Source organism: Ammospiza nelsoni, chromosome 35, assembly GCF_027579445.1.
Source record: "Ammospiza nelsoni isolate bAmmNel1 chromosome 35, bAmmNel1.pri, whole genome shotgun sequence".
Lineage (NCBI taxonomy): Eukaryota > Metazoa > Chordata > Aves > Passeriformes > Passerellidae > Ammospiza > Ammospiza nelsoni.
In genome coordinates, this window is record NC_080667.1 from 2,354,703 (window position 1) to 2,418,883 (window position 64,181).

At 60.5% G+C, this 64,181-nt stretch overlaps 6 protein-coding genes across 6 annotated transcripts in view; 3 read left to right on the forward strand and 3 right to left on the reverse strand.

The window, feature by feature from the left end:
* LOC132086035 (1-phosphatidylinositol 4,5-bisphosphate phosphodiesterase beta-3-like) overlaps positions 1-9,381 on the reverse strand; it is a 19,741-nt gene extending 10,360 nt beyond the window's left edge. The window contains 12 exon segments of the mRNA XM_059491497.1: positions 488-634; positions 1,323-1,368; positions 1,557-1,677; positions 2,814-2,914; positions 3,895-3,970; positions 4,100-4,153; positions 4,905-4,984; positions 5,585-5,725; positions 6,248-6,295; positions 6,297-6,317; positions 8,105-8,182; positions 9,193-9,381. Coding sequence (XP_059347480.1) covers positions 488-634; positions 1,323-1,368; positions 1,557-1,677; positions 2,814-2,914; positions 3,895-3,970; positions 4,100-4,153; positions 4,905-4,984; positions 5,585-5,725; positions 6,248-6,295; positions 6,297-6,317; positions 8,105-8,182; positions 9,193-9,381 — 1,102 coding nt within the window.
* Positions 9,382-9,691: 310 nt separating this feature from the next.
* On the forward strand, positions 9,692-13,149 carry LOC132086041 (protein phosphatase 1 regulatory subunit 14B-like). Its single transcript, XM_059491502.1, has 4 exons — positions 9,692-9,974; positions 10,873-10,956; positions 12,255-12,287; positions 12,874-13,149. The coding sequence occupies exons 1-4, from the start codon at positions 9,699-9,701 to the stop codon at positions 12,940-12,942; spliced, it is 462 nt and encodes a 153-aa protein (XP_059347485.1). The 5' UTR covers positions 9,692-9,698; the 3' UTR covers positions 12,943-13,149.
* A 139-nt stretch (positions 13,150-13,288) lies between these two features.
* On the reverse strand, positions 13,289-16,356 carry FKBP2 (FKBP prolyl isomerase 2). Its single transcript, XM_059491504.1, has 6 exons — positions 16,310-16,356; positions 15,559-15,705; positions 14,821-14,933; positions 14,323-14,369; positions 13,810-13,845; positions 13,289-13,492 (listed from the first exon to the last, which is right to left on the reverse strand). The coding sequence occupies exons 1-6, from the start codon at positions 16,319-16,321 to the stop codon at positions 13,431-13,433; spliced, it is 417 nt and encodes a 138-aa protein (XP_059347487.1). The 5' UTR covers positions 16,322-16,356; the 3' UTR covers positions 13,289-13,430.
* A 4,411-nt stretch (positions 16,357-20,767) lies between these two features.
* MRPL11 (mitochondrial ribosomal protein L11) lies at positions 20,768-23,190 on the forward strand. The gene is given in 7 exon segments (XM_059491525.1): positions 20,768-20,930; positions 21,029-21,088; positions 21,090-21,125; positions 21,217-21,310; positions 21,604-21,617; positions 21,784-21,929; positions 22,922-23,190. Coding segments are annotated over 7 exon segments (702 nt in total). The 5' UTR covers positions 20,768-20,792; the 3' UTR covers positions 23,136-23,190.
* Positions 23,191-34,293: 11,103 nt separating this feature from the next.
* Positions 34,294-36,482, forward strand: B4GAT1 (beta-1,4-glucuronyltransferase 1). The gene is made up of 3 exons (XM_059491498.1): positions 34,294-34,305; positions 34,406-35,428; positions 35,814-36,482. Exons 1-3 carry the CDS (start codon positions 34,294-34,296, stop codon positions 36,003-36,005), a joined length of 1,227 nt encoding a protein of 408 aa, XP_059347481.1. The 3' UTR covers positions 36,006-36,482.
* A 685-nt stretch (positions 36,483-37,167) lies between these two features.
* Positions 37,168-60,086, reverse strand: AHNAK (AHNAK nucleoprotein). The gene is made up of 5 exons (XM_059491549.1): positions 60,013-60,086; positions 56,712-56,798; positions 55,784-55,934; positions 55,042-55,250; positions 37,168-54,378 (listed from the first exon to the last, which is right to left on the reverse strand). The coding sequence occupies exons 3-5, from the start codon at positions 55,932-55,934 to the stop codon at positions 38,848-38,850; spliced, it is 15,891 nt and encodes a 5,296-aa protein (XP_059347532.1). The 5' UTR covers positions 56,712-56,798; positions 60,013-60,086; the 3' UTR covers positions 37,168-38,847.
* Between the last annotated feature and the right edge of the window lie 4,095 nt (positions 60,087-64,181).

Sequence of the window (64,181 nt, forward strand, 5' to 3'; positions counted from 1 at the left end):
ACCCTGAGAAAATCCGATTGGGTACGGCTGAAATACAAAATATCCCAAAAAAACCCAAAAAAAACGCTAAAAACCCCCAAAAAATCCCATCTCGGCCGAGGAGAGCCCGGTCAGCTGTCCGGCTGCAGTGGGAGAGGCCCCAAAACGGGAGAAAAAATCAGAAAAATCAGATTTGGTATGGCAGGAACAAAAAATAACCCCGAGAAAATCCCATTAGGAATGGCTGAGATAGAGAAAACGCAAAAAAAAACACCAAAAAAACCCTAAAAACCCCAATTTACAGCCCAAAACCCCAGCCAGAGACCCCAAACTTTGGAATTGAGCACCAAAACCACCCCAGAGATTTTGGGGTCGTGTTTGGGGTTTTTAGAGCGCGATTTTTGGGGTTTTTTGGGGGAGTTTTTTGGGGTTTTTGCAGTTCGTGCGTTTTTTGGGGTAGAATTTCGGGTTTTTTGGGTTTCGGGGTTCTTCGGGGCGCGGTTTTCACCTGTCAGGTAGGTGTTGTGGGAGGAGTTGATGAAGTAGCTGCTCAGGGGCTGGGTCATGTCCTGGTGCAGCCCCAGCGTCTCGAGGGGGACGATCGCGTTCTCGTCCCCGCCCAGGTAGCGGCAGAAACCCTCGAGGGAGAGCTGGCCTGGACCCAAAAACGGCTAAAATTAACCCAGAATTAACCCCAAAATACACACAAAACCATCCCAAAATCACCCCTCGAGGGAGAGCTGGCCTGGACCCAAAAATGGCTAAAATTAACCCAGAATTAACCCCAAAATACACACAAAACCATCCCAAAATCAGCCCTTGAGAGACAGCTGGCCTGAGCCAAAAATGCACAAAATCACCCCAAAATCACCACCAAAATCATGCCCAAAATAACCCCTCCAAGGACAGCTGGCCTGGACCCCAAAAATGTCTAAAATTAACCCAAAATCCACCCCAAAATTACCCCCAGAACCACCCCAAAATTATCCCCGAAATACACCCAAAATCACCCCAAACTCACCCCTAAAAACCCCCTCAAGGACCCCAAAAACCCCAAAATCTCCCCCAAATCCCCCTCAGCTTCTCCTTCGTGACCTTCAGCCACCCCAAACCATCCCAAACACACCCAAAACCCCCGGATTTCACCCCAAATCTCACGCCTCTCTGCCGGAAGGTCCTGTTGGGTCCAATATTGACCAATGAGGGTCTGGGCCCCCCGGGGGGGGAACAGGAGCCCCAAAACTGCCCCAAATCGCCCCAAAATCGCCCCAAACTCACCCAAATCACTCCAAATGCCCCAAAACCCCCGGATTTCACCCCAAAACCCCCGATTTCACCCACACCCCGTTCTCTGAAGGTCCTGTTGGGTTCGTGTCGCTCGATGAGGGCCTGGGCCCCGCGGGGTTCCGGGGGGGAACAGGAGCCCCAAAACTGCCCCAAATCGCCCCAAAATCACCCCAAACTCACCCCAAACTCACCCAAATCACTGCAAATGCCCCAAAACCCCCGGATTTCACCCCAAACCCGCATACCCCGTTCTCTGAAGGTCCTGTTGGCTCGTATCGCTCGATGAGGGCCTGGGCCCCGCGGGGGTCCAGGGGGGGGAACAGCACCTCGTTGAGTCTGGGGTCTCGCTGCCGCGCGTTGACGAAGTCGCGCAGCTGCTCCCGGCTCACGTACGGCTTGCCCGCCGCCCCGCTGGGGGAACACCCAAAAAACGCGGAAACCAGCCCAAAAAAAGAGCAAAAACGGGCGTGAAATCAAAATAAAAAACCACCCAGAAAAACCACACCAAAAACACCCAAAAAACACCCCAAAAATCCCAATAAGCACCCCAAAAATAACACAAAAATGAGCAGGAAATAAAAACTAATCCCAAAAAACACACCCCAAAAATCCCAACAAACACCCCAAAAAACACCCCAAAAATCCCCAAAACCACCCCAAAAATAACCCAAAAATGGGCAGGAAATAAAAACTAATCCCAAAAAAACATCCCAAAAACCCAATAAACACCCCAAAAAGAACCCCAAAAAACACCCTAAAAAAACAGCCCAAAAATAACCCAAAAATGGGCAGGAAATAAAAACTAATCCCAAAAAAACACCCCAAAAAACACCCCAAAAATAACCAAAAAAAAATGGGCAGGAAATAAAAACTAATCCCCAAAAAACACCCCAAAAACGGGCAGAAAATAAAAAATAAATCCCAAAAAATCCACCCCAAAACCACCCCGAAAATAACCCAATAAACACCCCAAAAGTAAGCAGGAAATCAAAAATAAATCCCAAAAAAACCCACCCCAAAAACCCCCCAAAAATCCCAATAAACACCCCAAAAATAACGCAAAAATGGGCAGGAAATAAAAACTAATCCCAAAAAAAAACACACCAAAACCTCAAAAACCACCCCAAAAAACCCGAAAAAGTGGGCACAGGAGCAGCCCTAAAAACAAAACAAATCTGACAAAAACACCCCAAAAAACACCCCAAAAAAAACCCCAAAATCAGCACCAGAACGGCTCCCAAAACAAATCTGAAAAAACACCCCAAAAGCCCCCCCAAAATCCACCCCAAAAACCACCCCAAAAACCCCAAAAAATAGCCCAAAAACCCCAAACCCCCAATAAACAGCCCAAAAACCCCCAAAAAAAACCCAAAACCCCAAAAACCTCAAAAACCACCCCAAAAATCAGCATGGGAACGACCCCAAAACCAAAACAAACCTCAAAACCAATCCCAGGCTTTTGGGGGAATTTTGGGAGATTTTGGGGGTTTTTTGGGGGGCGATTTGGGGAGGATTTTGGGGCATTTTGGGGCATTTTTGGGTCTCACATCTCCAGCAGGATCTTGTCCAGCTCCGGCCTCAGGCAGAGTTTGCTCAGAAACCTCCAGAAGGTCTCGAAGGGGAAAAGCTCCAGGGGGATGTCGGCGCCCTGGGGACCCAAAAACACCAAAATTCACCCCAAAAACAAAAAAATCAACCCCAAAACCCCCAGAACCCCAAAAACCACCCAAAAAACCCCCAAAACCCCCAAGAACACCAAAACCTCCAGAAGGTCTCGAAGGGGAAAAGCTCCAGGGGGATGATAGCGCCCTGGGGACCCCAAAAACATCAAAATTCACCCCAAAACCCCCAAAAAATCTACCCCAAAAACCCCAGAACCCAAAAACCCCAAAAACCACCCCAAAACCCTGCAATTTTTGGGATCCCTAATTTTTGATATCACCAACATTTGGCACTCGGGATCCTTGATTTTTTGGGACCTTTGATTTTGGGGGCCTCCAATTTTTGAGAGCCCCCAATTTTGGGACTCCCATTTTTTTTTGGAACCCGTGATTTTTTGGAATCCCCAAATTTGGGACTCCCATTTTTTTTTTGGAAACCGTGATTTTTTTGGAGTCCCCAGTTTTGGGATCCCCATTTTTTGGGACCTCCATTTTTTCGGGATCCCAAATTTTATGACCCCCAATTTTGGTTCCCGCCATTTTTTTAGGACCCCCAATTTTGGCCCCCTATTTTTTGAGACCCCAAATCTTAGTCCCCCATTTTTTGGGACCCCCAATTTTGGATCCCAAATTTCAGGACCCTCAAGTTTGGGACCCCCAATTTTTGGGACCCCCAAATTTCAGGACCCCCAAGTTTGGGACCCCCATTTTTTTTTGGGGGGATCCCCAATTTCAGGATCCCAAATTCTGGGATCCCCAATTTTTTCGGGATCCCCAATTTTGAGACCCCAGTTCGAGCCCCCTGCTATTTTTGGGATCCCCATTTTTTTCAGATCCCAAATTTTCGGGGACCCCCAATTCTGGCATTCCCTATTTTTAGGATTTCCCCCCCCCCCCCGCCCAGATTTTGTCCTTCCCCAATTTTGGGACCCCAAATTTTGCCGTTTTTCCCCATTTTGGGGCCCACCCGGCCGCAGCCCAGCCCGCACGACTCCAGCGCCGCCTCCGCCCTTTTCTTGTCGGCCGAGAACATTTTCAGGATGCTGCCAAAAAAACCCAAAATTTCGGGATTGGGACCCAAAAAAAACCCAAAAATTCGGGGAGGAGTCCCCAAGATTGGGGGGATTCGTTTTAGGGGAAAAAAAAAACCAAAATTTTTGGGGTTCTCTCACTTTTTGACAGGGATGCGCCCGTCAGGGTTCAGCTGCAGCGTCAGCTTCGTGTACCTGGGGAATTTGGGGAAATTTGGGGATTTTGGGGAAATTTGGGGGAATTTGGAGAAATTTGGGGTGGGTTTGGGGTGGGTTTGGGTGAGTTTTGGGGCAGATTTGGGGCATTTGGGACATTTGGTTTTTGGGGATTTTGGGGCAATTTCTGGGAAGATTTGGGAAAACTTTGAAGGAATTTTTGGGGAGGATTTAGAGGAATTTTGGGAGGGATTTTGGGGAAGATTTGAGGATCATTGTGGGGAATTTTTTGGGTGATTTTTAGGGAGAACATTAGGGAGATTTGGGGGGGATTTTGGAGAGGATTTTGAGTGAATTTCAGGGATTTTAGGAGGGATTTTGGGGAAGACTCAGGGGTGATTTTAGGGATTTTTTTGGGGTGATTTTAGGGAATTTTTTGGGGGGATTTTAGTGAATTTTTTTTGGGAATTTTTGGGGAGATTTTCGGGGGGATTTCTGGGAGAATTTTGAGCAAATTTAGGGGGATTTTGGGAGGGATTTCGGGGTGGTTCTTGTGGGGATTCTGAGGAGATTTGGGGCTATTTTCAGAGAAATTCTTACCAGGATTTTGAGGGGATTTTTGGGATGATTTTTGCAGGATTAGGGGCTCGTTTCGGGGAGGATTTTGAGAGGAATTTTGTGTGAGATTTGGGGGCGATTTTTGGGCTGGTTTTGGGCTGGTTCTGGGAGGGTTTTTGGGGTGATTTCAGAGGTTTTTTGGGGTGATTTTGGGGGATTTTGGGGTACCCACGCCTTCCTGAGCAGCGTGTTCCGGGACGGGTTCCGGGCCAGGATGTTCGTGGCCAACCTGAACAGCTCCTCTGTCCACACCTGCACGCCCGAATTTGGGGACCAGAACACCCCAAAAATACCCAAAACCACCCCAAATCACCCCCCCAAAAAAATCCCCAAAAAATCCCCAAAATCCCCCCACACCCAGGGTGGTCTCAGCACCCCCAACCCCTCCCAAATCCCCCCAAAATCCCCCCGGACCCCCCCCCCCAAACCTCAACCACCCAAAAACGAACTCCGGAACCCCTAAAAGCCCCCCAAATCCCCCCAAAATTGCCCCAAAACCACCCAAAAGGTCCCAAGCCCCAAAAATTCTCTTTAAAACTGCCCCAAAATCAACCCCAGGTCCCCCAAACCCCCCAAATCCTCCCCAAAATCGCCTTGAAACCACATCAAAGGTTCCAAACCCCCAAAAATTACCCCAAAGTCACCCCTAAAGATCCCAGACCCCCCAAATTCTCCCCAAAATCGCCTTGAAACCACATCAAAAGGTCCCAGCACCCCCAGATCTTCCCCAAAACCCCTCAAATTCCCCCCAAAATCACCCCAAAAGGTTCCAAACCCCCCAAATTCTGCCCCAAATCACTCCCAAACCGCCCAAATTTTCCCCAAATCCCCCCAGAAGCGCCCCCAGCCCACCTGGGCCTCGCCGTCCTGCACGGCCACCAGGTTGAGGAAGCCGAGGGTGACGAGGTCGGGGCCGTGCACCACGGTCAGCAGGCGCTGGGCAGGGGGACCCCCGGGCCCCCCGAAACTGAGGGCGTCCCGGGTGCGGGGGTCCTGCCTCGGAGAGCCACAAATTGGTGAAAAACGGGTGAAAAACGGGTCAAAAATGGGTCAAAAATGGGTGAAACACGGGTGAAAAACGCGTCAATAATGGGTAAAAAACGGGTTAAAAATGGGTCAGAAACACCCCGGGGACCCCGAAATTGAGGGCGCCTCTGGTGCGGGGGTCCTGCAAAGGGAGCCCAAAACGCAACCAAAATGGACCCAAAACTGTCCGAAATGGGCTGAAACCCACCCAAAATGGGCTGAAAATGCACCCAGAGACCCCAAAACGGCTCCAAACGCCCCAAAACGGGACCAGAAACCCCCAAAAAAGGCGCCCAAAGCGCCCCTGGGGAACCCAAAATCAGCGACCCCCACCCCAAAACCACCCAGGACCCCCCAAACCCTCCCCAAATCCCCCCCAAAGCCCCCAGGACCCCCCCAAATCCCCTCTGGGACCCCCAAATCCCCCCCAAATCCCCCCCAGGACCCCCCAAACCCTCCCCAAATCCCCCCCAGATTTGGGGGTCCCACCTTGGGGGCGCGGGCGAAGCGCCCCGTCCGCGTGTCCCGGACACTGCACCAGGTCCAGCAGCTCCACCTCCTGCGGGACCCCAAAATGGGTTAGAAACCCCCAAAATCGGGTCAGGGACCCCAAAATTGGGTTAGAAACCCCAAAATCAGGTCAGGGACCCCAAAAATGGGTTATGAACCTCAAAAAATGGGTTAGGGACACCAAAAAATGGGTCACGGACCCCAAAAATCGGGATAGAAACCCCCAAAAATGGGTCAGGGACCCCAAAAAATTAATGAAGGACCCCAAAATCGGTTAGAAACCCTAAAAAACGGGTTAGGGACCACAAAAATGGGTCAGGGACCCACAAAATCAAGTTAGGGCCCCCAAAAATGGATCAAGGATCCCAAAAAATGGGGGAAGACCCCAAAAAACAGGTCAGGGACCCCGAAAATGGATTAGAAACCCCAAAAACGGGTTAGGAACCCCAAATTGGGTTAGAAACCCTTAGAAATGGGTTAGGGGCTTCCAAAATTGGGTTAGAGCCCCCAAAAATGGGGGGCAGACCCCAAAAAATGGGTTAGAAACCCAAAATTGGGTTAGGAAGCCCAAAAATGCGTTAGGGACCCCAAAAATTGGGTTAAGGACCCCAAAAATGGGTCAGGGACCCCAAAAAATTAACAAAGGACCCTAAAATTGGGTTAAGGACCCCAAAAATCGCGTCAGGGACCCCAAAAATTAATCAGAGGCCCCAGAAAATGAACAAAGGACCCCAAAATGGGCCCGGGACCCCCAAAGGAGCCGTTTCCGGGTGGGGGAGGGGCGGGGGCACTTCCGGGCCAGGGTGGGGGAGGGGCGTGGGAAAAGCCGCCCCCCCCTCCCCCCCCCGCCCCTCCCCCCTCCCAGGGGACCCCGCATCCGGCGGGGGGGGGGCCCAAAATTGCCCAAAATTGCCCCAAATTCCGGCTGGGGGGGGCTGATAAGGGGGGGGGAGGGGCTGATAAGGGGGCACGGGGTGGGGGAGGGGTTTGGGGGGGAATTTGGGGCTTTTTGGGGCCTTTTTGGGGGGTTTGGGGTCACTTCAGGGGAATTTGGGGGCACTTTTGGGGTCGCTTTCAGGGAAAAATTTGGGGTCTCTTTGGGGTCATTTTGGGGCATTTTGGGGCATTTTGGGGTCACTTTCAGGGGGCTTTTGGGGCACTTTTGGGGTCTCTTTGGGGTCATTTTTGGGGCATTTTTAGGGTCATTTTGGGGTACTTTTGGGGCATTTTTGGGATCACTTTCAGGGTAAATTTTGGGGTCACTTTCGCGGTGGTTTTGGTGCCAATTTGGGACATTTGGGGGTCACTTTTGGGGTCATTTTGGGGTCGTTTTGGGGGCATTTTTGGGGGCTCTTTGGGGTCATTTTGGGGACACTCGGGGTCATTTTGGGGCCAATTTGGGGTCGTTTTAGGGTCAACTTTAGGGCATTTTTGGGGTCACTTTCAGGGTGGTTTTGGGGTCACTTTCGGGGTGATTTTTGAGGTCACTTTTGGGACATTTTGGAGTCGCTTCGGGGGGGTTTTGGGGCAATTTTGGGGTGACTTTCAGGGTCATTTTAGGGTCCCTTAAGGGTCACTTTGGGGTCACTTCAGGGCCGTTTTGGGGTCACTTTTAGGAGACTTTTGGGCCATTTCAGGGCACTTTTGGGGTCACCTCAAGGTCACTTTCAGGGTGGTTTTGGGGTCACTTTGGGGCCATTTTGGGGTCCCTTAATGGCACTTTTGGGGTGCATTTTGGGGCGGTTTTTGGGGTATTTTGGGGTGCATTTTGGGGTGGTTTTTGGGGCATTTTGGGGTGCATTTTGGGGTGTTTTGGGGTGCATTTTGGGCTCTCACCGCGCTGGGCCCCGTCCAGTAGAGGAAGAATCCGTCGGGGTCGACCCTGAGCGTCACCGGGGTGTGGCTGGGGGGCTCCTGGGGACCCCAAACACTCCTGAGACCCCAAAAACAACCCCAAAACCACCCCAAAAACACCCCAAAAACCCCACCTAAAACCTCTAAAACCTCCCGAGCCCCTAAAACCTCCCGAGCCCCCCAAAACCACCCCAAAAACCCATCAAAACCCCCCAAAACCGCCCTTGAGACCCCAAAATCCCCCCTGAAACCCCAAATGCCCCCCAAAAAACCCCAAACTGCCCCAAAACTGCCCCAAAAAACCCCAAATACCCCAACTCCCACCCCCCACCCCAAAACGCCCCCAAAAATCCCCCCAAAAAACCCAAAACCCCCCAAATCCCACCAAGACCCCCAAAAATGGGGGGGGGGCAGCACCCCGAAAAGGGAGAGCTCCCCCTCCCTCCCCGGGGCGGATTTTGGGGTGAAATTGGGAGATTTTGGGGTCCCGGGGGAGCTGGGGGGGGGGGGGGGCAGGACCCAATTTCGCGGATTTTGGCCCCAAAATCGGGGTCAGGTCGGGAATTGGGGGCACGGGGGGGGGGGAGGCGGGGAATTGGGGAGATCTGGGGGGGAATTTGGGTGATTTTGGGGGCAATTTTGGAGGGTGATTTTTGAGGTCTCCCGTGGGTGATTTTTGGGTGATTTCGGGGTAATTTGGGGGTAATTTTGGGGGGCGATTTTGGGGTAATTTCAGGGCGATTTTTGGGGTTTTCCAAGGTGATTTTGGAGGTGACTTTGGGGTGGTTTCGGAGTAATTTTGAGTTAGTTTTGGGGTGATTTCTGGGGTAATTTCGACGTGATTTTTGGGGTCATTTCGGGGTGGTTTGGGGATAATTTTGGGGTTACTTGGGGGCGATTTTCGGGGTAGTTTTGGGGTGGTTCGGGGGTCCCCCAACAAGCACCATGTTGCGGTAATTTGGGGGTAATTTTGGGATAATTTGGGGATAATTTTGGGGTGATTTCAGGTGGTTTCGGGGTAATTTCGGGGTGATTTTGGGGTGATTTCGGGCGGTTTCGGGGTCGCTCACCTCCTCCCAGCGGATGAATTTGCTGCCCCGCACGAGCAGCTCGGGCACGCGCGGCGGCTCCAGCGGGAGCGCGGACGGGACCGGAACCGGGACCGGGGCAGGAGCGGGGGCAGAACCCGGGGCAGGACCCGGGACCGATCCCGAACCGGGCACCGGACCCGGACCCGAGCCCGGCCGCGGCGCCGCCATCGCTGACCGGGACGGGGGCGTGGCCCGCAACCGCCAGGGGCGTGGCCTAACCAGGTGTGTCCTGAGGGGCGTGGCCGCAGCGAGGGGGCGGTACCGGAACTGGGCGCGGCTATAATCGGGTGCGTTCGCGCGGGGGGCGTGGTCAAAGCAACGCGGGGGGTCGAGCGGGGCGTGACTCGGAGTGGGCGTGGTCTCAGTGGGCGTGGCCGCGACACAAAGGAGCCCCCGCGGCGGCGTCGCGCGGGGTGGGCGTGGCCGCGGCGGGGGTGGGCGTGGCCGCGGCGGGGGCGTGGCCGCTTCCGGTCGGTGGTCGCGGCATGGCGGAGCCGCGCGGCGGCCCCGGGCCCCCGGTGCCGGTGCCGGTTCCGGTGCCGGTTCCGGTGCCGGTTCCGGTGCCCGGCGGAGCCGCCCCCGCGCAGGGCGGGCCCCGCGTCTGCTTCGCGCCCGCGGCGGCGGCGGCGGCGGCACCGGAGGAGGGCCCGGGGCGGGGCCGCGGGAAGGTCACGGTGCGCTACGACCGCCGCGAGCTCCGCAAGCGCCTGCACCTCGAGGAGTGGATCCTGGGGCAGCTGACGGCGCTCTACGACTGCCCGGTACCGGGAACGGGAACGGGAACCGGCAACGGGAACCGGGAACGGGAACCGGGAACGGGGATCGGGGCCGGGACAGGGAACCGGGACAGCGGGGACAGCGGGGAATGGGGGCCGGGCACCGGGGACAACGGGAAACGGGAACGGGAAACGGGAACGCTACCGGGCCCGGGACGGCGGGGACCGGGACCGGGAATTGGGGCCGGGCACGGGATCGGAGCCAGGACCGGAGACATGCGGGGAGAGGGGAGGGATCAGTACCGGGATGGGAACCGGGAACGGGACCGACACGGCGGGGGTGGCACCGGAACCGGCACCGGGACACGTGGAGAGAACGGGACCGGGACCGGGGGACAGGGGTGAGAGCCCAACCGGGACCGGCTCCGGGACCCCATCGGAACCCCAAAATTGTCCCAAACCAGCGCCAAGAATTGCCCCAAAATCACCTCAAAACCATCTCAAATCACCTCTAAAATCAGCCCCAAAATCATCTCAAAACCACTCCAAAATCACCTCAGGGTCATCCCCAAAATCAGCCCAAATCACCTCAAAAATCACTCCAAAATCAACCCCCAAACCATCCCCAAATTATCTCAAAACCCTCCCCAAAATCGTCCCAATCTCGCCTCAGAACTGCCCCCAAAATCACCTCAAAGTCACCCAGGATCAACCCCAAAATCTTCTTTTGGGCTCTCTCCCCTGACCTGGGGTCCCCTGCCCTCATTTCGGGCTTTTCTGGGTTCCTTTCCCCTGATTTGGATTTTTTGGGAGGTTTTTTTGGATCCCCCTCCCCCAATTTGGGTTTTTTGGGGTTTTTTTTTTGTTTGCTTTCCCCTGATTTTGGTTTTTTTGGGTTCCTTTCCCCTGATTTTGGGTTTTTTGGGGTTTTTTGGGCCCCCAGGAGGAGGAGATCCCAGAGCTGGAGATCGACGTGGACGAGCTGCTGGACATGGAGAGCGACGGCGCCCGCAGCGCCCGCGTGCAGGTCAGAACGGGCAAAAATGGGCAAAAACGGGCAAAAACCACTCCAAAACCACCAGAAACGCGCAGAAACCACCCCAGAACTGACGAAAAACGGCAAAAAAAAACCCCCCTGAGACAGCCAAAAATGGCCAAAACCAGAGAAAAATGGCAAAAAACCCACCCTGAAATCACGAAAAATGACCAAAAACCACACTTAAACCACCAAAACCAGCTAAAAATGGCCAAAACCAGACAAAAACAACGAAAATAATCCCAAAATCACCCTGGAACTGCCAAAAACCACCCTGAAATCACCAAAACGGCCAAAAGAACCTGAATTCAGCCCCAAAACCAGGAAAAGAACCTAAAATCACCCTAAATAACCCCAAAATCACCCTAAATAACCGCCAAATCAACCTAAAATTATTCTAAATAACTCCAAAACCACCCTGACCCCACCTAAAGCAGCCAAACACAGCCAAATCACCCCAAAATCATCCCAAAATTATTCTAAAAAACCCCAAAACCACCCTAACAGCCAAACACTGCCAAAGCCACCCCAAAATCATTCCACAATCAGCCGAAATAACCCCAAAATCGTTCTGAAATCACCCAAAACCGCCGGAAACCATCTGAAACCACCCGAGAAAACCCCAAAACCACGTGAAATCACCCAAAAAACCCCAAAACCACCTGAAATCACCTGAAAAAACCCCAACACCACCGGAAACCACCCAAAACCCCACTGAAACTACCCTGAAACCACCCAAAAACCACCAAAACCACCCAAAATCCTCCTCACAATCATCCCCAGAATCGTCTCAGGTATCACCCAAAAATCACCAAAACCACTCCAAAAATCCTCCCAAATATCCCAAAAATCATCCCAAAACCATCCAAAAAATCACAGCAAAATTACCCCGAAATCATCCCAAAGTCAATCTCAAAAATTATCCCAAAAATAACCCCAAAAATCAGCACAAATCCACCCCAAAATCTCCCCAAAATGAACCCCAAAATCCCTTGGGGTCCCTCCAGGAAGAATCCCCAAAATCTTCCCCAAAAATCCTCCAAAATTACCCCAAAAATCCCCCAAATCCCCCCAAAAATTCCCCAACCCCCACCCCTAAAATGCCCCAAATCCCCCCAAAATGCCCCAAAATCCCCAAACCCCCTCAAATTTCCCCAAATTCCCCAAAATGCCCCAAAATGCCCCAAATCCGGGCGTGGCTGTGGGGGCGGGGCCTGGGGGGTTCAGCCCCGCCCCCCAATTTTGGGGACCCCAAATGCTGACCCCGCCCGCCCTCCCCTCCCCCACAGGAGATCCTCGTTGACTGTTACAAACCCACCGAGGTGAGCCGGACTTTGGGGTGAATTTGGGGCATTTTGGGCAATTTGGGGGATTTTGGGGGATTTTGGGACAGTTCTGGGGGGGGGGGTTTTGGGAGAGAATTGGGGGCATTTGGGGGAAAATTGGGGCATTTTGGGCAATTTGAGGGGATTTTTGGGGCATTTTGGGGGGTTCTGGGTTCCTTTTTGGGTGGGGGGGCTCCCATTTTTGGGGGGGATTTGGGGCAATTTGGGGGGGATTTTTGGGATGGATCCCTGGGAGTTTTTAGGTGGAATTTCGGAGATTTTGGGTGGGATTTTGGGGAGGAATCCCCGGGAGTTTTTTGGGGGAATTTCAGGAATTTTGAGGGCAATTTTGGGACGGATCCCCGGGAGTTTTGGGGGGAATTTGGGGGATTTTTGGGGGGAATTTGGGGAGGTTTTGGGGGGATTTTTGTGAAGGGATTTCCAGGGAATTGGGGGGAATTTTGGGGGCATTTGGGACAATTTTGGGGGGCATTTTGGGGCAATGTCAGTGGGATTTTGGCTGGGGAATTCTGGGGACCCCCGGAGGATTTTGGGGTCCCCTGACCCCCGTTTGCCCCCCCAGGCATTTGTGGGGGATCTCCTGGAGAAGATTCGGGGGATGCAGAAACTCAACACGCCCCAGAAGAAATAACCCCAAAATCGGGGGAATTCCCCCAAAATCCGGGGGAGCCCCCAAACCTCGGGGGGGACCCCCCCAAATCCCACCCCCCGCCCCAATTTTGGGGGGACTCCTCCATTTTTGGGGTCCCCCCCCTGCAATGATAATCACCCCCCCCTCCCCCACTGGTTTTGGGGGGTCCTGGGAGGGATTTTTGGGGGGCATTTGGGGGTTTTTGGGGTTTTTTATTTTAGTTTTTTTAAATTCTGGGGGGTGGGGGGGTTTGGGGTTGTTTTTATATGGGTTTAATAAAAGCAGCTTTGACATTTTTTCCTTTTTTGTCCTTTCTCGCCCCAAAAAAAAACCCGGCACCAAAACCTTTGGGTTTAACCCTTTATTGGCCCCAAAATTTGGGGGTTTCCCACAAAAAGTCCCCCCCAAAAAAAAAAACCAGGGGGGACCCCAAAATCCCGGGTTTGTGGGGGGAGGGTTTGGGGGAAATTCTGGGGGTTTTGGGTCCCCTAAAGCTCCGGGCGCCGCTCGATCTTCAGCAGCTCCACCTCGAAAATCAGCACAGCCCCCCCTAAAAACGGGGGGTCAGCACCTCAGAATTACCCCAAAATCCCCCCCCAAATCACCCTGAAATCACCCCAAAAATCACCCAAAATCCCCTCAAAATTACCCCAAAATCTCCTTAAAATTATCCCCAAAATCACCCTGAAATCCCCCCAAAATTACCCCAAAATCACCCCAAAACTACCCCAAAAATCACCCTGAAATTACCGCAAAAATTGCCCTTAAATCCCCCCAAAATTACCCAAAAATCCCCCAAAATCCCCCCAAACCCCAAAATCCCGTATTTTTACCCCAAAATCCCCCTTTGGGGGGGTCAGGTCTCACCTGGGATTTTCGGGGGGGCTCCTCGGTCCCCGTAACCTGGGGGGGGAAATGGGGAGGGGTCACCGGGGCCGTTTGGGGGATTTTCCCCAATTTTGGGTCACTTTTTTGGGTTTTTCTCCAATTTTTGGGGTCCCCCCGTTTTAGGGACAATTTCCCCCATTTTTAAGCGTTTCTCCCCAATTTTGGGGTTTCTTTTTTGGTTTTTTCCCCCCTCCCCCCATTTTAGGGTCTCCTCACCCCCAATTTTTGAGATTTCCCACCCAAATTTTTGGGTTTTTCCCCAGTTTTTTGTATCCCCCCCCCCCCCCAGTTTCATTTTTTCATTCCCACCCCAAATTTTGGGATTTTTTTCCCCATTTTTGGCATCCACCCCAAATTTTTTTTTTGTTTTCTCCCCATTTTTGGGATCCCCACCCAAATTTTAGGGTTTTTTCCCCAGTTTTTTTTAATCCCACCCCAGTTTTGGAGTTCCCACCCAAAATTTGGGTTTTCTCCCCCGTTTTTGGGTCTCACCCAGCTCCGGGGGGATCACCAGCTTCCTCTTCTCCCCCTCGCACATCCTGGGGGCCAAAATTCACGGAATTCACCCCAAAATCCCTGAGCCCCGAAATCCCCAGAATTCACCCCAAATCTCCCGAATTACCCCCAAAATCCCTGAGCCCCAAAATCCTGAGAATTCCACCCAAAATCCCCGGAATTCCCCCAAAATCCTGGGGTCAGTGGTCACTCAGTGGTCACTCAGTGGTCAGTTGGTCACTCAGGGTCACTCAGGGTCACTCAGGGTCACTCAGTGGTCAGTTGGTCACTCAGAGTCAGGGTCACTCAGGGGTCACTCAGGGGTCACTCAGGGTCACTCAGTGGTCAGTTGGTCACTCACCCCAGCAGGGCCCTGGTCCCAGCAAGAACACGAACGGTCAGTGATGGTCAGTGACGGTCAGGGATGGCCAGGGTGGGTCAGTGGTCACTCAGGGATGGTCAGTGGTCACTCAGGGGTCACTCAGGGTCACTCACCCCAGCAGGCCCTGGTCCCAGCCCTTGATGACCTGCCCGGTGCCCAGTGAGAACACGAACGGCTGCTCCCGGCTCAGGCTGCTGTCAAAGGGGGTCCCGTCCTCCAGCGTGCCCTGCGCCAGCGCCACCAGGAAAACCGGTAAAAACCAGCACGGACCAGTACAAACCAGTACGGACCAGTACAGGCTGATATAGACCAGTACGGACCAGTATAAACTGATATGGACCAGTAAAAACCAGCACGGACCAGTACAAACCGGTACGGACCAGTACAGGCTGATATAGACCAGTACGGACCAGTATAAACTGATATGGACCGGTAAAAAACCAGCACGGACCAGTACAGACTGGTATAAAGCAGTACGGACCAGTAAAAACCAGTATGGACCAGTACAAACCAGAACAGACTGGTACAAACTGGTACGGACCAGCAAAAACCAGTACGGAGCAGTGTGTGTCCAGTCCCTCCCAGCGTGCCCCAGTCCATCCCCGTCCATCCCAGGGTGTCCCAGGGTGTCCCAGCACTCCCAGTCTGTCCCAGTTTGCCCCAGTTTGCCCCAGCTCATACCGTGTAGTGCAGGGTCAGCACGTCTCCCCGCCGCGATCTCTCCCCGCAGCGCTCCGGGCGCCTCCCAGCGTGTCCCAGTTTATCCCAGTGTGTCCCAGGGTGTCCCAGCACTCCCAGTTTACCCCAGTTTACCCCAGTCTGCCCCAGTTTGCCCCAGTTTGCCCCAGTACCGTGTAGTGCAGGGTCAGCACGTCTCCCCGCCGCGATCTCTCCCCGCAGCGCTCCGGGCGCCGCCGCACCCCGATCTGCACCTTGCGGGGCTCGGCCGCCAGGGGGCGCTCGGGGGGCAGCGACAGCGCCAGCGCCAGCAGCAGCCACTGAAAATTAACGGAATTAATTGTAGTTAATTGTGTCATAAATGTCACCTTATTGACACCTTAACATCACCCCGAGTGTCCCTGACGGCGCCGGCAGCAGCCACTGCCATAAACGACATTAATGTCACCGAAATGCCACTTATTGTCACCTTAATGCCACGTACTGTCATTTATTGTCACTCGATGTCCCCTATCGTCATTTATTGTCACTTATTGTTACTCAGTGTCTCCCATCGTCATTTCTTATCATCTGTTGCCACCCCTTGCCATTTATTGTCACCCAATGTCCCCTATTGTCATTTATTGTCGTTTATTTTCGTTTATTCTCCTTTATTGTCCCCCCCCCCCGCCGCGGCCGCTGGGAGGCGCCGTGCGCGGGCGCGCCCGTGACGTCACCGGCGCCGAGGCGATGACGTCACGGAGCCCCACAACTGCGGTCCCGCCCATTCCCCGCCCCCGGACCCCCCCGCGCCCCTCCCCCGCTCTCCCGGGCCTCCCCCACCCCCCCCGGGATCCCCGGGACCCCCCCCCGGCCCCTCCCGAGCCCCCCCCCGCCCCCCAAATCCGGTCCGGGACCCCCAAATCCGCCCCTCCCCCCCCGCACCTCCGCCGCCATCGCGGTTCCCGTCGGGATCACGTGACCGTCGCCGCGCCTCCGATTCCGGTCACGTGACGCGCTGTTTCCCGCCGCGCGATTGGCTCCCGCCGGTCACGTGGCGCCGCCGCCGGAAGCGGAAGCGGCGGGGATGGCGGCGCGGCGCGCGGTTGCCATGGTAACGGCCGGGCCCCGGTGGGGTTAATTAACCCCCCAATCAGCGCTAATTAGCGCCCCCCTCCCCCCCAGCAGCGCCTCATTTGCATGGGGAGCCCCCGGCGCGGCCGCCGCTCGGCTGCGGGGTTCGGGACGGCGTTAATTGGGCGTTAAGTAGTCCTGCGGGGGCAATTAGCGGTGTTAGGGGGCAATTAGCGTTAATTAGCGGGGCGCGATGGGGCCGCGGCTGCTGGACATCGATCGGCACTGAATAAGTTGCCAATATTTTGCTAATTCATAAGCAAAACTAATCAAGGGCCTTATTGACAATAATTATGAGCTGATTAACATTAATTATGACCTAATTAGCATTAATTAACGGGCGGTTTCTTGTTATTTCATCACCGATAAATCGTTGTTTAATTAATAAAAATTAATGGCTTTATTAATAAATATCAGAAACTTAGAAGTAATTAATAGCCTGAGTAATTCAATTAACGCTCTAATTAGCAATAATTAAGGACCAAATGCGTGGGAATTGCTGATTTAATGGTAATTAATGTCCTGAATAACGGTAATTAACGCCGGTCACTCCCACAATCCTTAATTGTCGGGTCTCTGAATTAATTAATGGTTAATTAGTGCTTAATTAGTGCTTAATTAAGGGTTAGTCGCTAATTAAAGGCGTTAATTGCAGGGGCCCTGGGCCGCGCCGCTCCCCGCACGCTGGGCCCGGGCCTGGAGGGGCCTCAGCACCAGGTGAGACCCAAAATTATCCCAAAACTGACCCAAAGTGTCCCAGAATATCCAAAATCTGCTACAAAATGCCCCAAAATTGCCCCAAAATGTCCAAACATACCCAAAACCTGCCCCAAAACTTCCCCAAATTCACCTGGGAACTCTGAATCCACTCCAAAATATCCAAAAACTGCCCCACGATTCCTGAAACTGCCCCCAAATCCCCCAAAATGGCCCAAACTGCCCCAAAATACCCCAAAACTGTCCTGAAATTCACCTGAGAACTCCAAAAACTGCCCCCAAACTGACCCAAAATATCCCCGAACTGCCCCAAATCATGCAAAAATTCCCCTGGGACCCCCAAAAACTCCCCCGGGACTCCCAATTCTGCCCCCAAAATATCCCAAATCTGTCCCAAAATCCCCAAACTGCCCCAAAATATCCAAGAACTGCCCCAAAATATCCCAAAATTCACCTGGAACCCCCCAAAATGTCCCTAACTGCCCCCAACTATCCCAAAATGGCCCCAAACTGCCCCAAAATTCAGCTGGGAAGCAAAGAAAACGCCCCCAAACTGCCCCAAAAACGCCCCCAAAATGTCCCAAACTGCCCCCAAAATGTCCCAAATTCCCCCCAAATCGCAGGCAGGGCCCCCCCGACCCGCACTCGGTGCTCGGGGTCCGTCCCGGGGCCTCCCCCAGGGAGATCCGCGCCGCCTTCCTGGCCCGCTGCAAGGAGGTACCGGGAGCACCGGGACGGACTGGGATAGACTGGGGGGAAAGCCGGCACCCGGGTTTGGGGTGAAAAACGGCGATTTTGGGGGGGAAATCGGCACCGGGAGGGACAGAAACGGGAGGTTTGGGGATAAAAATGGGGCTGGGACAAACTGGGAGGGGATTGAGGAGAACTGGGGGAGACTGGGGGGCAAAACCAGGCGGTTTTGGGGTGAAAAACTGCGATTTTGGGGAGAAAACAGAGGGGTTTGGGAACTAACTTGGGCCTGGGAGGGGACCCCCCCCCCCCGGCCATTGTCGCCCCTCACGGGACCCCACTCGGACCCTACCAAGTGTCTCAGGGGGGTGTCCCGCGTTTTGGGGACCCCGCCCCACCCTTTTCTCCACTCCCAAGGACCCCAAATTTTCCAGGGGGTGTCCTCAGGTGTCCCAGGTGGGGTCCCGTGTTTTGGGGACGCCCCCGTGGTCACTCTCACCCCCCCGGTGGTCGCTGTCACCCGCCCGGCCATTGTCGCCCCTCATGGGACCCTCTCAGACCCTACCAAGTGACTCAGGGGGATGTCCCGTATGTTGGGGACCCCTCCCCACCCTTTATTCCCCCTCCCAAGGACCCAAAATTTTCCGGGAGGTATACCCAGGTGTCCCAGGGTGTCCCCAGGTGTCCCCAGAGGGTTTCAATGTTTTGGGGACCCTCCCGTGGTCACTGTCACCCCCTGTGTTCACTGTCACCCCCCGTCCCCTCCCGGGACCCCCTCTCGGACCCTACCAAGTGTCTCAGGGGGGTGTCTCGCAGTTTGGGGACCCCTCCCCACCCCTTTTCCCCGTCCCAAGGACTCCAGATTTTCCAGGGGGTGTCTTCACCTGTCAGAGGGGATCGTCCCGATTTTGGGGTCCCCTCCCTGCCCGTGTTCCCCCCCCAGGTTCACCCCGACGGGGACCCCTCGGACCCCTCCCGCCATGGCCGCTTCCTGCGCCTGGCCGAGGCCTACGCGGCCCTGAGCGCCCCCCGGGCCCCGCCCCGGGACGGCCCCGGGACCCCCCGCCCGGGACAGCGCCGAGACCCCCCCCAGGTAACGGGGACGGGGATGGGGAGGTCCGGGACAGGGGGTTTGGGCGGTCCTGGGGTGGTTTTGGGGGGGTCTCGGGGGTCCCTGAGGGTTTTAGGGGGGACCCAAGGAGATCCTATGGGTGTGGGGGGGCGGTCTTGGGGGTCCTTATGGGGTCTCTGGGGTCCCATGAATTCGGGGGGGTTTTCCTGGGGGTGCCTGGGGGTTTTGCGGGGATCCCTGGGGGTCCCTGGAGGGGTCATGGGGATCTCTGGGGGTTTTGGGGAGGTCCCTGGGGGTCCCAGAGGGTTTTGGGGGCTTTCTGGGGGTCTCCCGGGGGGTCCCACGCGTGCCCATTCCCAGCTGGGATCGGGAGCGGCGGCGCTGGGAGCAGAACCGGCGGCACTGGGACGAGAACCGGCGCTACTGGGAGCAGTTCCGAGCCCCCCGGGGCGCCCCCCGAGCCCCCCACCGGCGGCTGCTGGGGCTGCTGCTGCTGCTGATGGCGCTGGGGGGGCTGGCACACGGGCTGGCCTACAGGTGGGGGCTCTAAAATGGGGCTGGGGGCTCCAAAATGGGGCTGCTGCTGCTGCTGATGGCGCTGGGGGGGCTGGCACACGGCCTGGCCTACAGGTGGGGGCTCTAAAATGGGGCTGGGGGCTCCAAAATGGGGCTGGGGGCTTGAGAAATGGGGCTGGCATACGGCCTGGCGTACAGGTTGGGGCTTCAAAATGGGGTTGGGGGCTTCAAAATAGGGTTGGGGGCTTCAAAATAGAGTGCATTTGGGGGTGCATTTTGGGGTGAATCCCCCCCGGATTTGGGGGTGCATTTTGGGGTGAATTCCCCGTATTTCAGGGCACATTTTGGGGTGAATCCCCCCGGATTTGGGGGTACATTTTGGGGTAAATTCCCCGTATTTCGGGGGCACATTTTGGGGTGAATCCCCCCATACTTCAGGGCACATTTTGGGGTGAATTCTCCGTATTTCGGGGTACATTTTGCCCCCTCCCCAGGTACGTGGCCGGGGCTCACGCCGCCTTCCTGGACGAGCAGGACCGGAAGCTGCGCGCGGCCTACGAGAGAGCGCGGAGCCGGTGGGCACCGGGGGGCGTTTGGGGGGTCCCGGGGGGATTTGGGGGGTTCGCAGGGGGTTCGCGGGGGCGTTAAAGGGGATTTTGGTGGGACTTTTGGGGACATTTTGGGGGTCTCTAAGGAGGGGTCGGGGGTGTCTCTGTCCCCGCCCCCCCGTGACCTTTGACCCCTGTCTCTCAGGGCGGGGGTCGCACGAGGAGCTCCTGAAGCGGCTGCGGGAGCGGAGGCGGGGCCGGCCGGGGGGAGGGGGAGGGGAAGGCAGCGAGAGGGGGGGGAGGGGAGGGGTCCTGACCCGCCCCCCCCCTCCCCCTCCCCGTCCTGCCCTCGGACCCCTCCCCCACCCCCCCCAACCTCCTGCCCCTCCCCCCGCTGCCCCTCCCCCTCCGCGCTCCGCCGGGAGCCCCCAAGGTGAGGCCGGGGTGGGGGAGGGGCGGGGATACCCCTGGGGAATCCCCTGGGTGGGGGAGGGGCGGGGAACCCCCCCGTTGTCCCCAGGCCACGCCCACCCCGCCATCAGGCCACGCCCCCTCTTCCTGTATGAGTTTTCGCGCCCTTTTCTTGGCCACTCCCCTGTCCCCTCACGATCTTCCCCGCCCCCTCTCCGGCCGCACCCCCTCCGCACTCCTATTGGCTCGCTCCGGCCGCGCCCCTCCTTCCCGCGGCTCTGATTGGCTCCGCCGTTCCCGTCGTGCCACGTGACCGCCGGTCCCTCACGGAGCCGCCGCCATGTCGCGGGCGGCGCGCTCGGTCCGTGCCGCGGCCGGGGCCAGGTCGGGCCAGGCGGCGGCGCCGAGGCCCGTCCGGATCCTCATCCCGGCTGGCGGGGCCGCGCCGGGGCCGCCCCTGGGGCCGGTGCTGGGGCAGGTGCGGGGAGGTTTGGGGGGAACCGGGGGGGTTTTGGGGTGTCCCGGTGCTTCCTCCGGGCCCGAACCGACCCCGACCCCTCCCCGGTGCTTCCGCAGCGCGGGGTCTCCATCGCCGCCTTCTGCAAAGACTTCAACGAGCGCACCCGGGACATCAAACCCGGGGGTCCCTCTGAGGGTCCGGCTGCTCGTGAATGTGAGTGGGGGGGGGGGGGGTACCGGGATCCCCCCCCCGGGGCACCGGGACCGCCCCGTGACCTCCCCGTGCCCCCCCCGTGCTCCCCCAGCCCGACCGGACCTACTCGCTGACCATCGGGACCCCCCCCACCTCCTACTTCCTCAAGGCCGTGGCCGGAGTGGAGAAAGGCTCGTCCAGACCTGGTCAGGGAGGGGTTCGGGGGTCCTAAGGGGGAATTTGGGGATCCCGAGGGGAAAATTGGGGATCCTGGGGAGGGATCTTGGGGTCCTCACGGGATTCTGAGGTGCTGGGGGGCGCTTGAGGGGTCCTGGAGAGATTTTGGGGGGGGATTTGAGGGAATTTTGGGGGTCCTGGGAGAATTTGGGGGAAATTTGAGGTCCTTGAGGGAGTTTTGGGTGTCCTGGGGGGGGGGGGGGATTTGGGGGGTCCCAGGGGGAACATTGGGGGTCCCAGACTCACTGACCGCAGCCCCCAGGCCACGAGCCGGCCGGGGTGGTGTCCCTGGCGCAGCTGGGGGATATTTTGGGGTGATTTGGGGATATTTTGGGGGTCCTGCAGGCCACGAGCCGGCCGGGGTGGTGTCCCTGGCGCAGCTGGGGGATATTTTGGGGTGATTTGGGGATATTTTGGGGTCCCGCAGGCCACGAGCCGGCCGGGGGTGGTGTCCCTGGCGCAGCTGTTCGAGGTGGCCGTGGCCAAGCAGAGGGACCCCGTGGTGGCCACGCGGGGGACGCCGCTGCCCGCCCTGGTGCGATCCCTGGTGGGCTCTGCCCGCAGCCTCGGCCTGCTCGTGGTGCCCAGGTGGGACAGAGCCCCCGACCGAGACGGGAACTGACCCTGAGACCCCAAAACTGACCCCAAAAACTGACCCAGGACCTGATCCTGAGAACCCCAAAAACTGAACCTGAAACCCCCCTAAAGTGAGCCTGAAAGCCCCCAAAACTGACCCCAAAAACTGACCCCAAAACTGACCCTGACACCCCCAAGCCGGCCCAGAAACTGACCCTGACACCCCCAAAATAGCCCCCCCAAAACTGACTCTGGGCCCATAAACAGCCCCTGATGCCCCCCAAGAAACTGCTCCTGATGCGCCCCAAAACTGCCCCCCCACTCACCCAAAAACACTCCCCAAACCATCCCCAAAAACTGCATGTAAGCCCCCAAAAACCTGCCCCAGACTGCCCCAAAACCACCCCCCAAATCAGCCCTTGATCCCCCCAAAACCCCTCCCCAACCAGCCCCAAAAAGCAGCTCCTGAGCCCCAAAACTCTGCCCCAAACCGCCCAAAAACAGCTCCAAGTCACCCCAAATGACCCTGAACCCCCCCGACTCTCCCAGGCCGAACCTCAAACTGACCCCAGACCCCCAAACTGACCCCAAACTGACCCCAGACCCCCCCAAACTGACCCCAAACCCCCCAAACTGACCCCAGACCCCCAAACTGACCCCAGACCCCCAAACTGACCCCAAACTGACCCCAGACCCCCCCAAACCGACCCCAAACTGACCCCAGACCCCCCCAAAATGACCCCAAACCCCCCAAACTGACCCCAGACCCCCCCAAACTGACCCCAAACTGACCCCAGACCCCCCCAAACTGACCCCAAACCCCCCAAACTGACCTCAGACCCCCCAAACTGACCCCCAACCCCCCAAACTGACCCCAAACTGACCCCAAACTGACCCTAGACCCCCAAACTGACCCCAGACCCCCAAACTGACCCCAGCCCCCCCAAACTGACCCCAGACCCCCCAAACCCCCCCAAACTGACCCCAGACCCCCAACCCCCCAGGCTGAGCCCCCAGGCCGTGGCCGAGGCCCAGCGGCGCCGCCGGGAGCTCCAGGAGGCCGCGGCGCCCCCTGGCGGGCAGGACGAGGACGAGGGGGGGGGCCCGCAGGAAGTGACCCCTCCCCAAAATGGACCCCAGAACATCGGGGACCCCTCCCCGAATACACCCCAGAACATCGGGGGGGGCGCAAAACATCGGGGACCCCTCCCCAAATAAAGAGCTCCTCCCACAGACCCACGTGGGGTTTGTAATTTGGGGAGGGGTCCTGAAATGTCTGGAGTCTCTTTAGGGGGGATTTGGTGTCTTTTTGGGGGGGGGGGTTGGGGTCTTTTTGGGGGGGATCTGCACTCTATTTGGGGTCTTTTTTTGGGGGGATTTGGGGTCTCTTTTTGGGGAGGGGTTTGGGGGTTTGAGGTATTTTTTGGGGGGATTTGGAGTCTCTTTTTGGGGGGGGTTGGGTGTCATTTATTGGAGGGATTCCCTCATTTTTGGGGAGGGGGCGAGTGGGAGTCCTTTGGGCCTTCATCCTCATCTTCATCTTCCTTCCCCTCCTTCTTCTTCCTCACCCCCCCTTTATGGCTCCTTGCTCGTTCTCATCTTCCTCCCCTCCTCTTTCATCCCCCTTTATCCTCACTCATCATCATCATCATCATCATCTCCCCTTTTCCTCCCTCACCCTGCTCCTCCTCTTCCTCATCCTCAGCACCTTTCCAGCTCCTTCCTCATCCTCACCTTCCCCATCTTCATCCCCTTTTTCCTCCTTCTCCTCATCCTCTCTCCTTCCTCATCCTCTCCCCCCCTCCCCCCCCCTTTTATGGTTCCTTCCCCCTTCTCATGCTTCATCTTCATCCCAGTTCCTGCTTCATTTTCCTCCTCATCCTCCTCCTTCATCCCCCTTTATCCTTCCTCATCTTAGTCTCTTCCTCCCCCTCATCATCCTCATCTTCATCCCCTTTTCCACCATCCTCATCCTCCTTTATCTTCATCCTCATCCTCCCGCTCCCCTCTCCTTCATCCCCCTCCTCTCCATCCTCATCCTCCCCCCCCCAAACGCCGCCGTTGCCATGGAAACGCTGCGGGGGCGGGGGGGAACCCCGGGAATTGGGGGAGACCCCTGGAATTCGGGGGTGGGGGGTCCCGAAAATCTGTGAGGGGGTCCCGAAAATTTGGGAGGATCCCGGGGATTTTGGGGGAGATTCCGGGAATTTGAGGGGGGTTCCAGGATTTTTTGGGGGGGGGTCCCCGATGCCTCGGGGGGGTCGGGGGGCGCCCCAGTCTCTGTGGGGGGGTCCCGGGGGTCTCCCCCTCCCCAAATTCCCCCCCGAACCGCTCCCGGGGGGGGGTCCCGGCGCGGCCCCGCCCCCCCCGCGCTATTTTGGGCTCCCCGCGCTATTTTTGGCTCCGCGGCTTCGGCGCCCAAATTTGGCAGCGGCGGAGCCGGGGGGGGAGGGGCGGGGGGGCGGGGCCAGAGCCGGGGGCGCCCGCGCGGGGGGAGGGAGCGGGGGGAGGGGGAGGGGGGATCCCAGAGGCCCGGGGGGAGGGGAGGGGAGCGCAGGCTCCGCCCCCCCGGCCCGAACGGGGGTCCCTCGGCCGCGGTGACCCCGCCGGTGGTCAGTGAGGGCTCCCGGTGGTCAGTGTGGGCTCCCGGTGGTCAGTGAGGGCTCCCGGTGGTCAGTCTGGACTCTTTGTGGTCAGTCTGGGCTCCTGTGGTCAGTGTGGGCTCCCGGTGGTCAGTGCGAGCCCCCCTTGGTCAGTGTGGGCTCCCTGTGGTCACTCCCACCCCCTCCCGGCCACGCTGACCCCCAGGCTCCCCCCCCGACCATCGCTGGACCCTCTCCTCCCTCCCTCACTGACCCCCAATGGTCCCCCCAGCCCCACTGACTGCTCCCTCTCCCCACTGAGCCCCATGGGCTCCTCCATCTCCCCATTGATCCCTCATTGACTGCTCCATCTCCCCCTGATCCCTGTTGGCTCCTCCATCTCCCCACAGCCCCATTGGCTCCTCCATCTCCCCACCGGCTCCTCCCTCTCCCCATTGACCCCTCACTGTCTCTTCCATCTCCCCATTGCCCTGTTCCATCTCCCCATTGATCTGCCATTGACTCCTCCCTCTCCCCCACTGAGCCCCATTGACTGTTCCCTCTCCCCATTGATCCCCATTGACTGTTCCCTCTCCCCCATTGATCCCCATTGACTGTTCCCTCTCCCCATTGATCCCCCATTGACTGCTCTATCTCCCCATTCTCCCCATTGCTCGTTCATTGGCTCCTCCCTCCCCACAGCCCCCCATCTCCCCCCATCTCCCCCCATCTCCCCCCCTCCCTCCCCCATCTCCCCCCCCTCCCTCCCCCATCTCCCCCCCTCCCTCCCCCCCCCGCCGGGGGCGTGCCCCGCCCCCCGCTGGCCCCGCCCCCCCGCGCCGTCTCCATCTCCAATTTGGGGAGCGATCCCCGCGTCCCCCCCGGGCCCCCGCTCGCGCGTCAGCGTCACCGGTGACGCCGCGCTCGCGTCCCCCCGGTGTCCCCCCCGCGCGGGGGGGCGGCGCGGCGCCGGTGACGCGGCGCTGACGCGGGGCCCGGGCGCGCATAAAGCGGCGGCCCCGGGCGGCGGCGCGGGCGGAGGATGCTCCGCTCCACCAAGGGCGCCTCCAAGGCGCGCCGCGACCAGATCAACGCGCAGATCCGCGCCCTGCGCGACCTCCTCCCGCTGCCCGACGGCGACCGGCCGCGCCTCTCCTACCTGCACGTCATGGCCCTCGCCTGCATCTACACCCGCAAGGGGCGCCTGCCTCCGGCCAGGTACCGGCACCCGGGCACCGCAGCGGGGACCGGGACGGAGCGGGGAACGGGATGGGGACAGGGAGCGGGGATGGAGCCGAGATGGGACCGGGATGGGAGCGGGGACGGAGCGTGGACCGGGAGAGGGACCCGGGATGGGGATGGGACCGGGGACGGAGCGGGGATGGGACCGGGGATGGAGCGGGGACAGAGCGGGGACAGAGCCGGGACCGGGGACAGGACCGGAGCGGGGATGGAGCAGCGAGAGAAGCAGGAGCGGCGGGGACAGGACCAGGAGAGGGAGCGGGAACGGGGATGGAACCGGGAACGGCACCGGGAAGGGAGCGGGGACGGGGGATGGAGCGGGGATCGACCCGGGGACAGCACCGGGGATGGAGCAGGACCGGGGATGGAGCCGGGAACGGCAGCGGGAAGGGACCGGGGACCGGGCTCGGAGCGGGACCGGGAGCGGGACGGGGGACCGGGTCAGGGACAGGGACAGGAATGGGATCGGGGACCGGGACCGGGGACAGGGAGCGGGGCCGTTCAGCACCGCGGGCAGGGACCGGGGCCGGGGCAGCACCGCGGAGAGCGGCCGGAGTTCCCGTTCAGCACCGCGGAGAGCGCCGGGGACCGGGAGGGGCAGCGGGAGCGGGGACCGGGGTCGGGATCGGGGACGGGGGATCGGTGACGGGGATCGGTGACAGGGATCGGGACCGGCGACCGGGAGGGGGCAGCGGGAGCGGGGACCGGGATTGGTGACAGGGACTGGCATCAGTGATCAGTGACAGGGACCGGGATCAGGGAGAGGGATCGGGGACCGGGATTGGTGACAGGGACCGGGGACAGGGACAGAGGAACCGGGGACAGGTGGACAGAGGACCGGGACGGGCCCGGCGCCGGTCACACACGGGAGGGCTCCGCTGCCCCCGGCGGCCCCGTTGGTGCCGCCCCCGCGGTGCCCCCGGTGCCGGGCGGGCTCTGACCGCGCTGTCCCCGCTGTCCCTCGCCAGGCCCGAGCCGCGGCGCGGCCCCCTGGAGCTGCTCGGGGGGGCCCGAGCTCGCCGACCTGGTGGCGTCGCTGCCCGGGTTCCTGCTGGCCGTGACCCGCGAGGGAAGCTGGTCGGGGTCACCGACAACGTGGCGCAGCACCTGGGGCACTCCATGGTGAGCACCGGGGGTCCCGGGGGGCTCGGGGGGCCCGGGGGGCTCCGGGGGGCCCGGGGGCTCACCCCGGCCTCCCCCCATGCCTGCCCCCCCAGGTGGACCTGGTGGCACAAGGGGACAGCATCTACGACCTGCTGGACCCCGCCGATCACCCCCTGGTGCGGCACCAGCTCAGCCTGCCCGGGCCCCCCCAGGCAGGTGGGGTGGGGGTCTGGGGGGTTGGGGGGAGGGGTCTGGGGGGTCCCGGGGGGGATTGGGGGCGTGGGGGGTTTTGGGTTTCGGGGGGGTCCTGGTGAGGTTTGGGTCTGGGGGAGCGAGGGAGGGATGGGATGGGGAGATAGAGGGGGTGGACAGCAGGACAGAGGGATGGACAGAAGGATGGACAGCAGGACAGAGGGATGGACAGACAGACAGAGAGTTTGGCAGAGGAATGGGCACCGGAACAGAAGGATTGGCAGCAGGACAGAAGGATGGACAGCTGCACAAAGGGATGGACAGAGGGGTGGACAGACAGGCAGAGGGACAGGACAGATGGACAGACAGACAGCCGCACAAGAGGGGTGGAGGGACGGACAGGAGCATAAAGGGATGGACAGATGGACAGACAGCCGCAAAAAGGGACGGACAACCCGGACAGCCGGACAGAGGGACAGACAGACAGCCGGACAGAGGGACAGACAGCCGGACAGAGGGACAGACAGCCAGACAGCCGGACAGACAACCGGACAGCCGGACAGACAGCCCCCTCTCCCCCCCATAGAGCGCCTGTTCCGCTGCCGGTTCACCACGTCGCGCGCCTCGCGCCGCCCCAGCGCCGGCCGCAAGCTCGTTCTGCTCCGGGGGCGCTTCCAGGAGCCCCCCGGGACCCCCGGGACCCCCGGCAGCGCCCCCCCCCCGCGCTCTTCGTGGGCCTTCTGCGCCCCCCTGGACCCCCCGCCCTGGCCCTGCCCCGACTGCCTCCTGCTGCCCGCGTTCCAGAGCCGGCACGCCCGCGACCTCGCCCTGCTCGACGTGTCCGACAGGTGAGGGGGCTCACCTGCCATGGGAGGGGGCACCTGGGATGGGGAGGGGGGCTCACCTGGAGGGCTCAGCTCGGCTGGGGTCACCTGGGCTGGTCTGGGAGAGTCCCGTCCACGTGGTCAGTGAGTGACCGTGTCCGTGTCCGCAGTGTCCTGGCGCACCTGGGCTACGGCCGGGCCGAGCTGCTCGGCCGCTCCTGGTACCGCCTGCTGCACCCCCGAGGACCTGGGGCACGTGGCCCGCCAGCACCTGCGCCTCGGTCAGTGCCACCTGGGGGTCCCTGGGGGGTCACCTGAGGGGTCCCTGTCCCCTCTCCCCTGCCATCCCTGGGTGTCCCCAGGGTCCCTTGGGGTGTCCTGTCCCCCTCGTCATTCCTGGGGTCCCTCTGTCCCCTCTGGGTGTCCCCCATCGCTGTGGGTGTCCCCACTGACCATCCCCTGCCCTTGGTGACCCCACTGGCCATCCCTGACCCCCACTGACCATCCCCTGTCCCACTGACCGTCCCCTGACCCCACTGACCATCCCCTGACCCCACTGACCATCCCCTGTCCCACTGACCATCCCCTGTCCCACTGACCGTTCCCTTGACCCCACTGACCATCCCCTGACCCCACTGACCATCCCCCTGACCCCACTGACCGTCCCCTGACCCCACTGACCATCCCCTGACCCCACTGACCGTCCCCTGACCCCATTGACCGTCCCCTGCCCTTGCTGACCCCACTGACCATCCCCTGTCCCCACAGCGGGCGCGGGGCCGGAGGCTCGGGGCGAGGTGGTCACTTCGGGCTGCAGCGCAAGGACGGCCTGGGCTGGACGTGGGTGTACGCCCGCCTGCGGCCGGAGGGGCCGGCCCTGCTGGCCCACAACTTCGTCATCAGGTCAGTGGTCACTGCCCAGCGGTCAGTGCTGAGTGCCCAGTGGTCAGCGGTCAGCGTTGAGTGCTTAGGGGACCTTGGCTGCCCCTGGTGACCCCGGGTGGCTGCAGCGGCACTGACCGCACTGACCGCTGCCACCGTCCCCCCGCAGCGAGGCCGAGGCCTGGTGCCTGCGCCAGCAGCTGGCGGCCGAAGCCCCCCCCGGGACCCCCGGAGCCGTTCGGGCCCCGGCCTCGACTTCCCCGCGAAGCGACCGCGAGCTGCCCCTGGAGCTGCCCCTGGAGCTGCCCCTGCGGCCCCGGCCTGGGGCTGGCGGTCAGCGCCGGGGGGCGCCGACGGACACGGACACGCGCTTGGACACGGCGCTGACCCCCGGCCTGGGGGCCACCGTCGGACACGGGCTCGGACACGGACGCAGCGCTACGGCCATGGCTGACCCGGGCCTGGGGGTCCGGCATTGCACATGGCCTTGGACATGGACGCGGTGCTACGGCCACAGCTGACCCTGGACTTGGAGCCACCATCGGACACGGGCTCGGACATGGCGCTGACCCTGGCCTGGGGTCCGGCGTTGGACACGGGCTCGGACATGGACACAGCACTCCGGCCACTGCTGACCCCGGCCTTGGGGCCACCATCGGACACAGCCTCGGAGCTGCCCTGGGCAGTGGCGTGGAGCCCGGCCTGGGGCCTGGCATTGGACATGGGCTCGGACATGGACACGGTGCTACGGTCGCCGCTGACCCTGGCCTGGGGCCTGGCATTGGTCACAGCCTCGGACACAGCGCTGCGGCCACTGCTGACCCTGGCCTGGGGTCCACCATCGGCCTCGGACACGGCGCTGCGGCCACTGCTGACCCCCGGCCTGGGGCCTGGCGTTGGACACGGCCTGGCAGCCAACGCCACGGTCACCGTTGACCCTGGACTTGGGACTGGCATCGGACACGGCCTTGGGGCCACCACTGCGGCCACCACTGACCCTGGACTTGGAGCCACCATCGGACACGGCCTTGGGGCCAGCACTGCGGCCACCCCGGGGTCAGTGGCCCCAAACGTCAGCCACGGCCTGGGCTCGGACACCGGCCTGGGTCTCGGCGTGGGAGGCGGCCTCAGAGTGGACATCGGCCTGGATGTGGCGGCTGGAGCTGACGCTGACCTCGGGGCCGAACTGGGGCCGGCCGGAGTGACCGCTGGCGTGGCCGGAGTGACCGCTGGCGTGGCCGGAGTGACCGCTGGTGTTGCCCTGAGCATCGGGCCCGGCCTGGCTGGCGGCGCCATCAGGGCCAGCGTGGGGCTGGGCATCGGCGCGGCCGCGCTGCCCCCGGACATCGGAGTGACCGTCGGGGCCGGAGCCGCGGCCGGACTCAGCCTGGGAGCCAGCGTAGGGTCAGCTCTGCCGGCCGGAGCTGGACTGGACAATGCTGGGCTCGGACACAACGCTGGGCTCGGACACAATGCTGGACATGGACACAACACTAGCCTCGGGCAGAACCCTGGACTGGACAACGCCAGCCTCGGACACAATGCTGGAAATGGACAGACCCCTGGACATGGACACAATGCCAGCTTTGGACACAACTCCGGCCTTGAACAGAACCCTGGGCTCGGACAGAACCCTGGCTTTGGACACAATTCTGGACTCGGACAGACCCCTGGACATGGACACAATGCCAGCTTTGGACACAACTCTGGCCTCGGAACCAATTCTGGACTCGTCTCCGGTGTGGGCCTGGTGTCTGGAGCCTCCCTGGGCCCCGAGCTGGACATTGGCCTGGGCATGGACATCGACCCCTGCTCGGACACCGGCCTGGGCCCCGTTTCCTGTTCGGACACCGGCCTGGGCCCCATTCCCTGCTCGGACCCCGGGCCTGGGCTGGGCCTGGGCCCCATTCCCTGCTCGGACACCGACCTCGGCCCCGTTCCTGTCTCCTGCTCGGGCCTGGGCTCGGCGCTCGCTTTCGCCGTGGGCGCCGCGCTGGGCTCCGGCCTGGCCCAGCCGGGCCTCGCTGCCGACCCCGACCTCGGGCTGGGCCTGGCCGGGCCCCTGGCGCCCCCCGCCCCGCCGGGGCTGCTCCGCCTGGGGCTGGGCGTGCCCGAGCCCCCCGGCCCGGCCGGTGCCGAGACCTGGACGCCGCCGTACACGCCGCGCCAGGCGCCGCCGTTCCCCTTCGGGCCCCCCGAGCCCCCCGAGGAGAAGCTGCCGCCGAGCCCCGAGAGCCCCGGCGGGGCCGGGCCGGGCGCGGGGGGCCCGGGGGGGGCGCTGCTGACCCCCGAGACGTCGCCGCCGCCGGTGCCCCCGCTGCCCGCGGGGCCCGCGGGGCCCGTGCCCGGTGCCGGCGCGGCCGGGCCGGCGCTGCGGCGGCTGCTGCAGGGGCTGGCGGCCATCGCCGCCCGCGGGGGGCCCCGCCGGGGCTCGGCGGCCGCTCCCGGGGCTCCCCCCCGGCCCGCGGGGCCGCCCCCGGCCCGGTCGCCCCGCGACCCCTTGGCTGCTGCCGCTGCTGCTGCTGAGTTGTATCAACTCCCCCAGAGCCGCCTGCAGGACGCCTTCCGCAAAGGTGGGCACGGGGACGGGGACCTGCGGGGGTTTGGGGCGGTTTTGGGGTTTTCAGGGCGGTTTTGGGGTTTTTAGCGTAGTTTTTGCGACAGTTTTGGGGTGGTTCTGGGGGGTTTTTGGATCAGTATCGGGGTTGTTGGGATGGTGTAGGGGTTTTTAGGGTGGTTCTGAGGGCATTGGAGTGGTTTTAGGGGTTCTCAGGGTGGTTTTTGGGTCTTTTGGAGGGGTTTGTGGAGTTTTTGGAGCAGCTTTGGGGATCTTGGGGCAGTTTTCGGGGTATTCTGGGCAGTTTCGGGGTTTTTGGGGCAGTTTTTGGGTCAGTTTGGGGGGATTTGGTTGGCTTTTGGGGGAGTTTCGGGGGTTTTGGGATGGTTTTTGGGTCAGTTTCGGGGTTTTTGGGGTAGTTTTTGGTGCAGTTTCGGGGTTTTGGGGGCAGATTTTGGTGCAGTTTTGGGGTTTTTGGGTCAGTCTGGGTTTCCAGCCTGTCCCTGACGTGTCCCCTCTCTGTCCCCAGCCGGAAGCCAGCGCGCCCCGTCGTTCTGAACTGAAGTCTGTGACGCGACTTGCCCCCAGTATGGCATATTGTCATTGTCACCCCGGCCCGGCCAGCGCCCCCCGGCCCGGCCGCCCCTGCCCTGCCGCCCCCCCTTCGGGGCCGCTCGTGCTAATTTAACTCGTAACGAGTCTCTAAGGTAATTGGGGGGGGGCTGGTGGCCCCCCCCGCCCCCAGCCCGGACGCCTGGGGACGTCCCCGTGTCCCCAGCAGTGTCCCCAGCAATGTCCCTCTGTCCCTTTGTCCCTCTGTCCCTTTGTCACCTCCCCCCACCTCGGGCTCTGCGTTTTTGGCAGAGCCCCCTCCCCAAAATCGTGTCCCCTCGCCCCCCCATCCCCTCGTGGGTGTCACCCTCAATGTCCCCAAGGCGGGGGACCGAGGCACGATGTGGCTTGATGTCCCCAAAGTCCCCAACAATGTCCCCACCAATGTCCCCAATTATGTCCCCAAAGTCCCCAATTATTTCCCGAATAGTGTCCCCAGTATTGTCCCAAATTTTCCCCAATTATGTCCCCAGTTATATCCCAAATAATGACCCCAAGAATGTCCCCAGTTTCCCCAACAATGTTTCCCAAGAATGTCTCCAATAATGTCCCCAATATCCCCAATAATATCCCCAGTATTGTCCCCAATGATGTCCCCAAGCCCTGGGGCCGAGGCACAATGTGCCTCAGTGTCCCCAATGTCCCCAACACCCTCCAAGGGACATCCTGGCCTGATGTCCCCAAAGCCCCCGATGTGCCCAACATCCCTGATGTGCCCAAATGTGTCCCCAATGTCCCCAACCCTTCGGACTGAGCCTGTTCAGCGTCCCCAGTGCCGCCGATGTCCCCAAAGGAGGAGAACGCCGTCACCGCGCTCACGGGACCGAGTCCCCAACGTGTCCCCAATGTCCCCAACACGTCCCCAACGAGTCTCCAACACGTCCCCAACGCGTCCCCAATATCCCCAAACGTGTCCCCAATGTCTCCCCTGGCAATAAAAGTGTCGCCCAATGTCCCCGTGCCTGTGGCAGCTCCTTTGGGGAGGGGGTGGCAATTTGGGGAGGGGAACATTGGGGACATTGGGGGGTCTGGGGGGGACAAAAAACTCGGGGGAGCCCCAGGGAGGAGCCAGGGGTCGGGATGTGCTGGGATGTGGGGGGGACGCCGGAATTTGGGGGGATTTGGGGAGGATTTTGGGGTCCCGGGAGTCCCGCCGGAGCCGCCAGGCCCCGCCCCCAGCGCGCAAACCACGCCCACAATGCTCAAACCACGCCCCCTAGAGATGAAACCGCGCCAATTCACTCCGCACAAGCTAATCTGCATAACCCCGCCCCCTGCTGTTGAGGCCGCGCCTTCTCCGCCTCGCGCATGCGCAGCTCCTCCCGGCGTCGGCGCTGCGCGGTGAGTCCCGGACTGGTCCCAGTGAGCCCAAACTGGGACCGGCGACCCCAAACTGGGACCAGTAACCCCCGGAACTGCACCCAGACCCTTCCCCATCCCCAAACTGCGACCGGCGACCCCAAACTGGTCCCAGTAACCCCAAACCGGGACCAGTAACCCCAAACTGGTCCCGATCCCCCCGGAACTGCACCCAGACCCTTCCCCATCCCCAAACTGGGACCGGCGACCCCAAACTGGGACCAGTAACCCCAAACTGGTCCCAGCATGCCGGAGTGGTCCCGGCTGCGCGCCGGCCCCAGCGACCCCCGGAATCCTCCCAGTAACCCCCAGTATCGCCCAGCAGCCTCCCAGTAACCCCCAGTCCCTCCCAGTCCCCCCAAATCCCCTCTCCCAGTATAACCCAGTATATCCCAGTGCCCCCCATGACCCGTGCCCGGTTTTGGGGGGTCTGTGCCTGGCTCCTGGGGGCTCTGGCCCTGCTGCAGAGCCTCTACCTGCGCTCCCCAGTATAACCCAGTATAACCCAGTATAACCCAGTCCCCTTTCCCAGTGCCCCCCATGACCCGTGCCCGTGTTTTCGGGGGCTGTGCGTGGCTCCTGGGGGCTCTGGCCCTGCTGCAGAGCCTCTACCTGCGCTCGCTGCCGCCCCCTCCCCACCATTCCCATTCCCGCGCCCCCCGCCCCAATTCCCGCCCCCCTCGGGGGGTCCTGGACGCCTCGGGCTCGTTCCGGGTCTTCTGGGACGTTCTGGGCTCTCCCCCGGGCTGGGCCCGCGCCCCCCGCCCCGAGCTGGTGCTGGCGGCGCACGGGACCCCCGGGCGGGCGGCGGCGGCGCTGGGCGGGGGTCTCCAAAAAGGGGAGGGGTCCTGGGAGGGGCCGCTGTCCCTGGCCGTGTTTGGGGAGCCCCGGGGGGGGCTCCAGGAGCTGCTGGGGGTCCTGGCGGGGCCGTGCCGGGCGCTGAGGGGGCGGCTCCGGCTGCAGGTGGTGCAGGGGGCGGCGCGACCCCCGCCCCGAATCCCGGCAGCGCCCCCTCCCCAGCCATGGCGCGGGGGGTGCCGGGGGGCGCTGGCCCGGCTGGCGGCCGCCGACCCCCCCAGTTACGCTCTGGGGGTGCCGTACCCCGGCAATCTGCTCCGGAACGTGGCCTGGCAGGGCGCGGCGGGGGGCGGGCCCGGGCCGAGACCCCCGCCCCAATTCTGGCAGCGCTTCGTGCTCGTGGTGGACGCGGACGTGGAGCCGAGCCCGGGGCTGCGCGAGGGGTTCCTGGAGCTGCTGCGGGGCGGGGGGCTGGACCCCCAAAACTGGGGACGGGACCCCCGGAACTGGGGGGGACAGGAGCCCAAAAACTGGGGGGGACAGGGGGACCCCAAAGCTCCAGGGTCTTGGGGAGTTTTGAGGACTCAGGGGGATTTGGGAAACCCCAAAACTTTGAATATTCAGGGCAGTTTGGGGTTTCAAGGGGATTTTGGGAACCCCAAAATTTTGGGGGCCTCTGGAGGGCTGGGGGTCTCCAATACCTCGGGGGTCCCCAATGGCCTGAGTGACCCCAACATCCAGAGTGACCCCAACGCCCCGAGTGACCCCAAAACCCTGAATGACCCCAATGCTCTGAACGCCCCCAAAACCCTGAGTGACCCCAAAACCTGGAGTGACCACAATGACCTGAGTGACCCCAAAGCTTTGAGTGACCCAAAAGCCCAGAATGACACCAAAGCTTTGAATGACCCCAAAGCCTTGAGTGCCCCCCATGCCCCACATGAGCCCAATGCCCAGAGTGATCCCAACGCCCCGAACACCCCGAGTGCCCCCCATGCCCCCGGCGCCCCCCAGGCCCCCGCTGGCGCCCCCCCCTGGGCCCGGACCCTCTTTGTGCTCCCGGCCTTCGAGCTGCGGGGCTCGGGGCCGCCCCCCGGCTCCAAGGCGGAGCTGCTGCGGCTGTGGGGCGCGGGCGAGGCCCGGCCGTTCTATGGGGCGCTGTGCCCGCGCTGCCAGGCCCCCACCGCCTTCGGCCGCTGGCGGGCGCTGCCCCCGGGCCCCCCAGGCGCCCCCCGGCTGCGCGTGGCCTACGAGGCGCCCTGGAGGGACCCCTGGGAGCCGTTCTACGTGGCCCCCGCCCGCGGCGTGCCGCCCTTCGACGAGGGCTTCCTGCAGTATGGCTTCAACCGCATCAGCCAGGTGGGGAACGGGGGAAATGGGGGTCTGGGGGGGAAATGGGGGGGCTTTGGGGGTCTAGGGGGTCTTCAACTGCATCAGTCAGGTCAGGGATGGGGAAAATGGGGGGAATTGGGGGGCTTGGGGGGGCTTCAACTGCATCAGCCAGGTGGGGAACGGGGGGAAACAGGGAGTGGGAGGGGGTTTGGGGGGGCTTGGGGGTCATGGGGTGGGCATAGTGGCCTTGGGGGGGTCATGGTGGCCATGGGGTGGTCTTGGGGGTCATGGGGTGACCATGGGGTGGCCACGGAGGCTGGGGGTGCTGCTCTGTGGGGTCTGAGGGGGTCTCTGGGTGCTTGGGGGGGTCTGTGAGGGTCTGGGTGTGACCCCCCCGTTGCCCCTTCCCCAGGCCTGCGAGCTGCACGTGGCCGGGTTCCGGTTCGCGGTGCTGGACGGGGCCTGGGTCACCCACCGGGGCTGGAAGGAGCCGGGCGGGTTCCACATGGGGCGCGAGGCCGAGCTGGGCCGCAACCGGCAGCGCTTCCGGGAGTTCAAACGGGGACTCAAACTGAAATATCCTGACTCCCCCCGGCGGTGCTGAGCTCACCTGGGACACCTGAACACACCTGGGAACCCCTCATAAACACCGGGGACAGCTGGTGACAGCTGGGACACACCTGACACACCTGGGGTTCCATGAGGGGCATGAGGCCGAGCTGGGCCGCAACCGGCAGCGCTTCCGGGAGTTCAAACGGGGGCTCAGACTGAAATATCCTGACTCTGACCGACGCTGCTGAGCTCACCTGGGACACCTGAACACACCTGGGACAGCTGAAGACCTTCCAATGGACACCTGGGGACTCTCCAATGGACATTTCAGGACACACCTGGAGACACCTGAGGACCCTCCAGTGGACGTCTGGGGACACCTAAGACAGCTGAGGACCTGCCAGGACAGCTGGGGACTCACCTAGGACACCTGGGGACCCTCCATGGACATTTGGGGACACCTGGGGACACCTGGATGCCCCGTGGACATGGGCATGACCGTCCCTCAGTAAACATGGCCACCTACCCAGGATGCCTCTGTGTGGGTGATGTCACGGGGGGCGGGACGAGCATCTGCCTCCAGTCCGGACCAGTAACGCCCAGTCCGGACCAGTAAAACCGAGCGTGCGAGGCCGAGACCATGCCCGGGTTGTTTACCACGGTAAACTACAGCTCCCAGCATGCATCGGGCGCAAACACGGCCGAGCTTCCGCCGCTACTTAAAAACCACAGCTCCCAGGATGCCGCGGAGGAAACATGGCCGTCACGCCACTTCCGGTTTTGCCTCGAAATTTGAACTTTAATTCCCATGATGCATCGGAAGGACGTGGCCGGAAGTGGTGATGATTAATGGGACTACAGCTCCCGTCATGCACTAGGGCAACATGGCCGACTCCCGGGCCGCCGTTTAATGGGGGTCAGGCGCGGCAGCGCCTCCTGGCGGGCGGGAGGACCAAAATGGGGGGTGGGGGGGAGGTTTGGGAGGGGGAGGAGCAGAAAAAGCCGGTGGGGGGGGAGGGGCGATGGGAGGAGGGAAAACAATCCCAAATTTGGGAGGGGGCGGGGCCCTGAAATTCGAGGTGGGGGGAGGGGACAAGGTCCCACATTTTTTGGGGGGGTTTGGGACACCCAAATCCAGCGGGAGGATCCGATTGGAGTGCAAATTCCCAAATTTGAGCCCAAAAAACCCCAGAATGACCCGAAGTGCACCAAAGTCGCGGTTAATAAACAAATTTTATTTGCGTTTTCCACCCCGGATTTTCTCCCGTTAATCGGCGTTAAAGTGCTGCAAAGGGAAAAGGTTTCTTCCATTCTCTGAGGGTTATTTATTATTTTTTTTAATTTTAATTTTAATTTTAATTTATTTAAACTTCTCCCCAAAAAATATTCCTCATAAACAAAACTTTACCCCGGACGATCCCTTTAAGCTTTGGGGATAAACGAGACGGAAATTTATCAAATTATAGTACAAAGGATGTAACAAATAACACAAAAAACCAGTCATAAAACAGCTTAAAAAAAGGAAAATAAAATAAAAATGAAATAAAAATAAACCCTCGGGAGCGGCTCTGGGCTGGCTCCGTCCTGTCGGAGTCATTCGAGCTCCGGGTCTTGTGCCACGGATGGAATTTCCCAGCTCAGGGGACACTGATCCACTTCAGAGGTCACAGTTCTGTTCTTTGGTTTGTTTTTAGGAATAAATCCACGTTTTTTGGTTTATTTTTAATAATAAACCCACGGCTTTCGTTTATTTTAGTAATAAATCCATAGTTTTGGTTTGTTTTATATAATAAATTCTTATTTTTTGGTTCATTTTATGTAACAAGTACATTTTCTTTGGATTATTTTATTAATAAATCCATATTTATTGGTTTATTTTATTAATACATCCATATTTTGGTTTATTTTATTAATAAATCAGTGGATTTGGATTATTTGATTAATAAATCCATATGTATTTATTTTAGTAATAAATCCACTTTCTTTTTGTTTATTCTGCTCAATAAAACCACATTTTTTGGGTTTCTTTGGCTAAATCAATTTAATTATAATTTTTAATTCTTCCCATTTTCTTGGTTTATTTTCTTAACAGATCAAATATTGCCTCTGTTAATTCTTTAATTTATTTTTATATTAATTTCTTCAATAAATCATTTTATAAATAGATCCACATTTTTACTTTTTTTTTTTTTTAGTAATTCCTATTTATTTGGTTTATTTTTTTGGGTAAATCCATATTTTTGCTTTTTTTTTAATATGGTTTTGGTTAGGTTTATTTTTAAATAAAAAATTCACAGTTTGGATTACTTTTTTAGTAAAAAATCCACAGTTCAGGTTGGTTTTTTAATAAAAAATCCACAGTTTTGGTTTCATTTCTTTCGCAAACTAAAAAAACCCCAAATTTTGAATAAGTCCATCGACCCAGCAGAACCTCCAGCCCCGCAAAAAAAAAAAAAAGAAAAAAAAAAAGAAAAAAGCCAAAAAAAAGTTTGAAACAGAGGGAAAAAAAAATTCATTTCCATGAACCAAACACTGAAAATATTTGGGGGAGAGGAGGGAGGAATAAAACGGGGGACACAAAAATAAACCCCAATAAAAATATAAAAAAAAAAAAAAAGAAAAAAAAGAAATAAAAATATAAATGGGAGAGAAGAAGCACTTGGCATGCGGGGGGGGAGGGACCCCAAAATCCGGGGAGAGGGGGGGACCCCCAGCCCCTCCCCCCACTCTGTACATGTGGGGGTCCCTCGGGGCAGGGCTATGTACAACCCCCCCGGGGTCACTGCTGACCACTGCAGGGGTCACTCATGGCCTCCTGGTGGCCATCCCAGGTGGTCACTCATGGCCTCCAGGTGGTCACTCCCCCAGCGGTCACTCCCTGACCCCGCCGGCGGTCACTCCTTGCGTTTGGCCACGGCCAGCTCCAGCCCCGGCAGCCGGACCCCGGCGCGGGCGCCGCCCTCAGACGACGACGATGACGACGAGAGCCGGGCGGGCTGGGGCGGCGGCGATGACCCGCCCTCGTGCCCGGGGGTCACCTCGTAGCTGCCCTTGCCCTTGGAGCCGATGCCCCCGAAGGTCCCGAATTTGCCGCGGGGCTGCCGGGCGCCCTCGGGCTCGGCCTCGCTGAAGGACGACGAGCGCGGCCGCGCCTTCTTGCCGCGGAACAGCGAGAACTTGGCCTTGCCCGCGGGCGCCTCGGCCTCCAGCTCGCCCTCCAGGCTGCCCTTGGAGCCGGACGCGGAGCCGGGCACGGAGCCGGGCACGGAGCCGGACGCGGCCTCGGGCGACCCCGGGGTGATGCCACTGCCAGCCCGGCCTTTCTGCTTGGAGAAGTTGAACTTGGGCATCTTGATCTTGGATCTCTTGAGCCGCGCCTCGGCCTCGTCCGGCTCCGCCTCGGGGAACTCGACGTCCACGCCGACCTCGCGGCCCTTAGGCTCGGCCTCCGAGAAGACGAATTTGGGCATGCGGAGCTTGGGGAAGGACACCTTGACCTGGCCGCCCTCGGTGCCCAGCCTGGGGCAGGAGGCGTGGAACGTTCCGGAAGTGGCGCTGACCGACGGCGGCGTGGCCTCAACGCCACCTTTGACCTTCGGCCCCTTCACGTTGAGGTTCAGCCCCGAGCCGGACACTTCCATGGCCGGAGCCTCCAGGTGGACATTGACCCCTCCGTGAGGGGCGTCCACGCTGACCTTTGACCCTTTGATGTCACTGGCCATGTCCACATTTGGTCCTTTCAGCCTCAGGTCAGCGTCTGGCGAGGAGAATTTCGGCCCTTTCAGCTCCACCTCAGGGCCTTCCAGCACCCCCTTGACCTTGGGGCCCTCCAGAGCGACCCCCGCGTCCCCCCCGGGGCTGGCGACGCTGAACTGGGGCAGCTTCAGCGAGGGCAGCTTGATGGTGCCCCCCAGAATCTCAAACCCGGCGTCATCCGATGACACCTGGGGGGCTTTGATGCCCACCTCTCCTTTCACCTTTGGTCCTTTCGTGCTGACATCCACATCCAGGCCGGACACATCCAGCGAGGGCCCCTGCAGGTCCCGGCCTGCCCCCGGGGACTGGACGGAGCAGGGACCGCCCCCCTGGACCTCCAGAGTCGGGGTCTTCACCGTGGGCAGCTTCACCTTGCCCCCGAGGCCGCCGAGGTCCAGGCCCACGCCAGGCCCTTCCACGGAGCCCGAAATGTCCAAATCTCCCTTTAGTTTTGGTCCTTTCAGGTTCCCCTCCAGCTCAGCTCCGGAGATCTGGGGCCCTTTGAGCTTCACGTCCAGCTCCGAGCTCACGTCCGGCACTTCCAGCCCCAGACCCGCTCTGCCCCCCTTGGGCCACCCCAGGCTGACCTCGGGACCTTCCAGTTGTGCTCCGCCCACGCCGACCTCACCTTTCACCTTTGGTCCTTTCACCTCAACGCCGACCCCGGCGGGGCCCTTCAGCTCCCCCCCGACCTTCACGTCCCCTGCGCCCACCTGGACCCCGGGCAGTTTCAATTTTGGGCTCTTCAGGTTCACCTCGGGGCCCTCCACATCCACGTTGAGGTCGCCCTTGGCCTCTAGATCGCCCTCGACTTTCGGGGCCTCCCCGCGGAATTTGTGTGATTTCAGGTCGAACTCGACGTCCGGGAAGGAGATCTTCCCAAACATGGGTTTCTTACCCTTGGGGGATTTCACGGCAGCGCTTCCGCCTGCGGCGACGTCGGGGCCGCTGAGCTCCGCCTCCAGCTCGGCCCCGGCCGCGCTCACCTCGAATGCGCCCTTCTTGCCCTTCACTTTGGGGCCGCTCATGTGGATTTTGGGCATCTTGAACTTGCTCTTCTTGCCCTTCGCGGCCAGGTGGGCCTCGGGGGACTCCACGCTCAGCTCCGCCTCGGGTAAATCCACCTCGGCCTTGGGGGTCTTTATGCCGAACCCAAATTTGGACTTTTTGAACTTGGGAGCTTTGATGTTGGCTTCTGGGACCTCCACGTTCACGTCGGGACATTCAACGTCAACCTCAGGGCCTTTCACGCCGAATTCTGGGCCTTTGAGCTCGACCTCGGGGCCCTTCAGGTGACCTTCCACCTTGGGGGTGGAAATGTCAAAGCCGCCCTTGGTTTTGTGGCCTTTCAGGTTCAAGTCTATCTCGGGCATGGAGATTTTGGGGACGTTCACGTGCATTTCAGGCATTTTCAGTTTAGGGCCTTTCACTTTGCCCTCCGGACCTTCAACGTTGACCTCTGGCAGGCTGAGATCGACCTTGGGCCCAGACAGATCCACCTCGGCCTTGGGCAGGTTCACGTCCACCTCGGGCCCTTCGCCCTTCAAGCCAAATTTGGGCATTTTCATTTTGGGCAGCTTCACCTTCCCCTCCAGGCCATCGACGTCGACGGCGGGGCCCTCGATGTCCACCTTGGGGCCTTTGATGTCCAGATCAGGGCCCTTGAGGCCCCCCTCGAGCTTGAGGCCGTGCAGGTCAGCGTCACCTTTGACCTTCAGCCCCTTCAGGTTCAGGTCAATGTCCGGCATGGAGATCTGGGGGGTCTTGACATGAATTTCGGGCATCTTCACCTTGGGCCCTTCCAGGGTCACGTCTGGAGCCTGAATGTCCACCCTGGGGCCCTTGAGGTCAACATCTGGGCACTGCAGGTTGCCCGCCAGCTTCGGGGCAGAGACATCAACATCACCCTTGATTTTGGGGCCCTTCAGGTTGAAATCGACGTCGGGCATGGAGATCTTGGGGGCTTTGATGTTCATCTCGGGCATCTTGAACTTGGGGCCTTTGATCTTCCCCTCTGGGCCCTCAATGTCCACACTCGGCATCTCAACGTCCACCTTGGGGCCGGACATGTCCAGGTCTCCTTTTGGGAGGTTCATGTCCACCTCGGGGCCTTCTCCCTTCAGCCCAGACATCCCAAATTTGGGCATCTTGAATTTGGGCATCTTGAATTTCCCCTCAGGCCCGTGAATGTCTACATCGGGTGCCTCAATGTCTACCTTGGGGCCTTTGATGTCGATGTCTGGGGCTTTCAGGTCACCCTCCAGCTTTGGGACAGAGACATCAACGTCCCCCTTCAATTTGGGGCTTTTGAGGTTGAAGTCGACATCAGGCATGGAGATCTTGGGGGCCTTGATGTGCATCTCGGGCATCTTGAACTTGGGGCCTTTGATCTTCCCCTCAGGCCCTTCCAGCTCCACATCAGGGAGATCAACATCGACTTTGGGGCCTTTGATGTCAATGTCTGGGGCCTTCAGGTCTCCTTCAACTTTGGGAAGGGAAACATCAACGTCCCCCTTCAGTTTGGGGCCCTTCAGGTTGAAGTCGACGTCGGGCATGGAGATCTTGGGGGCCTTGATGTTCATCTCGGGCATGGAAAATTTGGGACCTTTGGCTTTCCCGTCCACGCTCAGCTCAGGAGCCTCCAGGTCCACGTTGGGGCCCGAAATGGCCACGTCGCCCTTGGGGAGGGTCAAGTCAGCGTCCACCCCATCCCCCTTGAACCCCGGCATGGAGAATTTGGGCATCTTGAACTTGGGCAGTTTGAATTTGCCCTCGGGGCTGTCGATGGCCACCTCGGGGCCGGTGACGCTGACCTCGGGCCCTTTCAGCTCTCCCTCCACGCTGGGCAGGGACACGTCCACGTCACCCTTGACCTTGGGGCCCTTCAGGTTCAGGTCAATGTCGGGCATGGAGATCTTGGGGGCCTTGATGTGCATCTCAGGCATCTTGAACTTGGGGCCCTTCACCTTCCCCTCTGGGAGATCAATGTCCACCTCTGGCCCCTCAATGTCCACCTTGGGGCTGGACACATCCAAGTTTCCTGAGGGCAGGTTCACATCCAACTCGGGGCCTTGCACTTTGGGCCCAGAAAAGCCGAATTTGGGCATCTTGAACTTGGGCATTTTGATTTTCCCTTCTGGGCCGTGAATGTCCACATCTGGCACATCAACGTCCACTTTGGGGCCCTTGATATCAATTTCAGGGTCCTTCAGGTCACTTTCAAGTTTAGGGACAGAGACGTCGATGTCACCTTTGACTTTGGGGCCTTTGAGGTTGAAATCAAGGTCAGGCATGGAGATCTTGGGGGCCTTGATGTGCATCTCGGGCATCTTGAACTTGGGGCCTTTGATCTTCCCCTCGGGCCCTTCCAGCTCCACATCAGGGAGATCAACATCGACTTTGGGGCCTTTGATGTCGATGTCTGGGCCCTTCAGGTCTCCTTCAACTTTGGGAAGGGAAACATCAACGTCTCCCTTCAGTTTGGGGCCTTTGAGATTCAAATCAATGTCAGGCATGGAGATCTTGGGGGTCTTAAAATGCATCTCGGGCATCTTGAACTTGGGGCCCTTCACCTTCCCCTCTGGCAGCTCCACGTCCACCTCTGGACCTTCAATGTCCACCTTGGGGCCGGACATGTCCAGGTCTCCCTTTGGCAGGTTCACATCCACCTCAGGGCCTTCTCCCTTCAGCCCAAATTTGGGCATTTTGAACTTGGGCATCTTGAATTTCCCCTCTGGACCATGAATGTCCACGTCAGGTGCCTCAATGTCCACCTTGGGGCCCTTGATGTCGATGTCTGGGGCTTTCAGGTCACCCTCCAGCTTTGGAAGGGACACGTCCACATCACCTTTGACTTTGGGGCCTTTCAGGTTGAAATCAACATCGGGCACGGAGATCTTGGGGGCCTTGATGTGCATCTCGGGCATCTTGAACTTGGGGGCTTTGATCTTCCCCTCAGGCCCTTCCAGCTCCACATCAGGCAGGTCAACATCGACTTTGGGGCCTTTGATGTCAATGTCTGGGGCCTTCAGGTCTCCTTCCAGCTTGGGAGCAGAAACATCAATGTCTCCCTGCAATTTGGGGCCCTTCAGGTTCAGGTCAAAGTCGGGCATGGAGATCTTGGGGGCTTTGATGTTCATCTCGGGCATCTTGAACTTGGGGCCTTTGATCTTCCCTTCGGGACCCTCAATTTGAACATCTGGGGCAGAAACATCAAATTCAGGGCCTTTCACGTCCACCTTTGGCCCTTTAAGGTCTCCTTCCAAGCTGGGCAGGGACACGTCCACATCTCCCTTCACTTTGGGACCTTTCAGGTTGAGATCAAAGTCTGGCATGGAGATCTTGGGGGCCTTGATGTGCATCTCGGGCATCTTGAACTTGGGGCCTTTGATCTTCCCCTCAGGCCCTTCCAGATCAACATCGGGGAGGTCCACATCGACTTTGGGGCCCTTCAGTTCAATTTCAGGTCCTTTCAGGTCTCCTTCCATCTTGGGGACAGAGACATCAACATCCCCCTTCAATTTAGGGCCCTTCAGGTTCAGGTCGATGTCGGGCATGGAGATCTTGGGGGTCTTAAAATGCATCTCGGGCATCTTGAACTTGGGGCCCTTCACCTTCCCCTCTGGGAGGTCAATGTCCACCTCGGGGCCTTCCATGTCCACCTTGGGGCCGCACACGTCCAGGTCTCCTTTTGGGAGGTTCACATCCACCTCAGGGCCTTCTCCCTTCAGCCCAAATTTGGGCATTTTGAACTTGGGCATCTTGAATTTTCCTTCTGGACCGTGAATGTCCACATCAGGTGCCTCAATGTCCACCTTGGGGCCCTTGATGTCAATGTCTGGGGCTTTCAGGTCACCCTCCATCTTTGGAGCAGAGACATCGATGTCACCCTTGATTTTGGGGCCTTTGAGTTTGAAATCAACATCAGGCATGGAGATCTTGGGGGCCTTGATGTGCATCTCGGGCATCTTGAACTTGGGGCCTTTGATCTTCCCCTCGGCCCCCTCAATGTCCACCTCTGGCCCTTCAATGTCCACCTTGGGGCCTTTGATGTCAACGTCGGGCAAGCTCAGGTCCCCCTCGATTTTTGGCGCAGTCAAATCGATGTCCACCCCCCCTTTGACCTTGGGACCTTTCAGGTTGAGGTCCAGGTCTGGCATGGACAGGTTGGGGACTTTGATGTTCATCTCAGGCATTTTGAATTTGGGGCCTTTGATTTTCCCTTGCGGGCCCTCGATGTCGACGTCGGGAACCTCCACGTCCACCTTGGGTCCCTTCAGGTCCACCTGGGGCAGGGACATGTCCACGTCCCCCTTGACCTTGGGGCCCTTCAGGTTCAGGTCGATGTCGGGCATGGAGATCTTGGGGGCTGTGATGTTCATCTCGGGCATCTTGAACTTGGGCCCTTTGATCTTCCCCTCCAGCCCCTCAATGTCCACCTCCGGACCTTCAATGTCCACTTTAGGACCGGACACGTCCAGTTCTCCTGTGGGCAGGTTCACGTCCACCTCTGGCCCCTCCCCTTTAAACCCAGGAACACCAAATTTGGGCATTTTGAACTTGGGCATTTTGATTTTCCCCTCCGGGCCGTGAACGTCCACATCGGGGGCCTCGATGTTGACCTTGGGGCCCTTGATGTCCACCTCAGGACCCTTCAGCTCCCCTTCCAGTTTGGGGGTGGACAGGTCAAACTCCCCCTTCATCTTGTGCCCCTTCAGGTTCAGCTCCACGTCCGGCATCGACATTTTGGGTGAAGAAATGTTCAGAAAAGGCATTTTGAATTTGGAGCCCTTGGATTTTCCCTGCACGTCCAAATCCGGACCCTGGACCTCGACTTTGGGGCCGGACAGTTCCACCTCAGGCTTTTTAACCTTCACATCCACCTCGGGGCTCTGAACTTTTGGGCCAGAAAAGCCAAACTTGGGGAGTTTAAACCTGGATTTTTTAGCTTTTCCTTCCAGGTCCACCTTCAGCCCCTCCAGCTCCAGCTCCGGCCCTTTGATGTCCACTTTGGGGCCTTTCAGCTCGCCCTCCACCTTGGGCAGAGAAGCATCGAGGTCACCTTTGAGTTTGGGGCCCTTCAGGTTGAGGTCAATGTCGGGCATGGAGATCTTGGGGACGTTGAACTGCAGCTCTGGCTTCTTCAGCTTGGGCCCCTTCAGTTTCCCCTCGGGGCCCTCAATGTCCAGCTCGGGGACAGAAACGTCGACTTTTGGACCCGAAATGTTGACCTCGGCCTCGGGAAGGTTCACGTCCACCTCGGGACCTTCAACTTTGGGCCCAGAAAAGCCGAATTTGGGCATCTTGAACTTGGGCATTTTTATTTTCCCTTCTGGGCCGTGAATGTCCACATCAGGTGCCTCAATGTCCACTTTGGGACCCTTGATGTCCAGTTCAGGGCCCTTCAGGTCACCCTCCAGCTTGGGGACAGAGACATCGACATCTCCCTTTAATTTGGGGCCTTTGAGGCTGAAGTCAACATCGGGCATGGAGATCTTGGGGGCCTTGATGTGCATCTCGGGCATCTTGAACTTGGGACCTTTGATCTTCCCCTCAGGCCCTTCTAAATCAACATCAGGGAGATCAACATCGACTTTGGGGCCCTTGATATCAATTTCTGGGGCTTTCAGGTCTCCCTCGAGTTTTGGAGCAGAAACATCAACGTCTCCTTTCAGTTTGGGGCCTTTGAGGTTGAAGTCGACATCAGGCATGGAGATCTTGGGGGCCTTGATGTGCATCTCGGGCATCTTGAACTTGGGGCCCTTCACCTTCCCCTCTGGGAGGTTAATGTCCACCTCTGGACCTTCAATGTCCACCTTGGGGCCGGACACGTCCAGGTTTCCTGTCGGGAGGTTCACGTCCACCTCGGGGCCTTCTGCCTTGACCCCAGGCATCCCAAATTTGGGCATTTTGAACTTGGGGAACTTTATCTTTCCCTCAGGCACGTGAATGTCCACATCTGGCACATCAACATCCACTTTGGGACCCTTGATGTCCAGTTCAGGCCCCTTCAGGTCACCTTCCAGCTTGGGGACAGAGACGTCGATGTCACCTTCGACTTTGGGACCCTTCAGGCTGAAGTCGACGTCGGGCATGGAGAACTTGGGGGCTTTGATGTGCATCTCGGGCATCTTGAACTTGGGGCCTTTGATCTTCCCCTCAGGACCTTCCAAATCAACGTCGGGGAGATCAACATCGACTTTGGGGCCTTTGATGTCGATGTCTGGGGCTTTCAGGTCACCCTCGAGCTTTGGAGCAGAGACATCGACGTCTCCTTTCAGTTTGGGGCCTTTGAGGTTGAAGTCAACATCGGGCATGGAGATCTTGGGGGCCTTGATGTGCATCTCGGGCATCTTGAACTTGGGGCCCTTCACCTTCCCCTCTGGGAGATCAATGTCCACATCTGGACCTTCAATGTCCACCTTGGGGCCGGAAACGTCCAGGTTTCCTGTCGGGAGGTTCATGTCCACCTCGGGGCCTTCTACCTTGACCCCGGGCATCCCAAATTTGGGCATTTTGAACTTGGGGAATTTTATTTTTCCCTCAGGCCCATGAATGTCCACGTCTGGAACATCAACGTCCACTTTGGGACCCTTGATGTCCAGTTCAGGCCCCTTCAGTTCACCCTCCAGCTTTGGAAGGGACACACCCATGTCGCCCTTGACCTTGGGGCCTTTCAAGCCGAAGTCAACGTCAGGCATGGAGAACTTGGGTGCCTTGATGTGCATCTCAGGCATCTTGAACTTGGGGCCTTTGATCTTCCCCTCAGGCCCTTCCAGCTCCACATCAGGGAGGTCCACATTGACTTTGGGGCCCTTGATGTCCAGTTCAGGCCCCTTGAGGTCTCCTTCAACTTTGGGAAGGGAAACATCAACATCGCCCTTGACCTTGGGGCCCTTCAGGTTCAGGTCGATGTCGGGCATGGAGATCTTGGGGGTTTTAAAATGCATCTCGGGCATCTTGAACTTGGGGCCCTTCACCTTCCCCTCTGGGAGGTCAATGTCCACCTCTGGTCCTTCCATGTCCACCTTGGGGCCGGACATGTCCAGGTCTCCTTTTGGGAGGTTCACATCCACCTCGGGGCCTTCTCCCTTCAGCCCAAATTTGGGCATTTTGAACTTGGGCATCTTGAATTTCCCTTCAGGCCCATGAATGTCCATGTCAGGTGCTTCAATGTCCACTTTGGGACCTTTGATGTCGGTGTCTGGAGCTTTCAGTTCACCCTCCAGCTTGGGAGCCGAGACATCAATGTCCCCTTTGACTTTGGGGCCTTTGAGGTTGAAATCGATGTCAGGCATGGAGATCTTGGGGGCCTTGATGTGCATTTCGGGCATCTTGAACTTGGGGCCCTTCAGTTTCCCCTCAGGACACTCCAGGTCAACGTCAGGGAGGTTGACATCAACTTTGGGGCCTTTGACATCTAATTCAGGCCCTTTCAGGTCTCCTTCCAGCTTCGGAGCAGAAACATCGATGTCCCCCTTGACTTTGGGGCCCTTCAGGTTGAGATCAAAGTCAGGCATGGAGATCTTGGGCGCCTTGAAGTGCATCTCGGGCATCTTGAACTTGGGGCCTTTGATCTTCCCCTCTGGACACTCCAGCTCCACGTCAGGAACCTCAACGTCCACTTTTGGACCTTTCAGTGACACCTCTGGCCCTTTGAGGTCCCCTTCGAGCTTCGGCACAGACACATCGGCGTCGCCTTTGACCTTGGGGCCCTTCAGGTTCAGATCAAAGTCGGGCATGGAGATCTTGGGGGCCTTGATGTGCATCTCGGGCATCTTGAACTTGGGGCCCTTCACCTTCCCCTCGGGGAACTCAATGTCCACGTCAGGAGCTTCGATGTCCACCTTGGGACCTTTGATGTCCATGTCTGGGCCCTTCAGGTCACCCTCCAGTTTTGGGGCAGAAATGTCCATGTCCCCCTTCAGTTTGGGGCCCTTCAGGTTCAGGTCAATGTCGGGCATGGAGATCTTGGGGGTTTTGAAATGCATTTCGGGCATCTTGAACTTGGGGCCTTTGATCTTCCCCTCGGGACACTCCAGGTCGATGTCAGGGAGCTCCACATTGACCTTGGGGCCTTTGATGTCGACATCCGGGGCCTTCAGACCTCCCTCGATTTTTGGGACAGACACATCCACATCTCCCTTCACTTTGGGGCCCTTCAGGTTGAGATCGAAGTCGGGCATGGAGATCTTGGGGGCCTTGATGTGCATCTCGGGCATCTTGAACTTGGGGCCTTTGATCTTCCCCTCGGGGCCCTCCAGCTCCACGTCAGGCACATCCACGTCCACTTTGGGTCCTTTCAACTCCAGATCCGGCACTTTCACGTCACCTTCTATCTTTGGGGCAGACACGCCCACATCTCCCTTCACTTTGGGACCTTTCAGGTGCAGGTCGACATCAGGCAGAGAAAACTTCGGTGCCTTGATGTTCATCTCGGGCATCTTCAGCTTGGGTCCCTTCCACTTCCCCTCGGGACCTTCAACGTCCACCTCAGGAACGTCCACATCCAGCTTGGGACCTTTAATGCTAACATCTGGACCCTTCAGGTCACCCTCCAACTTGGGGACGGAGACATCAACGCCCCCCTTGACTTTGGGACCTTTCAGGTTCAGGTCGATGTCAGGCATGGAGATCTTGGGGGCTTTGATGTTCATCTCAGGCATCTTGAACTTGGGGCCTTTGATCTTCCCTTCTGGCAGCTCCACATCCACCTCTGGACCTTCAATGTCCACCTTGGGGCCGGACACATCCAGGTTTCCTGTCGGGAGGTTCACGTCCACCTCAGGGCCTTCTGCCTTGACCCCAGGCATCCCAAATTTGGGCATTTTGAACTTGGGCATCTTGAATTTTCCTTCTGGACCATGGATGTCCACATCTGGTGCTTCAACATTGACTTTGGGGCCTTTTATGTCCAGTTCAGGCCCCTTCAGGTTCCCTTCCAACTTGGGGATGGAGACATCACCGCCCCCCTTTACCTTGGGGCCCTTCAGGTTGAGGTCGATGTCGGGCATGGAGATCTTGGGGGCTTTGATGTTCATCTCGGGCATCTTGAACTTGGGGCCTTTGATCTTCCCCTCTGGGCCCTCAATGTCCACACTCGGCATCTCAACGTCCACCTTGGGGCCGGACATGTCCAGGTCTCCTTTTGGGAGGGTCACATCCACCTCGGGGCCTTCTCCCTTCAGCCCAAATTTGGGCATTTTGAACTTGGGCATCTTGAATTTCCCCTCTGGACCATGAATGTCCATGTCAGGTGCCGCAATGTCCACCTTGGGGCCTTTGATGTCGATGTCTGGGGCTTTCAGGTCACCCTCGAGCTTTGGGACAGAGACATCAACGTCCCCCTTCAATTTGGAGCCTTTGAGGTTGAAGTCGACATCAGGCATGGAGATCTTGGGGGCCTTGATGTGCATCTCGGGCATCTTGAACTTGGGGCCTTTGATCCTCCCCTCGGGCCCTTCCAGCTCCACATCGGGGAGATCAACATCGACTTTGGGGCCTTTGATGTCGATGTCTGGGCCCTTCAGGTCTCCTTCAACTTTGGGAAGGGAAACATCAACGTCTCCCTTCAGTTTGGGGCCTTTGAGATTCAAATCAATGTCAGGCATGGAGATCTTGGGGGTCTTAAAATGCATCTCGGGCATCTTGAACTTGGGGCCCTTCACCTTCCCCTCTGGCAGCTCCACGTCCACCTCTGGACCTTCAATGTCCACCTTGGGGACGGACACATCCAGGTCTCCTTTTGGCAGGTTCACATCCACCTCAGGGCCTTCCGCCTTGACACCGGACATCCCAAATTTGGGCATTTTGAATTTGGGTATCTTGAATTTTCCTTCTGGACCGTGAATGTCCACGTCAGGTGCCTCAATGTCCACCTTGGGGCCCTTGATGTCCAGTTCAGGCCCCTTCAGTTCACCCTCCAGCTTTGGAGCAGAAACATCGATGTCTCCTTTGACCTTGGGGCCTTTCAGGTTGAAATCAACATCAGGCATGGAGATCTTGGGGGCTTTGATGTTCATCTCGGGCATCTTGAACTTGGGGCCTTTGACCTTCCCCTCTGCGCCCTCAATGTCCACACTCGGCATCTCAATGTCCACCTTGGGGCCGGACATGTCCAGGTCTCCTTTTGGGAGGGTCACATCCACCTCGGGGCCTTCTCCCTTCAGCCCAAATTTGGGCATTTTGAACTTGGGCATCTTGAATTTCCCCTCTGGACCATGAATGTCCACGTCAGGTGCCTCAATGTCCACCTTGGGGCCCTTGATGTCGATGTCTGGGGCTTTCAGGTCACCCTCGAGCTTTGGGACAGAGACATCAACGTCCCCCTTCAATTTGGGGCCCTTCAGGTTCAGGTCAATGTCGGGCATGGAGATCTTGGGGGCCTTGATGTGCATCTCGGGCATCTTGAACTTGGGGCCCTTCACCTTCCCCTCTGGGAGGTCAATGTCCACCTCTGGACTTTCAATGTCCACCTTTGGGCCGGACATGTCCAGGTCTCCTTTTTGGAGGTTCACGTCCACCTCGGGGCCTTCTGCTTTGACCCCAGACATCCCAAATTTGGGCATTTTGAACTTGGGCATCTTGAATTTCCCCTCAGGCCCGTGAATGTCCACATCAGGTGCCTCAACGTCCACTTTGGAGCCCTTGATGTCCAGTTCAGGCCCCTTCAGGTCACCCTCGAGCTTTGGCAGGGACACGTCCACGTCCCCCTTGACCTTGGGGCCCTTGAGGTTGATGTCCACGTCAGGCAAGGAGATCTTCTGCGTCTTGATGTGCATCTCGGGCATCTTGAACTTGGGCCCTTTGATCTTCCCCTCGGGGCCCTCCAAATCCACGCCGGGCACCTCCACGTCCACCTTCGGCCCTTTAATGTCCACTTCTGGAGCTTTCAACTCCCCTTCCACCTTGGGGAGGGACACGTCCACATCTCCCTTCACTTTGGGTCCCTTCAGGTTCAAATCCACGTCCGGCATCGAGATTTTGGGGGATTTGATGTTGAGTTTGGGCATCCGGAATTTGGGACCTTTCACCTTCCCTTCTGGACACTCCAAGTCCACCTCAGGCACGTCCACATCCACCTTGGGACCTTCCACATCCACCTTGGGACCTTCCACATCCAACCTGGGACCTTTCACGTCGATTTTGGCACTTTCCACGTCCACCTTGGGGCCTTTCACGTCCATTTTTGGGCCCTTCAGCCCAGAAATTCCGAGGTCCCCTTTGAGTTTCGGGGCCTTCAAGCCCAGATCCACGTCGGGCATGGAGAGTTTTGGGGTCTGAACATTGAGTTCGGGCATTTTGAACTTGAGGCCTTTCCCTTTGACCTCTGGCCCTTCCATGTTCACGCTGGGGATGTCGATGTCCACCTTGGGGGCAGAAATGTCCATCCCGGGGGCAGAAATGTCCATTTTGGGGGCAGAAATGTCCATCTTGGGGACATCAATGTCCACCTTGGGGGCAGAAATGTCCACCCCCCCTTTGGGAAGGGTCACCTCGTGCTCGGGGCTCTGTCCCTTCACCCCAAATTTGGGCATTTTCATCTTGGGGAACTTCAGTTTGCCCTCAGGCCCTTGGATGTCCAAATTTGGGGCTTCAACCTCGACTTTGGGCCCTTTGAGGTCCAGCCCGGGGGTCTTCAGCTCCCCTTCCAGTTTTGGGGCGGAAACGTCCAAATCTGCCTTGACTTTGGGCCCTTTGAGGCTCAGGTCGATGTCGGGCATGGAGATCTGGGGGGTTTTGATGCCCACCTCGGGCACCTTCATCTTGGGGCCCTTCAGGTCCACGCCAGGGACCTCGACTGTGACACCGCGACCCGAAACGTCCACCCCCCCTTTGGGAAGGGTTACCTCGAGCTCGGGGCTCTCTCCCTTCACCCCAAATTTGGGCATTTTCATCTTGGGGAACTTCAGTTTGCCCTCGGGCCCTTGGACGTCCAAATCTGGGGCTTCAACCTCGACTTTGAGACCTTTGATGTCCAGCTCGGGGCCCTTCAAACCCGGCACGGACACGTCCAGGTCGCCACTGGCCTTGGCACCGTTCAGGGTCAGCTCGACGTCTGGCACGGAGATTTTGGGGGCCTGGATGTCCAAACTCGGCGCCTCAACGTCCATCTTGGGGCCGGACACCTCCACGCCGCCCTTTGAGAGGTTCACGTCCAGCTCTGGACCTTCTGCCTTGACCCCGGGCATCCCAAATTTGGGCATTTTGAACTTGGGCATCTTGAATTTCTCCTCGGGGCCGTGCACGTCCACTTCGGGTGCTTCAACGTCCACCTTGGGGCCCTTGATGTCCACGCTCGGGACGCCGATGTCCACCTTGGGGCAGGAGGCATCCACCCCCCCTTTGGGAAGGGTCACCTCAGCGCTGGGGGTCTCTCCCTTCACCCCAAATTTGGGCATCTTCAGCTTGGGGAACCTCAGTTTCCCCTCGGGGCTCTGGATCTCCATTTCTGGGCTCCCCACCTCCACTTTGGGGCCTTTGATGTCCAGCCTGGGGCCCTTCAGCTCCCCTTCCAGTTTTGGGGCACCAACATCCACATTTCCCTTCACCCCGGGCCCCTTGAGGCTCAGGTCGATGTCAGGCACGGACACTTGGGGGGTCTTGATGCCCGTCTCGGGGCCTTTGATGTCCACTCCGGGCACCTCCACCCCAATCTGGGGCCCTTTCAGGTCCAGCTGTGGCCCCCTCAATTCACCCCCCAGGGTGGGCACAGCCACGTCCACTCCTCCCTTCGGCCCCTTCACGCCAATGTCCACCTCCACGCCCTTCAGGCCACCCCCAGGCCCAGCCACGTCCACCTGGGGCCCCCTCAGGTCCACCTGGAGCCCCTTGGGGCCGAGTCCTTTGGGGTCCCCTTCCCCTCTGGGGCCCCTGAGGTTCAGGTTCACGTCCGACAGCGAAATTTGGGGCGTTTCCACCTTCTTGAAGGTGGGGCCTTTCCATTCTCCCTCCAGGGCCACCTCAGGGCCGGCCACGCCCTCGGGGATGGCCACGCCCTTGGGGACATCCACGGTGGCGCCGCCTTCGCCCTGTGCGGTGAATTTGGGGAAGGTCAAGTGCGGAATTTTGATTTTCCCTTTTGCGCCATCCGTGGTTGGGATCTCCACGCTGGGGACGTCCAGCGGAGGGGAGGGGACCTTGGTGGCACCTTTGACTGCCACATCCACCTGTGGCACCGGGGCGGGCGAGCAGGTGACGTCCACCCCAGCGTCCACCTGTGAGGCTGGAGCTTCACCGCCGGCCTGGACCCCGAATTTGGGGATTTTTAACGTCGGGATCTTGATTTTCCCCACGTCCACGGAGGAGGAGCCGCCGAGCTCCCCGTGGGGACACGGAGCCCCTCCGGCCATGTGCAGTGACCCGTCCAGCTCTCCGAACTGTCCATTGGCCTCCACGCGCGGCGAGGCCCCGGCGCCCTTCCAGCCCGGCAGGCATTTTCCAGTTTCTCCAGCAGGAATTTGGCTCAGGTGAAGCCCCTCAGGTGTCGCGGGCAGGTGGACATCGAGGTCGCCGTCGTGGCCAGAGACATCCACGGTGTAGGCGGTGACCCTGCGGGTGACCGTGATGGTTCTACTCTGCGTCCCCTCGGCCTCGGGGCCCTCCTCGGACCTGAGCCGCGGTTTGATCTTGGTGGTGTAGATGCGCCGGTACTCCTCGTCATCGCCACTCTGAGGGGGACACCATGGTGGTGAGAGCTGGATGGTGCTGCCTGCCTGTGCCCAGCATCATCATCATCCTCATCCCCATCCCCGTCCTTGTCCTAATCCCCATCCCCATCCTCATCCTGTTCCTCATCCTCGTCATCGCCGCTCTGAGGGACAGATGGTGAGGGCTGGATGGTGCTGCCTGCCCGTGCCCATCATCATCCTCATCGCATCCCCATCCTCATCCCCATCTCTGTCCCTATCCTAATCCCCATCCTCATCCTCATCATCGCCGCTCTGCGGTCATGGAGATGGTGAGAGACGGGCACTGCTGCCCGCCCGTGCCCAGCATCATCCTCATCCTCTTCGTCATCCCCATCCTCATCCCCAACCCCATCCATGTCCTTATCTTTGTCCTCATCTTCCTTCTCATCCTTATTTTCAGCCTCATTTTCATCCACACTCTCTTTCCCATCCTCATCACCTTCATCTCCATCCTTATCTTCATCCTCATCTCATCCTGATCATCTCCATCCTTATCTTCATTTTCATCCTCATCCCCATTCTCCTCCTTCTCATCCTCTTGCTCTCCTTATCCTCATCCTTGTCCCCATTCTCATCTCATCCCATCTTCATCATCTTCATCCCCATCCTCCTCCTTTCTTCCTCCTCCTCCTCCTCACTCACCAGCACGACCTCGGGGCTGCCGGGCACCAGCTCCAGCTGACCGCAGCCGTGTCCGGCGTGGCCGCAGGCGTGTCCGGCTGTGGGCGAGCGGTCGCCGCGCCGCTGCAGCCGCAGCCCCAGCGTGTGCTGGCCCAGGCTCTGCAGCAGCTGCGCCGCCTCCCCCGACGGCAGCTTGTCAAAGTAAACGGTGGCGCCGACGATCTGATCCCCTGGGGACACCGGGGGAACACGGGGGGGACGGGTCAGGGGGCTGGGGACACCCCTGTGCCCACCCCAGTGACCCACAGGGACAGGGGGGACAGGCGGGACAGGTCAGGGTGCCGAGTGACTATGGGGTCACCACCCATGGGGACAGGGGGGACGGGTCAGGGGCGTGGGGACACTGGGATGGACCCCCCTGTGCCCACCTGAGTGATTGTGGGGTCACCATCCACGGGGACAGAGCCAGAAGCTCCTGAGATGCTCCCAGACCAGCCTAGGTGTGGGTGGAGCCCCCAGGTGTGGGCGGAGCCCCCAGGTGTGCCGTGCCCACCTTCCTGCACCACACCCATGCCCTGAGCCCCCAGGTGTGCCTGGATCGCCAGGTGTGCCCGGAGCCCCCAGGCGCACCCAGGTGTGCCTGAGCCCCCAGGTGTGCCGTGCCCACCTTCCTGCACCACGGCCATGCCCCGAGCCCCCAGGTGTGTGTGGAGCCCCCAGGTGCCCCCAGGTGTGCCTGAGCCCCCAGGTGTGCCGTGCCCACCTTCCTGCACCACGCCCATGCGCGCGGCCGGCGAGTTCTGCTGCACGCGGCGCACAAAGACGCCGTCGTCGGTCTGGGCGATGGTGATGCCGTGGGAGCCGCTGCCCGTCCAGCTGGGCAGGAGCAGCTCCCGCGTCTCCTCGGGCTCCATCTGTGCCAGGGGACACGGGAAAGGGTCAGTGTGGGGCTGGACACAGGGCTGGACACAGGGCTGGGGGTCACTGTGGGGCTGGGGGTCAGCAGGGATGGACACGGCTCCCGCTGCCCGTCCAGCTGGGCAGGAGCAGCTCCCGCGTCTCCTCGGGCTCCATCTGTGCCAGGACAGGGGACAGGGGTCAGTGGGGCTGGACATGGGGTCAGAGTGGGGCTGGACACGTGGCTGGGGGTCAAGAAGAGGGGATGGACACAGCGTTTGGGGTCAGGGTGGGGCCGGACATGGGGGCAGGGGCTGGACACAGAGTCCGGGGGTGAGGGTGGGGATGGACACCGGGTCTGGGGTCCGCAGGAGGGGATGGACACTGGGTTTGGGGCCAGACACGGCTCTGGGGTCAGGGCAGTGGCCGGACACCGGGTCTGGGGATGGACACTGGGTTTGGGGCCAGACACGGCTCTGGGGTCAGGGTGGGACTGGACACTGGGTGTGGGGATGGACGCGGCTCTGGGGTGGACAGTGGCCAGAGGGCGGCTCTGGGGTCCGAGCAGGGGATGGACACGGGGTTTGGGGTCAGGGCAGCGGCCGGACACGGGGCAGGGGATGGACACGGCTCTGGGGCCGGACACAGCTCTGGGGTCAGGGTGGGGATGGACACTGGGTTTGGGGCTGGACACGGCTCTGGGGTCCGAGCAGGGGATGGACATTGGCTCTGGGGTGGACAGTGGCCGGAGGGCGGCTCCGGGGTCCGAGCAGGGCCGGTTCGGCCGCGCTGACCTTGGCGGGTCCCGGTGCCGGATCCGTCCCCGCAATCCTCGGGCCTCGCTCGGGAACCTCGCGGCGGCTCCGGTGACACCTCCGGGCCTGGGGGGACACGGGGGGGGACACCGTGGGACATCGGGGGGACATCGGGGACACCCCTGGGACAGCGGGGACACCTCCCGGCCCTGGGGGGGACACGGGGGGACACCGTGGGACATCGGGGGGACACTCCCGGGACAGCGGGGACATCGGGGGGATACCCAGAGGAACATGGGGACACCCCCAGGACAGCGGGACACCCCCGGGACAGCGGGGACCCCCCCCGGGGACATTGGGCACAGTTTGGGGACCGGGGGCACCCCCCCCCCGGGGACACTTTGGGGACCCCCCCGATGTCCCCAGGGCCCGCTCGGAGCCCGCGGATTTTTGGGATTCGCGGGAATTCCGGTCGGGAAGGGCGGGGCAGCGTGGGGGGGGTGGCACCTGTCCTCTGTCCCCTGTCACCCCTCCCTTATCACACCGTGCCCTGAAATTTTGAGGGAATTTCTCCGTTTTTAGACAATTTCGGGGATTTTTTTTTTTTGCACAACCTCCCCCCCCAAAGACGGGGAGGGGGACACGGGAGGGGGGGCGGTGACACTGATGGGGGGGCGGAGGCACATTTGGGGGGTTGGTGACACATTTGGGGCGTTGGTGACACTCTTTATGGGGGGGTCGCGCTGCCCGGTGCCCCCCCCGTGCCGGGGGTGTCCCCCCCGCCCCCCACGGGCCCGGAAGGTTCTGGAAGCTCCGCTCGGTGCCGGCCGGACGGGTTGGTGACTCAGAGCGGGGTGGGGGGGACACGGGGGGGCCCGGGGGTGACTCAGAGCGGCCCCGAGCGCTGGGAGCGGCATCCGCGCCGGGAATGAGCCACAAAACGCAAATTTCACCATTTTCCACCGTGTTTTCACCAGTTTTACCCATTTCCTCGTGGCGGGGGGGGTCACATGTGTCCACCCCCCATGGGTGACCCAGCCCCGAGTGCCCCCCCCGGCAATGCCGCCCCCCCCCGCGCTATTTTTGGGGTGCAAACCACGCGACCCCCCCCTCCCCTCCCCCCCCGCGGTATTTTTAGTGTCCCCCCCCCTCCCCCCCCGCGTCCAAAAAGCCGCAGAGAGACCGGGGGGGGAGGGGATGCCACCGGTGTCACCCCCCCCCGGTGTCACCTCCCGCTGTCACTTTGTCACCAATGGGGGGGTCCCCAAACCCCTCCCCCGCCTCCCCATTTTTTCCCAATTTGTTCAATTTTCCCATTTTTTCCCCATTTTCCCCCCACTTTTCCCCATTTTTTGCCGTCCGTCCGGGGCCAGACCCAGACTTTGGGGACGGGATCCCCAAATTTGGGGGGTTCCGCGGGCTGTGACCCCTCCCCAAATCCGGGCGGGGCCGGGGCCGGGGACCCTCCCAGGAAAAGGCAAATCCCGGAAAAGCTTCCCAAAAAACGGAGGGAAGTGGGATAAAACGGGAAAAATAAAGTGGAAAAATGGGGGGAAAATGGGGAAAAAAGAGGGGGAAATGGGGGGGTAAAATGGGACTAGAATAGGGGGGAAAATGAGGATAGAATGGGGAAAAGAGGAGGGAAATGGGGGGAAAATGGGGGGGAGGAAATGGGGAGAAAACGTGGGGAAAGGGGAAAAAGGGGGGGGAAAAGGGAGGAAATTGGGAACAATTGGAAAAAATTGGGAAAAAATTGGGAAAAAATTTGGGAAAAATAGGAAAAAATGGGGAAAAGATGGGAAGGAACCCCAGGCCCAGGAGGAGGAGGAGGAGGAGGAGGAGCGGGCGGGGCCGCGGCCGGTACCGGTCGGACCGGCTGGAGCGAGAGTCCCGCGGGCGGCGGGCACCGCGCGGCTCCGGGAGGGTCCCGGACCGGTTCCACCGGGTCCGGCCCGGCCGCTGCCCGCGGCACCGTCCGGGGGTGTCCCCGGCCCCGCCCGGCCCCCTCCCCAAACCCGCCCCGGGAACCCCAAAACGCGCCGGGATTTGGGGAGGGGGCGCGCGGGAATCGCCCCCGGCCCCGGTGGAGTTTGGGGGTCCCAGGGTGGGGCGGGGGTGTTCCCAGTTTTTGGGGGGGGGGGGGGGGGGGGCAGAGGGGGAAGTGGCGCCCGGAGCGGCCGCGCCCCAAAAACCGCAGGGACCGCGGGGGGGGGAGAGGGGGGAAAAGGGGGAATCCCCCTCCCCAAATCCCCAAATCCTCTCCCCAAAATCGTCTCCTTGGGGGGCTTTGGGAACCCCAAAATCACCGCGCCCCACCCCAAAAACGGCAGGGACCGCGTGGGGGAAAAGGGGGTGAAAGACGGGATCCCCCCTCCCCAAATCCCCCACCCCAAATTCTCTTCCCCAGATCCCCTCCCCAGGGGAGTGTTTGAGGTTTGGGAACCCCAAAATCGCCGCGCCCCCCCCCCCCCCCCCAAAATCGCCGCCCCCGCGCTGCGAGCGGCGCTGATGAGCGTTAATTACCGAACCCTCATTACCGAGCGCCCACGCGCGGCCGCGCCCTCGCGGGATCCCGGGGATCCCCCCCCGCCTCCCCCCCAAAATCGGCACCGGGACCCCCCCCGGGGTCCCCCCGGTCCGGGCGGGGCCCTGAGAGGGGAGGGGAGGGGGGGGAACCGCGGCCCCGCCCCCACCGGGGACTCCCCGGGCGCGGCCGGAGGGGGGGCGGGGGGGGGGGGCCACGCCCTGAGCGCGCGCGGGATCCCCGGGACCCCCCGGGACCCCCCCCGGGCTACCCCGCCCCCCCTGGGACTCCCCGGAGCTCCGGGACCCCCCGGGACCCCCCCCCCCCGGTTCGGTCACGGGACACGCGTGGGTTTCCCCCCCCTCCCCCCGTCCCGCGGCGCCCCCGGAGCCCCCCCGGGACAAACGAGACCCCCCCCGAACCCACGGCGGTACCGGAACCCCCCGAGAGCGTCACGGGACCCCCCCCCCGCACCCCGGGACACCCCCGGAACCCCCCGGGAGCACCGGGACCCCCCGGGACACGCCCGTGCCAATCTCGGAACCACCGGGACCAACTCCCGGCACTCTCGGAACCTCCCGGGCCCGTCCCGGGACCACCGGGACCCCCCCGCCCTCCCGGCGCTCCCGGAGCCCCCCGGGACTCCCCGGACACTTCCCCGGCAACTCCCGGGACCACCGGAACCGCCCCGGGACCGTCCCGGGACCCCCTCGCGCCCCTCCCGGAGCCGCCGCCCGTCCCGGCGCGGTCCCGGTGCCCCCCGGTGCCCCCGGTCCGGTCCCGGTGCCCCCGGTCCGGTCCCGGTGCCCCCGGTACCTGCGCGCTGCGGGCTCAGCGGCCGGGCCGGGCCATGGCGGTGCCGGTACCGCAGCGGCCCCGGCGGCTCGGTCCGTGCGGAGTGGCCGCGCCCGGGCGGCTCCCGGCTCTTGTAGGGCGGCGGAGCCTCCCCCGCCCCCGGGGAGGGCCCGGCCCGGCCCGGCCCCGGGACAGGGAGCGGCCCGGGACAGCCCCGAGCGAGCGGCGGCGCAGCGGGAGCGGCCCCGGCGCGCCCGGACCGGGAACGGGAACGGGAACCGCACCGGGGCGGCACCGGGACGGGGCTGTTCTGGACACGGTTCTGGACACGGTTCTGGACACGGTTCTGGACACGGTTCCAGGCCCGGTTCTGGGTCCGGTCCAGGCCCACTTCTGGTCCCAGTCTGGTCCCGGTCTCGTGCAGTTCTGGGCCCAGTTCCAGTCCCGGTCTGGGCCCCGTTCTTGGCCCGGTACAGGGCGGTTCTGGCCCAGTCTAGTCCTGGTTCTGGTCCCGGACTGGCGCTGTTCTGGGCCCAGCCTGGGGCAGTTCTGGGTCAGATTCTAGTCCCAGTCTGGTCCCGGTTCTGGGCCTGGTCTAGTCACGGTTCTGGTCTCGGTTCTGGGCCCAGACTGGTGAAGTTCTGGGCCCAGTTCCAGTCCAGGTCTAGTCCCGGTTCTGGTCCCAGTCTGGTCCTGGTTCTGGGCCTGGGACGGGGCAATTCTGGTCCAGGTCTAGTCCCGGTTCGAGGCCTGGCTGTATCCTGGTTCTGGCCCAATTCTGGGCCTTGTCTATTCCCGGTTCTGGTCTGGTTCTGATCCCGATCCGGTCCCGATTTTAATCCCAGTCCTGTCTAATTCTGGTCCCGGTCCCAATCTGGTCCCACTCCTAAACCTGATCCAGTCCCAGTTCCGATCCCGATCCAGTCCCGGTTCCAGTCCTGGTTCTGGTCCCGGTGTAATCATGGTTCCTGTTCCAGTTCTGATCCTGATCCAGTCCTCGTTCCAGTCCCGGTTCTAGTCCCGGTTCTGATCCCGGTATGGGTTTCAGTCCCAGTTCTGATCTCAGTCCGGTCCCGGTTCCAATCCTGGTTCTGGTCCCAGTTCCGGTCCGGGCTCCATTGGACAATCCCGGACTGCGACCCCCAGCCCCTCCCCCGGCACCCCCAAATTCCCGCCTGCCTCCCCAGGTGAGTCCCAAGCCCCGCCCCCCCAGGTAACCCCAACACCCCCAGGTGAGCCCCAAATCCGGGGGGGGGGCGGGAGGGGGGGAATCCCCCAGACCCCCAGAATCACCCAGAACTGGGGGGGCACTGGGGGGGACTGGGGGGGATACTGGGACAGGACTGGGGAGTGCTGGGGAGCACTGGGGGGCACTGGGGTTACTGGGAGCACTGGGATGGGACTGGGGGCGTACTGGGGGGTATACTGGGGTATACTGGGATGGGACTGGAGGATTCTGGGCAGGGACTGGGGGACACCGGGATGGGACGGGGAGGCACTGGGCGGTACTGGGGAGCACTGGGGGGTGTTGGGACCCTCAGGCACTGCTCCCAGTTCGGCCCAGTCCATACTGGGAGCCACAATCTTCCCAAAATCCGGGACTTTTCCCACTCTTGAAAATCCAATTCCTCCCAAATTTCCCCAAACTCTTCCAAACTCTCCTGAATTTTCCCCAAATTCCCTCAAATTCTCCCAAACTTTCCCTAGAAATTCTCCCCAATTTCCCCAAATTCCCTCAAATTCTCCCGATTTTCCCCAAATTCCCCTGAAATTATCGTCAAATTCCCCCAAATCCCCCTTCCCGATCTCTTTCCCCGCCTGCGGTTCCAGGGCCGTTCCCGGTGGAACTGGGGCCCATTTTGGGGCAATTTCGGGTCAATTTGGGGCTGTTTTGGGGCCATTTTGGAGTTGATTTTGGGGCCATTCCTGGTGGGACCAGGACCGATCCCGGGCCGGTTCTGGGGCCGTTCCCGGGGTGGTACCGGGACCATTCTGGGGCCGGTTCCGGGGCCCTTTTGGGGCTGTTCTGGGGCCGTTTTGGGGCAGATCCTGGGTGGGATCGGGGCCGATCCTGAGGCTGTTCCCGAGTGGAACCGGGGCCGATCCCGGGTGATTTTGGGGCCGATCCGGGGCAGTTTTGGGACCATTCCCGGACAGTTCTGGAGCCGATCCCGGGACCGATCTGGGTCCGATCCAGAGCCGATCCCGGGTCCGTTTTGGGGCCACTCCCGGATCCGTTCCCGGGGCAGTTTTGGAGCCGTTCTGGGGCCGTTCCCGGGCAGTCCTGGAGCCGTTCCCGGGCCAGTCCTGGGCTGTTTTGGTGCCGTTCCCGGGTAGTTCTGGAGCCACTCCCGGATCCGTTCCCGGGGCAGTTTTGGAGCCGTTCCGGGGCCCGTTTTGGAGCCGATCCGGGGCCGTTCCGGGCGGTCCCGGAGCCTCCGGTGCCAAATCCCGGCGCATTCCCGAGCGCTGCCTCATCACCCCCGCCCCCCCGGGCCCCGCCCCGGGCCCCGCCACGCCCGGGGGGACACCAGGGGGACACGGGGGGGACACGAAGGGACACCGGGAACACGGGGGGGGACTCGGGGGGGACCCGGGAGGGACACCGGGAACACGGGGGGGCACATGGGGCGGACGCGGGAGTGGGACACAAAGGTGACACGGGGGGGGACATTGGGGGACACCCCAGACACCCCTCCCCTCCCGAAACCGCGGCTCGCGGTGGGGGAGGGGCGGATGCGCTGTCACCTCCAGATGTGGCGACACCGCTGGAAAGGACACGGGGGGGGGGGGGGGGGGGACACGAGGGGACCCCCCCGGGGCGGGGGGGAGGGGTTGTTTGGGATTTTGGGATGTTTGGGATTTCGGCTGTTCGGGATTTTGGCTGTTTGGGATTTCGGCTGTTCGGGATTTTGGATGTTTGGGATTCCGCCCTGGCCCGGCGCCACCGGGGCCGCGCTTGGGGACACGTGGGCGACAGAGGGGGGGCGGCAGGGGGGTCTGGGGGGGGCAGCGCGGGGAAACCGCGGAATTCACCAAAATTCACAAAAAAATTGCTCAATTCCGGAATTCCTGGAATCCCAAAAATTCCCGGATTCCCAAAAATTCCCAGATTCCCGGGAGCCGCGGGACGGGGACAGGAGGGGACAGGAGGGACAGCGGTGGTGGCACCTGGGTGGGGACAGCTCACGGTGACACCGCCCTGGGGCACTCGGGTGGCACTTTAGCGGTGCCAGCTCACCTGGGACACCTGGGGGCACTTTGGGACACTTGGTGGCACTCGGGCGGCACTCGTGGGGTGCCAGCTCACCCTGGGGCACCTGGGTGGCACTTTGGTGACACTCAAGCAGTGCCACCTAACCCTGGGACCTCTGGTGGCACTTTGGGACACCTGGTGGCACCTTGGTGGCACCTGAGCAGCGCCACCTCACCGTGGGACATTTGGTGGCACCTTGGCGGCGCTGGGCGCGGCCTGGCGGTGACACTGGGCGTGGCTTGGCAGTGGCACCGGGGCGCGGCCCGGCCGGGTGTGGCCCCTGGTGACACCTTGGTGGCGCTGGGCGTGGCTTGGCAGCGGCACCGGGGCGCGGCCCGGCCGGGTGTGGCCCCTGGTGACGCTGCGGTGACGCTGCGGTGACACCGGGGCGGGGCCCGGCCCCGGGGATGCCCGGGCGGTGCCCCTGGGACAGGTGCGACCCCTCCCCCCCCCCAGGTGTGACCCCTCCCCCCCCCGCGGGATTCGGGGCCCCGGGGGGGGGAGGGGACAAGGGGGGGGGGGGCGCTGTCACCGCCCGGGGGTGACTCAGGAGGGAACTGGGAGGGACTGGGACCAAACTGGGATCAAACTGGGAACAAACTGGGAGGGACTGGGGCTAAACTGGGGGGAGCCGGGAGTAAAGTGGGGCTGAACTGGGACTCAACTGGGACTGAACTGGGATCAAACTGGGACTGAACTGGATCCAGATGTGGCCGCTGGGGGAGGGGCGGGGCCACATCTGGCACTGTCCGGGGTGGGGGAGGGGAAGCCCAGGAAGGAAATGGGGGAGGGGTTACTGGTTTGTACTGGTTTGGGGGCGGTTACTGGTTTTTTACTGGTTTATACTGGGAGCGCCTCCCCCCAGATGTGGGGGAGGGGATTCTGGGGGGCATTCACAGAAAATTCCGGAATTTCTGCCCCAATTTTGTCGGGA

Coding starts and splice junctions, on each gene's coding strand:
- B4GAT1 (XM_059491498.1), top strand. Junction 35,429..35,813: donor GCTTCAACCGCATCAGCCAG/GTGGGGAACGGG, acceptor CCCCTTCCCCAG/GCCTGCGAGCTGCACGTGGC.
- FKBP2 (XM_059491504.1), bottom strand. Junction 14,934..15,558: donor TGCTGACCCTGCACTACACG/GTACTGGGGCAA, acceptor GCGCTGGCGCAG/GGCACGCTGGAGGACGGGAC. Junction 13,846..14,322: donor GGTGATCCCCCCGGAGCTGG/GTGAGACCCAAA, acceptor TTCCCCCCCCAG/GTTACGGGGACCGAGGAGCC.
- AHNAK (XM_059491549.1), bottom strand. CDS start 55,934: ATGGAGCCCGAGGAGACGCGGGAGCTGCTCCTGCCCAGCTGGACGGGC. Junction 55,251..55,783: donor CATGGGCGTGGTGCAGGAAG/GTGGGCACGGCA, acceptor CGGTGTCCCCAG/GGGATCAGATCGTCGGCGCC. Junction 54,379..55,041: donor GCAGCCCCGAGGTCGTGCTG/GTGAGTGAGGAG, acceptor TGTCCCCCTCAG/AGTGGCGATGACGAGGAGTA.
- LOC132086041 (XM_059491502.1), top strand. CDS start 9,699: ATGGCGGAGCCGCGCGGCGGCCCCGGGCCCCCGGTGCCGGTGCCGGTT. Junction 9,975..10,872: donor CGGCGCTCTACGACTGCCCG/GTACCGGGAACG, acceptor TTGGGCCCCCAG/GAGGAGGAGATCCCAGAGCT. Junction 10,957..12,254: donor CCCGCAGCGCCCGCGTGCAG/GTCAGAACGGGC, acceptor CCTCCCCCACAG/GAGATCCTCGTTGACTGTTA.